The sequence below is a fragment of the Rhopalosiphum padi genome, chromosome 1, assembly GCF_020882245.1.
Source record: "Rhopalosiphum padi isolate XX-2018 chromosome 1, ASM2088224v1, whole genome shotgun sequence".
Taxonomy (NCBI): Eukaryota; Metazoa; Arthropoda; class Insecta; order Hemiptera; family Aphididae; genus Rhopalosiphum; species Rhopalosiphum padi.
Genome location: NC_083597.1, coordinates 89,238,309 through 89,310,397, shown reverse-complemented (window position 1 = coordinate 89,310,397; position 72,089 = coordinate 89,238,309). Strand labels below are relative to the sequence as shown.

The following is a 72,089-nucleotide window of genomic DNA, read 5'->3' as shown; positions in this document are numbered from 1 at the left end:
AAAGAACTAAGCTAAATATATAAAAACGAATATTAATTAGGTATATTAATTTATTATAAAATAAAAAAACAAAAGAAATAATACATTCACTAAATGATGCTAAATTGTATTTGTAATAACAAATAAATACCTAAATATTATATATTGATAATAGAACCATAGTATTTTGCGATAATCGTTTGTACAATTAAATTAATACAGAATATAGGTAATATGTAGCAATGTAATCATACTAGACCATTGTTTGTTAAACCTAAACTCGTTAAATTAATTCGTATTATAACTGTCACATCTGTTAAAATTACATAGTGTAATATTGAGTTGAATGATTAATATTATTTCAAAAATGTTGAATACGTCTTGTACAGATAATATGATAAATGATAATATTAAACTAATATACGTCTATGAACTATAAAGAAGGAATACTTATAATCATAAATAAAAACAATTATAAGATTTTAGATGATGGACAGTAAATTAGTAATTTGTACATACTATTAAGTTAAGTTAAGTTCAACTAAACCCTGATTTTTACTTGACATTTTTATCAACCATCAACAGATGATATAATTTTCCAAAAATATATTGGCTGTTGTGAAATTTATAGATAATTTCAATTGTCGATATTTTATTAATTTTTAGATATAGGATAATAACCTTTTTCTTTTCAAGTAACAAAACTTGAAAATTTTATATTGGGTACTTCGCGAATTGTTCTCTTGTCAATTATAATATAACGAAAATACATAATTAAAGCTTTTATTCATAATTAATTTAAACTCAGATTTTGATAAAATTCGTCAAAATCACAACAATTTGCAAATTATTTGTTATGCGATTTTCAATTTTAGTAGCAAAGGCTTGAATATGTAATACAATATATGTTCCTCATGAGTTTTTATGATAAAAATTTAACAACAGTTGTGGTATTTCAATAGTTGAAGGCTTATAAAAATTAAAAAAAATTGTATATTATTATATTTATATATACATCTTACTATGATAATATAAGTAAGGAAATTATATCGGTACTTATTTTTCTTTTACTTTAGATAAATAAAAAATGTATTTAATTTTAATAACTGTGGTTGAATAATAAACTGGATAACAATTTTACAAAATCATATTTCAAATTTATATACATTTACTTCTACCATTTTAATAATAATAAAAAAAAATCCAATGAAAAAAACAATCAAATTAAGCATATAGTTAGTTATGTATATAACGTAGTTAGTTATTTGAATATGAATAAAAACATAAAACGTAAATGTATTAAAATCAACTACCTCTAAAATATTATATTGTTATAACAATAATCAAATTAATTTAAATAATCTATAAAATATGTTTTTAATTCAAAAATAATAAATTAAATACAAATGAAAAACTCGAAACCCGACTGGCCAACTGTACGTGAACCATATGGTTTTCATGGATTAATTATTAAAACATTGTTACAATAACTTTTAAAAGTCTAATATTATAGTTGATACTAAATAGCTCAAATCTTAATAAATCAAAGTTATTGATAACTTCAAGTCATAGATTGTAAAACTTATTATATGGTTGGTTAATTCTATATAGTTTAATACGTTACAATGTACACTATTTGTTATAACCCTTCGTAGCTGTGGTAAAGCGATAAGTGATAATCCAAATATTATAATATATTATAGTATTGAACAAAGGGATAAAAATGTTTAAATTTACATTTATATGCAGTATCATAACTTCCCAAGTCCTAACAGTCTATAGTCTAATATATAATACTATAGATATTAGATACATAATATTATACTATACTATAATGTTAAAATAGCATTGTTTATTCTATACTGCTATAAATTTGTCAAATAATAGGAAAAAATATTGATAATGGTTAATCTAGGCTATATATGTGACAAAAAAATAAGTCAAGAGTTTTAAATAGCCGGTTTTTATAACAGAATTCTAAATTGTAGAATTAATAACTATTAATAAATATTATATCAGTTCGGATAGTTATTTTATGGTCACCTATATAACTATTTTTAGTATATAATAATAATATTTTTTTATTTTTAATAGATAATACTAATCTTATTGCAAAAATTAAATCGTGTTTCGTCTTCAAAAGTAATTATATTTATGTACCGTACCTATTAAGTATTTAACTTTTGTATATTATCTTTATTTAGTTTAATATTTGGTTTACAGATTATCAGTTATACACAATGCCAAAAAAAAATTTGTCAAAAAAATTAATCTGGATGCAATATAAACTATTCAATTAATTTTATGTGAATATGATATTATAACCTGTCCTATTATAAATCTGTCTTTTCCATTAGTCTACTGTTTTATTTAGAATATAATTGTTCTTTTGATGTTATCTATTTGTCTGTTTAATGACTGATTTTATATTTTCTGACATTTAATTTAGCTGGTCAAAATAAATTTTAGTTCTCTTGAAAATCAACACGGGCTATGGAAGTTTGATTTTATTTAGTTAAGTATAAGTATGTCAAGTTACCAAAATATTAAACTTTGTTGTTAATAACAAATATCTACAAATATACATATATTATACGTATATGATAAACGAAAATAATAATAACAAAATGTTTTAAAATTACTAATTATTATTATTCCAATAGTTTGAATGTTTGATAATAGTTAAATTATTTCTTCTAAATATATATTTCATTATACTTCAAATGTTACTTATAAAAATAAAACAATCAACAAATATTACAGAAAAGTATATACTTTTTAAAATCCGTTAAGCAATATATTAGGAGCAATTCTTATAACCTATAATATGATTGTTTTATAATTATAATAAATAGAGTTCAAGTCATGTTAAAAATAATCAAGTCTAAATATGAATCTATAATATCTTGCATATAGCGCATTATTTATATTTTTAATAAATAATATGGAACAACCTAAATTTTCAGCTTTACTATAATACTATGATATCGTTGTAAAATGTGCGTAATATTTTATATAACTTATACAAAAGTTACAGAATTAAAATAATTATCATCATTATTATCTGAATACTGTAGTTTGATAATTAAATTATGACGTTCATTTTTACTCGGAAACGATGTATTGGTTTTAAAACAATATTTTTATTTTTTCGTCAGTTATTCTTTAATTCTTTCTATTTAGCTCGTTTAAGAGCAGTAAAAATACTTCAATCTTCCACTTTGAGGGAGGTTTCTGATTTTTGTAGCAAATTGGGTCTTGCTGATACTTTGGAAACCAACATTTTCAATTCCAAGAACTTTTTTAATTGATCGGGAAAAAAAGGCATTTTTACATAAAAAATCAATCAAAATCAATATTGTTTTTTGTTGTAATTCAAAATTAAATAAATTTAGAGACTTAAATGTTACATAAAATAATTGGGTTAGAATTTTCTAGATATTATGATAACATTTTCAAAAATATTTTGGTTCATTTTATATTATATTTGGCCTATAGCTTATACATAATATAATATATATGTCAAATTCACTTTGTGAAATCGATCTTTTCGTGAGAAGTTGCGCATTTCATAAAGTGAAAACCGCTAATTCATACTTCGTGATACACAAAAATATTTCACGAAACGATCACTTTTTTATAAAATTGTTACTCCAATGTGGACTAACCTGGGTATATAATAAAATATAATCATAAATATCTACAGATAACTGTCTTCGATCTGAATAAATTTTCTTATGGAATGATTAGTCATTTAATTTAAGCTGAACACGCGTTTATTTCAGCATTAAAATTGATACTACCATATTCGATCGAATGGTAAGTTTGAAAACTATAGTATACAGCAAAAAAAGTCAAGAGTAAGTCACTCGACTTTGATTTTAACTTTGTGTCCTGGTAAAATTATTATAAGCAATTGATTTATGTTTTTGGTGTTATAAACAACATTATTATAAGTAATTGTGGTTTCCTAATGGTAGTCACTGGTAAGTATGACTGGTACTCTATCAATATAGCACATTAGTACTATATACCGTATAAACAATCAATGTTTAGTATTTAAAAATATAATTCAAACACAAAATGTGTTGTTGTTAATTTTGATAACTAACAAGTAAAGAATTAAGTATATTTTTAAAAAAGTTTGTTTATATGACATTGTCTAGTACAATTTCCTAAGAACTGATTTGGTTATTATTTTGTATTATTCATATATTTAATCATATGACAACAAACCTTCATTCTTCGAATTGTATGCGTTTAGTATTAAGTTTCTAAATGTGTCAAGCCGACAAGCTTATGTAAATTAAAGACCTGGATCAACGTAAAATGTTAGACTCTCATCTAGGTATGTGTACATATTATATTGTAAAAATATATTATGCAATTTTCATTCAGCAGTCTAGCTTTATATAACTAGATTTTTACAAACAACTAAGTCTAAATACGCTATTTTTTTATTAAAAAAAAAAAATACTAATAATTATATTATTACATATGCAACAAACTTAAAAATAATGTTTGAAGTTTTCCGGGTTAGATAACGAACTTTTAACGTAAATTAAACTAAATTTCAAGTATTTATCAAGGCATTCTAACATATTTTTTAGCCCTATAAAATTATACGTAGGTTTTTCAATCTGCATCAATATATAACGTTACCACCGCACAAAGACGCACTGAATAAATTTTAGCGAAAGCGCTCATTCGACGAATTTTCAAATAAGCTGGAATTCTATTTCCAATCAAAGAACTATTTTGAAAACATAATTTAATACATCATAACAGCAATATCTTGGAATAACTATTAGTCAATAAATACGTCGAAACTCGAAAGTCAATATCGGCTACATTACACAGTAATGGTACTTCACATTCGAGTGCTGAGAAAATCGGATCGATGAAAAACAAAAACGAATCTAAAATAAATGACGTTTGGAATAGGCAATAATGTTTATAAAGTTCGTGGAATGCTATCGTAGTCACTCGGCAAGTCACGTCATATCGTATTAAGACGAAAACACGCGGCTGCTCTACCCGCAGAGTTAAGAAAAATACACCGTCTTACGTCTCAACCGTGCAGTATCGATTTCCGAACTTCTGTCCCGATCCACTCGTTGTAAGTTTTCGTTTTCGTCCATCGACGCCGCCTCGCGTGGTTGTCGTGCGTACACCGCGTGTAATACACACGGGAGACGCGACGCGTGAACCCCTTCCCGTCTTAGAATTTTTCGTCACACCATTGTGATTGTAATATGTTTATATTGTATGTGTGTGTGTGTAGGTTTTTCTTTTCACTGTAATCTAAGCACATTTGTGTGTGTGTGTGTGTAATTTATATTGTGGATAAATAAATAATAACAATATCGGACCTTCGCCTTTTGTACGGAGTGTTTGTTTACGGCGCGGAGCGAACGGGCGGCGAGGAGGCTCGAGCGTGGACGGAAAAGCCGATTGGGCACGCACGTGCCGCCGGCGTGTAGGTTTTTCCCGACAGCCTCCGTCGCCGCCGGTCGGGTGTCATCTCCGTCACGTGGACGTGATCCCATCAACGATCACTATATCTCGTCCACAATAATAATAATAATAATATATAATATATAATATACGTATATTGTTGTCCGTATTATTGCCGGTCGTAGCTGTGTCAACGAAGAATACGGGAACGAGGGCGCGCACCACAATATAATATATATACGGCGTATAATGTAATCGTTGCGCGCAGGTATTATAATCGCCGACGACCGGTGTAACGGACAGCGTTACGACCAAGACGAAATCGGTGGAAATAATAAACCGTCAAAATAAAATAGATGAATAGTATAATAATATATAAATAATAATAATAATAATGAAAAAACACTACACAGACATTGTGTTCGGGGTGCCGCGATGCTCGGCGGCGGCGGCGGCGGCGGACGTGCTCGCGTTCCGGGCCACCGCGACGACGACGGCTGCTCCTCATTATAATAATATTATACAGTAGGTATATATATAACGATATTATATTACGATTTTCGTATCGATCGCCTCCGATCGGTGTTCACCGTGAAGACGACGTGTCCGACGACACAAGGTCGCGGCGTATCACGCGCGCGGGCCCAACGCTACAGGTGGCACAGATTCTTGACCGCCTGTATGTGATATTATGACGTTATTACATCGTATAGGTGTATAATAATAATGTGTGCCTAGCCGAATTACCGCCGTGTCTTACGCGTCTTACGCACGGGAATCTCGTGTATTGGCCAAAGCTCGAATGTTCTTACGGTTTGTTGTTCATCACGACCAAAATGCGTTATGTTCCGGTTGACTCGATAACCGAGCCGAATGGGCGACTCGACTTCGGGCAAGGTACCTACCCGTCTCGACACGCGAGTAAATATTAATCTACTACGCTGCAGAGTCAACATTTAAACGATTACAATATTATAATACGGCTAATGCCGTTATCGAAATCCGCAGCCACTGTACTGCAGTATTACAATGCGATTATATACAAATATTGAAGTAGTGAACTGGTTGTTCGTTGAAATCGTCGTTTATTTGATATGTAATTCAACCCCTCGACATTGCATACACACACACACACACATATATATATACGCACTACCGAACCCCTTATCGATGCACTTATGGTTTAATTTCGATTTTGTGCCGATGAGTGGGATATTAAGCGCTTGAAGACCCTTCATTAACGACGAATTTTGGTGAATGCATATTCCACCATGCCTGATGTTTACGTATTTACCTACCATGGGTTCGAAGAACCGAACAGTAAATATTTTAGTTAAAATCTAGGGGGTTTCGAGTAAACGTTAAACAATCGCAATAAGTACTGATTTCGAAATCGTACTCAAAGTTCTCGCAATAATAATTTTGTCTATATTTACAATCGATCAATAAACCTCTATTTAAATTTAATTAACATAATTTATAAGCACAAAGATTTAAATATGTAAACATTAAGTATGCAATCAGTGCAATTATTCAATTCGAGCATTTATAATATTATAATTGTAATTATAAGTGGCTATAACAATAATGAATTGTGTATATCAAAAGAATATATTATTTTAGAAAAATCATAAGAAATCAATTAATTACAATTTTTATTAAACTGAACAAATTAATATAGGATCAAATATTATTTTATTTCTATTGCCCGTGGTATGTAAACTGATATATAAAATAGTAATGATAATATATCGAAGTCATTTTATCTAAACTTTTGAGGAAATATTAATTATTTTTTGTTTAGTGGACTGCTCGTATTACGATATTTCAATACTTACTATATTGTGTTAATCAAAATGAAAAGGATCTACGTAAAACATTTAATACACTTTTTTGAAATAGTTATGAAAAACTAGAACACCGTTTTAAAAAAACCATTGCATTCTTTTCTCGGCTTAGAATCTACAATATTCACCATCACATCGTGATTTTTTTTTTTTACTGCCTGCATTATTTCTTTACTCTCTGTAATAGGTATACATAATATCAGCTGCATATCTCTGCTGTCAGCGAAATATACAATTTGTTATTTATCAGTCATCATCGATATAAATAATAGTTTATGAATCATACGATAAATGGTTTTAAAAAAGGTGTAAGTTACTCGATAGAATTAATCCACAGGCGTTTGTCCGCGTTCAGAAGAGTTATAGTAATTCGTTCAGTTGGAAACTGAATCGAATTTTCTAAATGTCTTTTGTTTATGTCTAGGTAGGTAATATATTATATATACATATATTATACATAGTCGCATAAGTTATACATAATACATAAATATATTCTGTACATACTCACGTAAATGGTAACGGTTGGTAATTTCGTATATAATAATAATAATAATAATAATAACCTCTTTGTGATCATTTCCACCTTAGAACCTTACTGAATACTGAGAGCACGTATGATACGTCATTTCCAAAGACCATATGGCGCGTGCTTCGTATTTCGAGTCCAATCATCGTCGGGCGCTGAGGCCACAGAATCCGACACGGTGCATCTGTTCACATTAATTATGATTTCAATTTTTATATAGCCTAAGCACGCGCACACATACGCGACCTAGTGATATATGATCCCAGTTGGTAGGTAAGTATAGACTGCATCCAGAATTTAATTTTTCATTATTTCTACTACTTTATGGTAGGTAGGCGGATACACCATATTTTTTCAATCGCCTATCTTGAACATTTGATCTTTTTTTTTTGATTATGCATCGTATTTTTTTATATATATTTATATGGTTTGGGACAAATCTGTTGCATGATCGTCGTCATATATATTTAGTATGCATATTTTTTGTTATGTACTTGTATATTTAGTTGTTTTTTCATAAACATTTTAATCACCGTTTATCATTACCTAGTATAATGTATTCTTTTGGAAAAATCAAACCATATTATATGATATTGTGATCGAGATTAAAAAAGTAAAATATATTTTACTATTATGTTTATTATTATGATTTTAACTAAATATTCTAATTAACCAAATATCGTATTGATAACTCTTAAGTTTTATTAACTAAATTTTCTTTCTTGTCCTTTAAAATTATTTAAATTTTATAACTTAAAAAACACATAATTTTAAATTTATTTTTATCCACCTTCAAATCTAAATTATCAAAACAACTAAACAATACTTTAAACTTACTAGGAGTTTATTTTGTTAAATAATATTATAACTAATTTATATTAAATGATTTTTTTAAATTATACAAAAATAAATTAGATATATTGAATTCAGATGGTTGAATTAATTAAATTATCAATACTTATGGTATTTGATAAGAATTTTTCTAAATTTAGAGCTAACTATACCTATTTTTATTTATAAAATTTAAAACATATACCTACTTAATAATGCCAGTCGAATGTACTTGACTATATATTTAATTTCAGGAAATAACTAAACTTTTTATTTAACAATAATTATACATAATAGTATATTTATTTAAAAAACAAAACATTTAAATAATATTAAATATAAATTATAAAAGTATAAATCAAAATAAAATATATGTCAATACGAGTATATGTACGCTAAATTCCAATCTTATATTATCTTAACCACACTTAAAATTGATATACGATAAAGAAAAAACATTAATAAGAATCTTTTAAGAAATCGAATGTCACTGGAATTGGTCATAACTCGTGATAATATAAAAAAAACTCTGTATACATGATAATCGATAATAATTAGTAATAAAATATATAAAAGGTAGTAAATATATTTATGCTTAATGGTATGGCTAGTAAAGTATAAGTATTCAGTATACCTGAATACAACTTGACCATTTTGTAAATCTAAATTAATTTTATCGATCAAATGAAATACAAGTATAAGTAAAAAATCATCGGACTGAACAATAAAAATACTGAAAGATAATATGATTATGAAATATAAAATTATTGAATAAATTCAACGATATGCAATATCAAATAATATTGTATAATCATTTTAATATTATTTACTAGTAACAATGGCAGTAATACAGTAATGGCACCAAACCATACACCATATGTCCATATATCATATATATATAAATATATCATTAATATATTGACATTATTTTTTTCATAGTAAGTTACTATTTATATAAATTATTATATACAATTTAAAAAATAAGGGTTAATTAAATCCAATTTCTGTATAAATATAGATTTTAATAAAATATATAATATTATATATAATTAATTTTTTATTATAGTTAAAATATAAACAATATTTTTTATGTTAATTATTGTCTCAATATTAGAGTAAAGATTGTACATTTGATGCTAATTCCATCCAAAATTGTGTACTGCTTAAATTATAAAAACCTTTTTTTTTTTTATTTAGGTGAAACTGACACAGCTTATAATATGTCTAACCTTGGATACGTAATTACATTGTTTTCAACCAGCGTTCAGAGTGTTTTTCCGCCACACAATTTCACTCCAGTATAAAAGGACAAGAAACATCTTGTAAAGGGAAAATATGTTTAAGTGTACCTGATAAGCCTACTTCAAAGCTCCATATTCTTTTGTATTTATTCTACTATTGTACCGTTACCCCTTGCTGGTTACACCCGAGTCCTTTTGTCAATATGACTTTTACACGGCTACATTTAATTATAATTATAGTAATGTATACATTTTTATACATACTAATATTACTGAAGTATGCAAGTTAAGTCCAGAGAGTAACATTTTTACTGTATCTGTACTTATTATAGACTCATAGAATCGTATATACTGTAATAATAACGAATAATTCTCTGGTTTTTGAAATATCTTTCGATTTATTTAACTTTATACGTTAGAAAAATAGTAATTTCATCGGAAAAACTATAACTATTCGAATATTTTCTCTTTCACAAAAACGTCTACTATTATAAGAAAAATAATATTTTTAAGCACACGAATTTATAAATTAGAAGGATATATTTTAAATTAGTTACACCCTTTTTTATTTCTATTCCTTTCTTTATCCAATATCTTATATGCCTACACTCAATACATACATACTTAATTTAACCACACTATCATGCACCGCATTTATTAATTGAATATCATAATAATATCATACGTAAGTACTTAACAGTTGTCAACGTTTCGCAAGCTATAATTATTATTAGGTGCACGTAAACGTAGATGTGTGTAGAGTATATAATCAGGTGCAGCATCTTATTAAACCGACTCGACATTTAATGAGATTATGAACTAGTTGAGTCGTAATTCAGTAAATAAAAATTAAATTAAAAATTGATTCTTCGAAAAGACTGAAAGTCAGTTTACTGGCTTACAACCCTACTTTGTGCACCATGTGAAAAATGTATACACGTACCTACAGCATAATATTATATATTTTTAAAATGGTAGGCAAGTATAAAATGGCTACCGATCTACTGTAGGTACATTATTTATTAAGTGGGTCACTTCTATTGGTGTGTAAATTTTGAATTTAATGATATATCGATTGTTAACGAAAAATGATTTTGAGACTGTTCATTAGCCTATATCACTAAGTATATTTAATGATATATTTGTTTGATATAACTATTTCTGTAATTTATTTTACTTTTAGTATTATATTTGTAGCAGATCGATATATTTTTTTCCGAAATTATAGAATTTATTAAATTATTTAATTGTTATAATTATATATAACAATAGCATATTGTATCAACTTATATAACTCTAAATGTAATAACATATTTCTGTAAATAACGTAAAAAAGTAAAAATAGATACATAGGTAGTATAAATAGATAATAATATACTAAAATAAATTATAAATGTTATTGCATATAGTAAAATTTATAATAATATAAAATACATAAACGTTTAAGTTTTCACGAATAATGTTTTTAAACTATAAAACAATCAATATCGTTATTTATCGTTTAAATAAGTAATTTCGTTCAAATTTGAAATTAAAAGTTAACATTTTTATACAAAATAATTATTTTTATATCTATTAGACTTAATAATTTCAGTATCAACTACTTAAAAACGTTTATTAAATTTTCAAGAATTTTGACCTGATGAATACATTTTTATCAACAATAATAGAAATAATTTTGCGATTTACTTTTAGGAATTTTTAACTTTTGATCCCGCAAAATACCAATAGATCTAATTTGGTTCTAGAAACTGCCTACATTTTAAAAAATCGAAGAATTTATAGTACCTCAAAAAGTGTTTATACACAAAAAAAACTTCTCATTATTGTAAAATCAATAAACTCGTCGCTCCGTTCAAAATCTAATAAAAAATAATAAATTGCCTGTAAGTCCTATCATCTCTTCGAACTTCATTAATTTTTTTTAGCAATTATTATTTAGATATTTTTTAGTTAGCTCGAACTAGTTATAAACAACAATATAAGGTAATACTAATTTATTATAATGTATAGTCCATATCATTTTCATAAAATTGTATGATACTGGTACACTGCAGATATTTTTAACCCTATAAAGATACTTCACTGTGAAATTGACATGCTAAAAATTCTACTGCATAGTGCATATAATTATAATTTATAATGATAATATAAATATTACATAGTTGTATGTGACCATAAATATTTTAAATTTAGACTAATATATAAATGTAACATATACAAGTATAAGTTTTATAATTCATTTGACGTACACATTCCAAGTTATCGAGTATGCAAACTATAAAATACACATTTTCAAAACAACTGAATAATTTAAATGATATAATGGCATACACTGTTATTATTGTAAACAGATCAGTTATTTAGTCCACAGAGACATCAAGTCAAGTACGCTATAAAATATTGATACTTTGAAATTTAAATTTATTTTCAATTACGAGATAATAGCTTAAGATAAATATGAAATTAGTTAATGTTAAATGATGTAAATAAATAAATGATAAATATTGATAAATTATTTTATTGATCAAAATCTAATATTGACAAAAAGCAATATTATTGATCATGTAATATATTTCTCTTATATATTTGATTAATAAAATTCTATTGACGAATCATCAATAATAATGTGTTATTAGTAAAATTTAATAATATTGATACAAGTTTCTGCATTATTCTTTGATTCTGTTGTACCTAAACCTATTTAAAATAAAAAATTATTGACTACACACAAAAAAAAGTAAAAAACTTTATTTTGAACTTTAATGATTGTATACATACATATAACATGGGTACTTATTCAAGTTGAATTAAATTTCCTGTGACAAATTCTGATTTTTGAGACAGCTCGATTAGCCATCATCGTTACCTGCAATTATTAATCAAAATATTCAATTCTAAAAAAAAATCAATTCATTTAATTTGAATATAGATTCTGGTTCAGTATTTTGTGTTTGAGATAAAATACTATAATATTATTTGTTTATATTAATTTCATTTTTTAGCTTAAAGTCATAAAATGTTGGTTTTAATTAAACTTTACTAAAAATATATCACCTAAATTAATATTAAACATCGACAGAATATCCACGGTAGTGTGCAGCGGGTACCTGATACATTAAATATCAAAGAATTCAGTTCATGGTACAGATGTCTATGGTTTAGTCACCGAACGTTCATTAGACAAATGCAATCGATAATGCAAACAAATATTGTTATATCTTAAGTACCATTAATTATTTGCATTTCGTCTGGATTCGTGTGGTGTATTGACTGACGAGAAATAATTAAACGGTTTGTAATAGTTATGCAGAGTCAATGTTCACCATGTTAATATTATAACGACGCGGTGTAAATGATCAATGGTAATGCACGTATACGCATAATATTGTAGGTGCCCACGAGCGCGTATCGAGATCAATACAGAGACGTCATGCATATTTAAATATTAATCTCCCGGGACCATTAAAAGCAGCTTTTACGCGGATGCGACGTATACGCGCGACGTGGCTTCTTAGAAATACTTTGCGTTTATATTACGTCTAACGCTTGTACGTACCTGTGTATAATATTAGCCGTGTTCGGTTGTACAGTCGAGACGCGCGCAATGATGACGTATACTTGCGTAGTCCAATTTCGTGGATTAATCGTCCTTACGAATTGTCTCATATTTTTAATTTTTTTTATAGTGGGAGGGGCGTTAGTTCATACTCGTATTTACGTGTAAATATTTTATTGTTTAATTTACTGAAAAATAAAACCTGTGCGCAGACAGATAAATTATCTGCATTCGCTGATCACTATATACTATATTCGAGTACGTTTATCATTTTATTATCATGTATATTGTTATTAATTTATAATTAAAAAACAAAACATCTAAATCTATCTAAAAAATATATTAAAAAATTTTGTTTCATTTATTTTTACTGGAAATTGTGTAAAAAAAATATTTTCAAAAGCATTAATAGATTTTGAAATAAAGTGTAATTCAAAAATTAAATTAACCTATTTCGGTAATAATGATAGCAAAATAAATTAATTTAGTAGAAATATCAAAATAACATTTCATGAAATATATTCATAACATAGACTGGCAGTCAGCATCTGTTCAGAATCATTTTTCATGTACAATGATATATCATTGAATTCAAATTCAAAACATCCATTATAGTGACACGTTCGAATCGTTTGATCACCAAAGAGATACCACTTATTCCTGCTTTTTACTCTTTGGAATAACAACATACATTTTTAATTTCATATTAAACCTAGTTAGTTGAACCGTTATTGAAAAATACTAAAATGCTCTTTTGAAATGTCTGTAGTTAACATTTTATTAATCGGAACAAAATTATACTATAATTTTAGCGGTAGGTAAATCGTATATGTATATATAGAATGTTTGTGACACACGAGAGTATTAACACAAGAGACGTTCAAGCGTATTTAACTCAATAACTTAAGACTTTCGTTTAGGACATTAAGTAACTTGTAAAACCTATAGGCACGTTATAAGGCTTTTTTCTATTTTCAAGTGATTCAATATCAAAATTGGTTATTTGTTCTTCGAGAAATGCGCCTATTATGTTTGTTGTATATTGTAAGTACTCGTAAACGCCGCTTCTGAATGTATTCGATTTCGATTATTATGCAAAAATAGCAATATTTTGATGAAGTTCAAAATAACTGAACTGTATTCCAAAATATAACTAGATACAACTAGATAAAAATATAAACATTTTGCATTTTTAAGCTCAGAACAATTACATGAAATCAAATACGCAGCGAGCTTTATCGCACCCATCGTATTTCGCAGGATATCGTAGTGTTTTTAATTTTTGTTCCTTTGTCGAAAAGTTTGAATATACAATACAAGGTTGTGAGTTTTTTTATACCAGTTGAAAAAATACCAAAAATATCTCTATAATATAGTCACAATTTTCATAAGCCGCGTAAACCAATTTTACAATTGCATTTTGACATTAATTAATAGTAAAAAGCTGGCATCATCAAAGCCGCGTTTACAATCGTAAACATACGTCGCATCACTGATCCTGTGTAGCTGGCCAACAGGGTAGGCGATGGACAATATTCGAGATCGCCAGCAGAGTTATTATTTTTATATTCGGCATTGGACCATAATATGGTTTAGTCACTAAACTTGAGGATTCCGAGTGTTCTGAAACTTTCGTAGATTGAGCGATCGACGATTTTTTCAAAATTGTCCCCATCGAGGTCGCAGTGATTTTTATATCGATCATTATATTCTACATGATTTATTTAAAAATATTTACGAAAGATATACGTTATGAGAACTGAATAAATTATTCGATGTGCTCTTTGAAAATATACTGAGTACAAACAGTTAGACAAATATTACACGAATATTTTATATTTTAACATTATATAGTTGACAATAGCAATAATATATGTTTAATTGTTTATATATTTAATTAATTAATGTTCGTTCTTGCAACAACAGTATATAAAATGGTACAAAATAAACAACATAAAAAACAGTTACTCTAGAATTGCTTTAATAATATTAATTATTATTACTTTTTTAGTATAATAAACTATGATTTTATAATTTATATTAGTTAATGTAATATTTAATATAATGACAGATTTACAGCATCCATTTTTGGGAAATGGTGTAATATATATGCGTGATAAAACGTTACTTGCTAAAACAGTGAATGATGTTTTATTTGGCTCATTTACTGGAAATTCCTAATAACTAAGTATAATATTATTCAAATATTGATTTAACCGTGTGAATTGTGCAATAGTTTATAAAAATATTATATTATAAAAATCAATGTGTACAACTACGTATTTTGGTTACTTTCATTGTTTTGGAAATTCGTATTATGGTCGATGACGGGCGGTAGCACAACAAAAGCTAAAACGGATTATACACACCAATGTTTATTACTGCTCACATATCAACACAGCCTAGATGTGCATGTCATATGAATCGCATAAATATTATTTCTTAGGACATGCTAAGCCTTCTCGCTATAGTTGATGTTTTTTAAACAACACATTCGATAATTCTATTACACTGCAGTTACCTTTAGGACTTCAATAAAAACAAGTAAAAATCATTGCCACCGACATCAAAGTCGAGACCTCTGATCTACACTAATTATCGGTGTATTAAAATATAATATTATTATATACCACAAGTAGTCTAACGGTTAGACTCTAACCACCGTTTTCCGGACGTGTTTTTTTAACGTAGGTATCGGATATGTTTTGATGTATTATTATATACAACAACATTCATATTATTCCATCGACAACCGTCAAAACGTCGACGGGCCGGCGTAGAAGTTGAGACGTCTTCCGGTTAGATAAATTGTATAATACTATAATATTAATATATTAATACTAGTACACTATATAATATAGTATAACAGCTCTCGTCTACCTATTCGTGTCGTTGTCGTATAGCTGTGGGAACCAAGCCATGACAAATCGACCAAAGTTTTATTGTTTTTCTCCCGCAACGACATCAGCAGCCGGCGAGGACCATTACCGTTCGCGTCGACGGCGATGCATTAATACGTACAGACAAACATATAATATACGAGGTATTTTATATATATATGTGTTTGTGTGTGTGTGTGTGTGTATTTTTCCACCCCAACAAAAGCGTAACCGGCCCCGCGGCAACAATGCAGAAACGCCGTCGTGGGGACTTTGCAAAGGCACAGGGTTATCCGAGACTTGCACTATATATAGATCACGTATAATATATATATATATATATTATATATACGACGCGTACACTTCACTTTGCACAACTTTTTCCCCCGAAAACGAAAATCCGCCGCAGATGTGTACTGTGTAGTATACACATAATATATACGTATAAATATATATAGATGTGTATATACGCACGCAAGACGTTGTATGTGCGTACACGAACACCGGAAACGCCAGATAATGGACAACGATTAATATCTTTGGGTCGCCCTTCGTTCGTACAAACGGAGCTGAAACGATAGTTTCTTCTATTTTTCTCTTTTTTTTTTTCTTTTTTTTTGATGGCGGTGGCATGGCAGTGTGCATGTCGGTCAGGCCGGATGTCCGGGGGGATCCGACACGTCCGAAAAATATTCGCGCTCCCCGGTGGCAACCACAACGCGAGCACAAATCTCCGCTGTCGCCAAGACACGATGCTGTTTTTGGGGTGAATAATAATAATAATAATATATAACTACGTGGCACATAAATGGTACCCGAAAAGGATGTATGCATGGAAAACGGGCCAAATTTTAGTCGGAGATATTAAAAATAATACTACCTCCGGGGTTACCGGAAGCGTTTCACTATTATACTGCACCGGTAGGTAGGTATATCAATGCACCTAATTTCCGTCGTTTATTAAACGTAACGTTCCAAAAAAACATTATATTGCTTTATGGTGAAACAAAAACATGAAAATATCTTGACTTCGAGAGTCATTATTAATAATATAATTTATCTATCCGTCTATCGTCTAATACTATTATTTATTTTTAAAGAGCATATAATAACGAATGCATATTTTATAAAAAAAATAAGTACAACTTATTTACCTAATAATATATTCTTACCGTGATAAATGATGGCCAATTGGCAACAAACAGACACGATAACTTAGTATAACAGACCTTATAATCACAGATCGATGTTGTTAATTCAAATCAAATCCGTGATCTAAGATACTAGTGACTGTCTAACTACAACTTACTGTATATTAAATAAAGTCAATTATATTATAAAATTACATACTGGAATCGGCCACTAAGTCACTCATAAAAGAGCCCTCTATTTCTTCTCACGACAATTTATGTTAGACAAATAAACAGAACTGATCTATATGAATTAAAAGCAATAAAACCCCATTAATATTGATGTTTTTGAATATATTTTTAATAAATTATTAATACAAGACTACACCAAAATAACCAGAATGTCGTAATGTTGACTATTTTCCTTTTCCTTATAATATTTTCTTGCAATAATAAATATTAATTGGCTTCTCGGCGAATAAGTGCTTGAATAACGCTGTATATGAAATAACCTTAACATTTTTGTAAATTTGTATATTTATTAAAAATTAAAATTAAAATAAAAAGAGGGAGAAGGCAACCGCTCTGCCATGCAGTAAATTTTAAGTGTACCACGACATTAAGGAGTCACTATCATTTTTAAAAAATTTCAAGTATCTACGGTTATTCGTTTTTGAATTGCAATAAAATAAAATAAAAAATCGTTTGATGATAAATCGTGTAAATATCCGATTTCATAAAAATTTTAACTCCAGGCTCTTGTAAAAAATATTTTTAGATTTACAATCAACTTATTTTTCATCTTAAGTATGAATATTAAAGAATGTATTATTATGTTTTTTAATTTTATAAATATTTCCCATCAAATCCATTTTTAAAATAGCTCGTTTAAACGTATATTAAGTTTCTACGTCTCAATTCTGTTTATTTAGGTATCTATTTTATTTTGATAATTAGTCATTACAATAATAAGTATTTTACAATCAATACTATTAAGACATAGAAGTTTGTGTAATACAACGGATAAAATATGCAAAAGAATAAATACAACACAAACAGGCTTTATTGACACAAATTAATTTTTTTGGACAGTGAAATAATACATTGAAGTATAATAATTCCTATAGATACCTAGATACCTAAAACTAAATTCTTAATTATAAATTATAATAATGACCATTTTGGCGTGCAAATATAATGTTTATTAATAGTCATAATTTATTCGTTCTTATAAATAATCTATATTATATTTAAATCAAATAATAATAGGTATTATGGAATAGCCCAATATTTGTTTTTAATTTTAATGATTAAATTCTTCAATTTTTATTTCAACACAGTGAATAATAACTAATAGCATTTGACCAACACCATATTATTGTTAATAAAAATATATATAAAATATATTGTATAGAATAATTTAAGCTCTTATAAAAATCGTAACTTAAATGTTAAAATCGTATTGTTGACTGTTGTATAGAAGCCAAAAGTCTAATAAAAATTGGCGTACTCTGCAATATGTTTTTGAAATTAGATTATGAAAAAAATCTTAGATTTTTGTTTTCGGTAAGAAGCTTTCATTGATTGACATTGTAAATGTGTGGTCAATTTACTATCTCGGGTCACTAAATCGATGAATCGGTTTATAAAATATATATATATATATACATACGCAAAAAAAACCATATTATTATTGTTTTATTTTATTTTTTCATTTCCAATAATCGTACGTGTGCGTTTTTACTGAAAGTCCGTAAACCCTTTGGGATCACTTGGAATTCCAGACACGACTGACGTCCATAAAAACTGGACGGTTTATCGGCCTCGGTTAAATGTTTTTTAGAAACGGCAAACGACATTCGGGCACGATCGCTAATTCGAAGATATATTTCCAAACATTCGCATTTCCCGAGCCCCGGCTACAGAACCCCGGTGGACCTTTACGCACACCCGCGCCGCACAACGGTTTGTTATTACTATTATTATATTATATATATTTCATATGGACGTCGAAATTGATCCATCATAAAAATACATAAAACTGCGTTCATCTCCGGTCGGGCTATCGGAGAAGGGTGGAAAGCCATTGTCATGCACTGCGACGCGTGTATATATGTATAATAATGTCCAACTGCCGTCGTGCTTTGGCGGTCGCGGGTGGGATGTGGTGGGGGGAGTGGGGGAGAGGAAGGGTGTGTAGAGTGCAATAACTGCTGCAGGACGACGCGTCGTAATACGGCCGTGGGTTCGAACGGCGATTTGCGGGGGGCGACAGAGAGGGCTGCAAATTAAGCCACGTTCGATTATTATTGCGCTTTTTTTCCCCCTCGCCGTCCCCTCGCGGCTAGAATATCGCATTTTACCACCGACAATAGTAATATATAATAATAACTGGACCGGGCCGGAGTTTTTAATAGACGTCCTATATATTATTTATCGCGGGGAAATGCATCAACGGCAATTTCGTTTACCCACATACGACACAAAATATTTTAATACGCTGAACAAAAACACCATGATGTATAGTTATTCAATATAGCATACGTTATAATTGCGAGCCTTTGAACATATCATACGGACCGTGTTTATTGCAGTACGCCGAGACTATTATATCTAAACAACTATAAAGTTACGTATATACAAATTATATTTGATACATTTTACAAATTAGGCTATTATGCCATTTTTAACGGACCTTTAGATTTTTCAATTTTAAATAATTTAAACTATTAACTCAACAGCGATCCAGGATTATGCGTTTATCTGTCAAAATCCTATTTCCTAATAGATATAAGTATCAATGTACTTTAGTAAAACAAAAAAAAACCGATTTAATAAGCATAATATAGTTTTTATTTAACTATTTATTCCCTAAGATTTAAACCAATACAAAAATAAATAATATAATATTTATTTTATATCAATAATTCCAATCATTGCACAATATATTATAGATTTGTTATTTATTTAAACTTATTTGTTTTAATTGAAAATTCAATATAAACCAACAAAATAATTATAATTATATTATATATGAATATATTATAATTATTATTATAATTTTAATATATGAAAATATCTACATAATATCAATTATCAATCATAATATAATATTCCGAAAATAATAAGTAGGTTTTTATTATTAATTATATACGAGTAAAGAATATTTATTTTTAATTTTTCAATTTATTTATTTATTAATAAATACTGATAACTTTACGGTAGAAAATTATTAATCTCTCGGTTTTGGTGATAATAAACCAAATAGGTAGTGTATAATAAATAATAGACTTACAACTAATTATCATATTGACTGTGAATAATCGATATTTCAAAATTGTACATTTATACTTGTATATGTAATTATGATTTTTTTTTTTTATTATTATTATTATTATACATACAAAAAATTAAAACGTATACATAACAAACTAAATGAGGGGAAAACATATTTTTGCATAATCAATATTTTTTTCAGGCTTGAAAGTTCATAGAAAAATATAATTCGTAATTTATTAATTTATTAATTTACAAGATAAATAAAATATAATGAATTATTTTGCGCTTTTGAAAAGCTTTGTTCAATTCCGAATAAATATATTTATTCTAAGAGTATTAAAAAATGATATCTCGCCGATAAAAGCTGAATTCGTTGATGCTATATTATTTTTGAATTTCAAACAATAACTTACTAACAGTAAGTAATGGGTATTAAAAGCTTACTGCAGAGTCTTATTTACGGGACGATTAATAGTATAAACAGTAATCACATATAACAAGAAATAAAAGCGAAATAATATAACAGCAAATATAAAATTAGCTGATACTGTACAGTAACGTAAACAGTTTAATTAATCATAACCGCTTGAAAAAATTTTACAATTTTGTTTGTCGTGAAAAAATAACATCTTTTGAAAACGAGTTTTCTTTTTGATGTCACGCTACAATATAAAACTTGAAAATGATAAAAACTAAATGTTTTAATGTCCTTTATACTAGCACTCCTTTTTTAATAGTAATATTTATTCAATATTAATTCCGTCACCAGCCTGCACTCTCTGACACCTCGTCATAATATATCAATAGCGAAATCATAAAACACTCATCACATTACGTGTTTTATAACTATATATTCTTTATTAATATAGTTTGTATCCCACGAAAAAAACTCTTAGTGAAAAAAGAAATAAGACGCAAAGGACATAAAATCACTTTTACAACAAAAAATTAATTTTCACGGCTGTGCTGAAATGTCGGTAGGTAGATCGTTCATTTTCCATAATCATTATGGTGAGTGTATTCCACACTTAGACGAATAGGATAACGAAAAAAAAAACAGCAGTGGCGACGACAACAAAAACGATCGTAATAAACATAATATACACTAGCCATTAAAATGTATTCGTCGCGCCGCCGCTATACCTATATAACAATACCTGTACGGTCGACAGTTACAACAAATCAAAGATAGAAGTGCCTACGTCTTCTGTGGCGTATACGCACTATGTATCATTATGATTATAACGTCGTTTCCCGGAACGTTTCGGCATAAAATCTCGATAAACTATCGTGACTTAGATCGCGGCACGTGTAAATAGGTAGCAGCTAAATCGTTTCCGGTTCAACATTAATGTACGCATACTACACACCGCCGCATAATAGTGTCTACTTACACGCACGCACTATATATATATCGCGTTTACTCGTATATATACCTGCACATATTATATTGTGTGCGTGTATATATATATATATATATATATATATATATATAGATTTAGTATGCGAAACCCCCTTGTGGTTTCCAAATTAAAATACTCCACTCCAGACAATGCGTATATTGTTTTCCCGGCTATTGATCTATGTACGTCGTGAGAGTGTGCGCGCGCGTGCTGCTCGGGCGAGTGGCTGGGTAAAGAACTGCATACGTTGCTCGTTAAATCGCCGATTTATGTAAACTTAGGTACCTATTACATACGCGGTAAGCGTACCTATATATACGCCGACAAACGAATTGAAACGATGAAAAATCGACTCGCGGTGACTTTATTTATATGCGCTCGCACAAATCGTTAATGTTCAAATTATTCGCGATACTGCGGTATAAAAAACGTATAAAACAGAAATCGATTATTGAAATCCCGTAAGTACGGCAACGGTCCGCCGAGGGCTCGGCGGCTGTTGGGCAGCTCTTATAATGTAAATTCGATTCAAAAACTCGCTCTATATAAGAGGAAATTGTTCTTAGTTATTTCTCAGTCTTTACCCAAATCGAACGTAATAATATACGAGGGTTTCAATTGTTCTCGAAAGACGCGCGCAAACGAAGTAAATAAAACTCAACGTCTCACACTTCCTGAGGTACCTTATTATTATTTAGGTACTCGGGTTTCCAAACTAAGTTAGTTACTATGAAAAATACGTTTAAAAGCCACCCACTCTCGCATGTGTCGCTGTGAATCCGAAATAATGTGTAAATAAATAAATTACAAGTTTAAACAGGCCTAACGACAATAATTGCAATTAAAGCTTATTTATATAAATATTAAACAGTTCGGTATAGATTTTCAAATAAATCTATCTGCTATCATCTCTATGTTGTATTATATATTATTAAATTGAAGATCCGTGTTGTTGGTCTATGTGCTCTAAATGGGGTAAAAAAAATGAAAATGAAATCGGTTAAGCCTTTTGGAAAATCGGCACCCCAAAGCGTTGAACAGTATTTTTTTTTCATATCTGTCGGCACGTCGTCGTCCGCCCACAACATGTTTCCGAGGGATCTTCGTCCTGTAGCACTGCAGTGTAGGGATTAGATGATTTTACAACGTTTTCCCTTCGAATAAATCCTTTGTTTATTTATGACCGGTTGTCGTGGGGTATGTAATATATATATATATACATAATATTATATATGTATGTCTACAGGGAGCCAAGCAGGGGTGGGTGGCCACAGCAGCAGCAGTCCAAGTTAATTGTGGCTGAGTCACCCTTGTCGCTGCGAAATGAAATATGGCGTTTTTCAAACGTTATAAAAAGTCCATATATTTGAACGACGAGAGATCCCACCTACTTTATATATCATCTTTTTTTAAGTACTTTCCCGATACAACCACAAGACTTTTGAGTTCCGATGGCAATAAAAACATCGTCAACCTTTTATTGCCCTGGGGACGTTACATTGAGAGAAGGTGGGTGAGTGTATCATGAAAACCCTCTCTATACACACACACACACACACATATTATTATATCCACGTTCTGTATATCGTCTGGGAGGGTTCATATTTATTTTAACATTGGAAATGGTAATGGAAGGATTTTCTCCGTCAACTGCAGAGTTATTGGGTATATGGATATTGGATACATAGTGTAGGTACCTATACAATGAAACTTTGTTTGACTTAGGAATGGTTACAGTGTTACTCGTATTATTATTATGTTCGAAATAAATGTTTTTCGTACATTCTGTAAATCTTCAACAGCCGTTTGATCTTTGAACAGTAATATATTTTGCTGTAATCCAAAGTTAATAATAATTAATTTTATTCAACAGTGTTAATCATAAATGTATACCAAATTGTTATTAAATTAGGAAATTATACCAAATCGTGTTTTCTTCCGTACGATAAACATAGGCCATACCAACATTGAGTTCATCAATATTTTTTATAAATTATTAGAAAGTGGCTTAAAAGCTAAACAAAAATGAACTATAAAAGTTAATGGATATTATATTTTAGAAGGCATCTCGTAGCTTTTTTTCTAAACTAGTGTTCTGTTGTAAAATCTAATTGAATTTAAATCTATTAGGCAATGAAAAAAAAATATTTCTAGAAATAATTTATACTGCGCAATAAAATATTTGATAAAACATTTGATTATTTGATAAAACTTAACGAGATTTCCTTTCAAAATATTACTGTAATTAATTTTTTTAATAGATGTTTGGCTTTTAAATAATTTACGAAGTCTTAGTTTTAAAAACATTTTTATTTTTATACTACTTATCTATAGTGCTTCAATGCTTTATATTCTATTGACTGTCAAATTAAAACACTTGAATAAATAATAATATAGGTACCTACTTCAAATAAATTAATCTTAAAACGCAAACTACCAGACCATATTTTTATCGTAAATCGTATTAAAATTCAATGATTATCAACGAAAAAAAATATATTTTCTGAACATGGTTTTTTTTTTTTAAGCTTTGTGATGAGACTTAGGAAAATGTTATAGAATTATAAAAGAACAATACACCTATACGGCTATGCATAATATCTTTTATGCTATTATATATGACTCATTATTTTGATCCGTTGGTCCGTTTTAAATAAGTTTCGTCTTACTTTCAAACTACCATGTACACAATCATACAATTGCACACCAGCTATATACGTAAAAAAGTAATGAAAAGCAACTGCACACAGATAAAAATCTTATTATCGGTGTACAACAATACAATATAATCAAAAAACAAAAATTAAAGATCTACAAAAAATAGTGAATTCACATCTGTATAACAATAATAAATTGAAAATTGAAATACTCATGACAGGCGACAGATTTGATCGTATCGTTCACTATACGTCACAATTGATGGCTTAATAATAATATACAAACATTAGGATCGTATTTTTTTTTTTTTTTTTTTTATGTTGGTTTACTATTTAAATCGTTTATGATGTTTAGTATACATAAAAGTAATAACCATTTAATATTATGATTTAACAAAAAAATACCACGATGAACTATTAATAAATCAGATTGTTTCATATAAATTATATAATACGTATAATGATTTTTTTTTTTTTTTATCTAAACACAAATTAAATTTAAGCAATGAATATATTTTTGAAATTCATTCTTAACACGTGGTATAAAATCGAAGTGAACAATAGTAGTTAACTTACCCTCTGGCCTCTATTAATAACCTCGTGTGCATGTGCATACATATTATGAGATAATATTATATCAGTATAATACGCAGTATAGGTGTATGCATTTTAAATGAATATTAATTAATCATTTATTTTAATTTTTTTATAAAGCAGGGTAACGGAAGGTTTCTTTTACGTTATTTAACTTATTTTATATTGGATACCTATAGTAATGGATAATAGTTAATATACCTATATCAAATAATACACGAGACGTCGTTAAAAGTTAATGTTATTCGGCGTGTTTCGTTATTGTTGTCCGATGCTACCGTCCGATCTGGGCGTTACTATATACATCAGTTCTCCGAAACTCATTTAAAGAAAAAAAAAAGTAATAATAATAACGTTGGTCGAGTATAATTATACAGTACGGGACCGGTGGTATAATGATAAAACATGCGTGAAGATCTACCGAACAAGGCCTATATAATAGACTGTTGTTGGAATTTAATGTAATGAACTCCGGCGCAGTGATTGCCCGTGTGTGTACAGGTGAATTATTTCGATGGATACGCGTAACCAGATACTACCACCGTCCACGACCACTGTCGACATTCGGTATAAAAATTTAATAACGATTCTTTTGATTCTCGGTAATATCACACGAAACACGCGCCGTCTCCGTTTGGAATTCGATTAAAAACTTTCTACTGATCAACGTGTCCGACAACTCGGAGAAGTCTCATACAAAAAAAAACATATTTGTGCGGTAAATTTTCGTGTGCGCTATCAGTAAATTATACATAATAAACTTCATTGTACCGAGTAAAATGGTAGGTGAAAAAAATGAAACGCCGTTTGCGTGCTAACTGTCAAAACTAAAATGCGTTGACACGAACGGCGTGTTTTTTTTTTAATTAAAAAAAAATTTTTAATAAAACGAACAAAAAATATAAAAGTAAATACACTAAACACACGTTAACGCATTTAATTGAATAGGTATAGCAACATACACGTTTTGAGAATTAATAACGTTACTTCTATGCAAAAATGAATTACTTCAAATCAATTATAGGTACCCCACTTGGAGTAATGTTTTTATAATATGGTATTATGATAAATTAATAAATTGCGTGTTCGTGTACCTACTTGAAATGTACGAAAATAGAGACGAAACAAACAACTAATTGTCAAACATCAAATAATGTAACGATAACGAGATTTATTCTTTCGGCAGATAACGCAGATTATGTCTAAATTACTTTTAAATAAAAAATATTATATTAGAATTGGATAGAGTTTTCCACAAAAATGTTATTAGTTTGACATTTGTACATCATTAAACTGTCACGATTCAAAAACTTCATTATTAAGAAAATATAATTTTTGAAAATCAAACGGAAATTGCATCAGATCTCTTTAGACATGTTGACTAATACTATATGGAAGTATAATATTATGGTATATTCCTACGCAGAAATTTACTGAAAGATATGTATTAGTACTTTTCATACCCTTTCCTATTTTTTTATCATTATTATTTTATTTTTTTTTTTTTTTGGTTTGCAAAAAGAGAAAATATCATGCCAGCTGTTGTTCACGGTTCGCAAATTTTTTGAGATGATAAAATGATAATATATATATAAGAGTCTTAGCTACCAGATTCAATTCCGTAAACACAAGGGGTAAACTGAAGTAAACTGCAAAAGAAACCATCTAGTTTGATATTTAATTTGAAAAAGACGATGTTTTTTCGCCAGGGGCAAATGAGAATTGGTAGAAAACATCACCCTCTTTTTTTCGCTTCAGCGAATTCGTCATTATTTATTTATTTTTGGACGAAATAGTATATCAAAAGTCACGTTAGCTTAATATTCTAGTTTTCCATATAACAGAGACGTTACTTCAAATTTCATTTGTTTTGACTAAACATAAATCACGCAAAGACTTTATTGTATGTCTCGACTAGCTCGATAACACATACAAAATCACTAACATTATAACTTATAAAGAAGGTCGGGTATTCTGTAGAACTCATTTTCCTTTTGACTAAAATAGTTGAATCAATACGTTTTAGGGTTTTACTGTTTCGGCAAAAACAACTTGCCTTTGTACTTTTTTTGTTATTATTATTATTATTTCCAAAGACAAAGTGGTATTCAAATTCAAAAATGCCAGAAGGTGAAAATCTGCATTCGGCACTTGTTACACATCTACAATACAGTCAACTACGGATATTAGAAAGGTTTCCAATTTTATTTTGTTTGCTGACTTTGATCAAGATTATAAACTTCTATCGACTCAGTACCCTAAACACTTTTGTTCCGCCGAATACATCATTCAGCACGACAATAGTATTTAAACGCAAATTAAATTAATAAATTATTCTCTAAGTTGTTACTGTTTACTTATAAATAAACTCCGGAATAATTAGTACAAAAATTAATAAAACAGATGACGCTATAACGACACGTAGTATTTACGTATGTACTAAAATTAACAAAATGTAATTTTCCTATAGTACAAAATACCTTAATTTAAATGAAAAGAAAAATGTTCAATAAGTTATAAATATATTAATATTACTTAATATCAATGATAAAATTGGCCATTTTATATTTCAAGTAAGTACTCAAAATACATGAAAATAAAAATAAAAATCTCATATAAATATATAATTATACATGACCATAGTTTACAAATGTGTATATAAATCAACTTCATTTGTAAGACAAGTACAATAATTTATTCGTCAATTAAAAAATTTTACATACAAATTATATTCCGACATTAAATACTTACTTAACATTAAATGCTTTCAAGCTGAAGCAGAATAACTGGACGCCCCCTTCATTCGAGCCGTCAAGCCCTTTAAATTCTATCATATATATATTACTTATTGTATTTACACAAATAGTGAATATTAATTTTAAAATAAAATAAAAAAAAAAAACATTTTAATATGTATAAGATAATAAGTAATATAATGTGAAATTGTTTAAATAAAGAATAAATAAGAATTAAAAATGTACATGAAAATAAATTACGGTTTATTTTTTTAATTAATGAAGTTAGTTAAATTTATATAATATAATATAATGATGACAACTGGAGATAAATCATAATTTTTCCACATAATAACTTTGTAAATTTCATTGTACTTAATAAATACATAAAATAAGTTATTTTATTATTTTAAATTTTTAAAGTACAAATGTCAAATAAAATTTCTCTAAAAATTACAACTGTTACAAGTGATAAAATTTGTATTGTAAATTATATTTATTTTTTATTTTATATTAATTTACAATTACAGCATAGTTTAATTCTGTAGGTACTTAAGATTTTTTTATTATTATTGTGACCCGAGTTACAGCGTCACATGCTGTTGAAATTTAATAAATTTTACATTTAGCTGTATAATAATAAATTAATTTCTAAAAGTGAATAGATGAATAAAAAAAAATAACTTGTTGATTGCTTTAATTTTAATAAAAGACCAATTGATAGAATAAAACCGTTCACAAAAGATAAATAAATTATGATTCATCATTCACGCGTGTCAATATCTCCAGACGGACACTTTTTTCAATAAAATTATAACAATTTCATAAGACGAGTACTAAGTCAATTAGCATATTATGTACAAATAAAACACAACATTTCAACAATAACCATAGTTAATTTGTTGTCAAATAACATAATTATTATGTAATTTTAATTGTTGTTTAAACTACGTCTGGTGTAGCGCAGGTGAACTTACGAGTTACAGTGTTTTAATATCAATCAAATAAAAATAAAATACGTACGCAAATATTTTCTACGCGCTAATTATAGTTATGCATTTAATTTTAAATAATTAAACGGATTATTGAGAATGAGTAGTAAAGCAGCGCATACCCCGTACTCCCGTCATTGCATAATATATATTATGTTTGTGTGTGTGTGTGCGCGCGAGTGTTTGTATCGCAGCGTGTTTGCCTGTGTGCGTATATCCATACATAAATAAATGCTAATGTATATTGCAGTACTCTTTGACTAGTCTCGAAAACAAACAAAAGCACCGTCCTCGCAGTAACTGGTAGCTCGAGTTGTTTGTGTTTTCGGGACGCCCCGGGGAAGCCCCCCCACGGTGATCTCCTTTTACTTGGGGGGGGGGGGGGGTAGAGGGAGAAGATTAAAAGTATCACCCGCAAATGTGAAACACATACACATTTTTGAGTCCCGATCCATTATCATAATTGCCACCACAAGCGCGTTGTGTTTAATTTGATTCAGAAAAATACCTAATTCGGTTTATTCAAAATGCACAATATAATAACACAGGGACACGCCCTACGTGTTTTCAGCAGTTGTTTATCCATAGAAATGAAAACAGTAAACACAAAAATTAAAGCGATTCCCGCTGGACCGACCGATAATCATAACTTTTCGATAACAATAATATAGCAATGACGGTTAGCGTGAAACTAAAACTGAAATCGCCTTTAATCGTCAATTTGTAACACGCCTTATTCTCACTCGTCGTCTGGCGTTAACGCGACGATGTTGATGATCTAATTATATCGCCATAACGTTATATAGGTGGCTATATTTATAAAAGGTATATAATATTTTTCCTGCATAACATGCGAGTGGATTGTGTATAGAAGTAATTCGTTGTAAGTGCACACGTAAAAAGAATTTAGTACTATTATATTTGCCAATACTCAATTACGCGTTATAAACTGGTATGTATACAATATAAATAATATATGACAATAAACTATTATAATATGTTTACGTGCCTATATTGCGTGGTATTGGCAATTTGTTATGTTAGAAGATATTCAGAAACTAATTTTAATATGACTTACAATACTATCATAATCAGTACATACATAATAGTATACTACATTGCAGTTTACATTTCACCGGAATAATAATTAAGTTTTGTACATTCGCCTCTAAGTGAATGTTAATTCGGTTAAGTTTTTGAATCAATTGATTGTTGTTCACCAAATCTTGTATTATAGTAATATAGTCTCAAATGTACATACCTGCTACAGATAATAATTTATTTACTAAGCTCATTTATTTTTTTTTTTTTTACTATTTTCAATAAATCAATATGAGCTACTATTATTAAGACCATGAAGACGTTGGGTTGGCGAAAGATACGAAAAACGGATACCGAAAATACGCGAACACGGAAACGCGAAAGAATGGATTACTTTTTCCTTTTCACTGTTATCCATCAAGCCCTATTATTGAACGGCTTTCCTCTTTTCTTCTCGTATATTTTCTCATGACTTTATCAATGAAGACAAATTACTTTTTCGTTGTGGCTAACAACCAGCAAAATGTTAAATCGTATCGTCGAGGAGAAATAATAATGATTAAGTTTCACAGAAGGCTACAATCACTGTCAATAAGATAATAATAATAATTGTATTACGCAGTTTACACCGAATAACTAACTCAAAACGTACAGAGTTTATGTAACTTACGTCTACTCACACCTTGTGTATAGTTTTAGTGTTAGAAGGAAAGATAAAAAAAACTTTTATTTGGTATATATTATATAGTACATACGACATACCTATATATATATATATATGTGTGTATACATGTATATATATGTATATATTAGCGTTACAAATATTTTTTCACGTAATATATATGTAAATTGAAAACTTATTTTTATAGGATTTTTCAATTTTTCTTTTTAATCCACTGTTCCTAAACACACAGGGATAAAATAAAATAATTTTTCTATTAACGTGAAAGTTATATGACTTTTAATTTTACTATTTTACACAGTGTTTAAACATCACTTTTTTATTGCTATGAACAAAAAACAAAACATGTCTATGTAGTCAAGTAAAAATATTGTAGCATTTGCAATAACTTATAAAAAATAACAATATCTATAAAAGTCTATGTGGTCAAATAAAAATATTACAATAATTTTAAATAAAAAAAAATTGCCATTCTTGTTTACAATATTATATTATGTTTAAAATATGATTAGGGAGAACTTTACATTTGGTAGTCAGTTTCAGTAATTTTCTCTATCAGATTAATCTTGCGCAAGCATTCTTTTATTTTCAATGTATGATAAAATTGATGATACACTGCATTTATAGGTAAATTATAAGGTCTTTCTTTTTTTCTGTATCAGTGGACTCTTCACTTAAATAGGTTTGAGGAATTATTAAATTTTGAACCTCAATAAAACTTTTATCTCTCTTTCTTAGAGGTCCTTTTCTTAAGTCAAGGAATTTGAATGGTTCATACTCTTCTAGAGAATACTTGAGCTTAATAATACCAAAATTATCATCATATCTCAACCAAACTATCTTTAGCCAATTTAATTTATCATTATACGTATATATCCAGTATGCGTTTGACTAAAGTACCATTTAATGAAGTTGAAAATTATTTAAAGTTTTCTTCCTGCATATCATCAATCATTTTTAGTGGAATTTTTCCTCTTACGTTCCGGACAAAACTGTACCAATCGTTTGGGATACCAATTTCTGAATCTGAATGCTTCTTGACACGCTCAATTCGACCATGGTCAGAGTCACACTCTAAATGTGTGTGACCCGGTACAATAAATTGTTGGTCAATGATGAATGAATTTTTACTGCGAGTATCAATGCTACATTTATATTCATATTCTGGCCAGAACAAGTATCTGAATATGTAATTAAATGTGCAATACTATTCGGCGCATTATCTGCAATATATTTGTAAAGAATCGATGTAACTTCATTTGACCCACAACCACCAGAAGCTTCACGCCACGTGCAGCAATATGTTGTCTTTTTTCCGATATCTCTTATTGTTTCATTATAGGTCCAAAGCTGTCTTTTGTAAAATACCACATTGGTTTTGAGATCCGGTGTTGGTAAGCATTGCCGCATATCAAAGACTATTATTTTTATTATTGGAGTAGAAGTTATTAAATCTATATCTCTAGTTTTTAAGGTGTAAGCCGTGTCATCCATATTAAAATACATAGTTACTATGTTATTCATAAAATGTTTGCAACTACCAGGGTAGAAGCCAGAGATTACTCATTTATAAGTTATAACCCATTTTATTACTATTTACGGAGGTTAAAATAATATATTCTTAAAGGGTTGTTCACAACTAATTGTTTCGTATAGTTTTGTATTACGTGAATTCACAAAATGTTGGCACCTACGACCTACCTTACATGTCTGATGTAAACAAATTAAACATAAGATATTTTACGACTACAGTGGTGAGTTTTGAATAATTTGTTTATTCATTTTATATGTGCATCTCAGTTATAAGATATAAGGATCAATATTCAATACCGTCATATTCTACTACAGATAATTCTTAAAATATTAAAACCATTAATTATTGAATTAAATAATCCTTTTGCGTAAATTTAATATTTATGAACTTCGCTAATAAACAATAACTAATAACAACTTTTGTTTCACATGGTTTTCCTAACATGTATTATTTAATTTTCCTCGATAAAATCTCATAGAATGATTTGTATAGTTTTATTTATAATTTTATCAAATTAATAATGATTGGTTTTTTTATAACTTGAGAAAAAAAAATAAACAAATAACAATATTATATTATTATTTCTGCCGAAATGTTACTTAGGTTGCAAAATTTGGCAAATTCGACAACAATAATTTTAAATTCACATCACACTTCACACTAGTTTATTGAATGTTATTTCAGTATTTGAGTTTACATAAATTAGGCACCTACCTATTTTTCTCGGTTTTGGTAGAATTTACATGTGCCTAAATATGATTTAGATACAATTTCAGGGAAATTACATTAAATATCTCCAACTATCAAATACTAAATCTCGATAGATTTATCTAAAATGCATAAACATTTTTAAAATTATGTGTACTTTCAAAAAGAATGCACGCGTTGTGTCAGCACACCCGCACACCCAAACAACTAACTGGATACGAAACGAAACGATAATATATTACTTTGAGGAGTGCATAACATAGTTTTGGGGTAACGGGGTGTTGCAGTAACTGGGAACTGAGCATTCTGAACAACACAGAATAAGGGATGTGCACAGCAGTAGGGTTTCATTAAACATTACATCGTCACATTCTAAACCTTTAATGAAAATTGTGATTAAGAACAACAAAATCACATGGGGTGTACAACCATAAGATTTTTAATTTTAACTACCTATATTAGAAAGTCCGGTGTATTTTTATTCCGACGAAGTGTTTGTAGTGCCATGAATTAAATTGTCCGCACAATTTTTGATTTTTATATAAAAACTGTAAAATATTGTTAATGATTCAGTGCAGTCGTAAATATTGATTACCATAAATAATATGTTATTAGGTCCTGTTTAATTTTCATTATAGAATTTGATAACACACAATTTAATATTTTTATTTGTTCAATAAAACATTTAAATACTTATTAAAAAGTGTTAATATGGCTTCAAAATATTTCTCTAATACTTAAAGTAATAAAGCTAAAAATATATGTTTGTTTATTTTTATTTGTATTAATTATAATACGCTTTTTAAATTTGTACGTACAGAATCTAAGATATTCGTGTAAATATGTGATAGATTATAATAACCAGATAAAATTATACATTCATGATAAATTTAATATTTTTATTATTAAAATATATGAATCCAAGAAAATATTTTTGAATACGTTAGTCAATTTGGTATACTAACCTACTTTGTTAATTGCATTTACGTCAATAATCTACTATTTATACATACAAATGTTAATAAAAAAATTACTGGGAAAATAAAATAAAATATAGAATTGCTTAAAAATTAAATACTATATTTAAATATTTTATATTTATCAGTTCAAATTAATTTTAAGAATTTGAAATATGACATATTAGGTTAACGTGGGTGGAAACAACACAATCATAGTGGGTTCATTGTTTATTTTTTGTCACTAAAAAAAAATGACCACTGAATCTATATAATATGTTGGAAAATAATTCACAGTTTAAGTTATGGATAAATACAAAAAAATATATTTTCTATATCATAACATTGAGATCAACACACAACTATAAAAATAAATTTAAATAAAAATCTGTTGAAAAAAATACTGCACACACCTATAATCCATTTTATTTATTTTTTTTAGATTATTTATGTTTGGATTATTCATCGAGATACTAATAGTGTATTGCACTATGCATTAAAATAAAGACCGATAATTATATAATATAATTTTTTACATAGTAACCAATTCTACTGCCATAATATTATACTATAATATTATGGTATTATATGACATGAATCCTATTTGTTGTTCTACAATACTAATGTTGTATATTAAAACTATAAAATTACTATAAGTTTATAACATGGTGTATGTGCCACAATCACTTATCAATAAGCAACGAAAGTAAACTTTTAATGCAATTGTTTCCAGAATTAATTACGAATTACACTTACCCATAAGTTATAAATTTATAATCTATATAAGTTTATAACATTAAATTTGCTTAGGAATTAGGAGGACACAATTTTAATAAACTCCAGTTTTCTTAAAGGAACGTTTTTTATGGTTTTTTTTTTTTTTTATATAATTTATAGCAGTACATTATTTGTTCATTGGACATATAATTTATGACAGATTTTAATTTTTAGATACAAGTTTTAAAACAATTGTTGTTGTATTGTGACCTTTTTCATTGTACATTAGTGTAAGTGTATTGTGTATATCATAATTTTACTGGTAAATTCGTTAAATCACGTAGGTCTGAAACTCCACGAAAAGTATATTATAAAAAAACGGCAATCGTGTAATAAATAATAATAACAATTGTTACATAAAAACAAAATGTGGGGATATATTTTGTCTGGTAGGCAGGTATAATATATAATAGTATATATATAACATAGTAAACACATACCTATACTATATTATAGTTCCAGTTTTTTTTTTTTTCATCTTCTTCGACCATACATAGGCATGTGTCCAGGTAATTTTCAGCCTGCAGCCGTGTTCTCGTCTCCTCCTCGCCACCCTCCTTCCACGCCTACACAACAACCAAACGCACTATCAGACTATCTATATACCTGTCTGCCTGCCTACTTGTTGATGCGCGCATGGGGGCTATAATTTATTTTTAGATTAAAAATAAGATAATTATAAAACCCGAGCCCAAATGAATCCAGCATCAGTCTACCCCGACGTTGGGGCGGCGACGGCTGCATTGTGTTTAGCACGTTCCAATTGCAGCACCCACCGAAAACGAACTATTAATTTACAGCGTAACCGACCGTGTTTCTGCCTCCAAAACACATATTATTAGGTGTATTATTCCGACCTGATACGTATATAGTGCGTTTAAAAATTACGACGAAGGCGTAGCTAAAAATGTCGAAAATTCCAAATGGAATTACCGACAATTTCGTCGAACACCCGCCATTACTGCTATTAATTAGACAAGTGTTGTACGCTTGCAGCTGGGTGCCTACTAGACACTAATACGACACCCTTCTTTATTTCTTTTTAACGGAATTCGCAATTTGACACAGAAGGGTCGGTGAAATATTTCTGAACTGCATCATCACGCAGTTAACAGCTATACACCGTATGCTCCATTAATTGTACTCCACTCAAATAATTGTCGTACGGACCGTATGGTTATACTATATTTAATACGCATATACTGATGGTAATATGATTTTAGATTTATTGATTTACAAAAAAATATATATAAATATAAGGAACCTATCAAAAATATACATAAAATATACAAATTCGATATATATTATATAAAATATATTACGTGGGTCGCGAAAAATGTAGGCTTAAAAAAATTGGTCGCGAGTCCAAAAAGGTTGAAGACCACTGCTCTAAAGTATTATATACGTATACATTTAATTACATATAAATAAATTATATATATTTTTAAATACTTTAAGTTTTAAGTTATATAATAAAAAATAATAATTCCAAAATAGACCGTTCTAGATTCTGACTAAACTCTATTATAACTCAATCGTCAAACTCATGTATATTATAGATAATTATGAAAATACAATTTAAATATTACAAAGATATCAGGTGTATCCCATAATATTTTATATAAATAAATAATTTCTATTTGCCAAAACCATACATTTACATGATATGAATTGTGCAGTACAACAGTTTAAAATTGACCTTAATAATTATGTATAATATTTGATATCGGTGAACAATTTCTAATGCAACAATATTGCATAATATTGTTGGTATTACATCAAAACAAGTCCTCGATCATTAAATGATTCTTACAAAACCAGAAATTCCATGTATATTTCTAAAATTTTGAATATTATTTAAACATTGTTTATTTATCTGAGTATAAACTTAAAATACCAATGTTTAAATTTTAATATAAAATTCATAATAAAAATGTACAATCGATAATCATTACGCATGCTATATTACATTTTTTAAATACCACTTAAAATGATTTTCTAGAAAACAGACATCACACTACCAATAGTTTTCTTGCGCTGTGTGCATGTAAAATTATTAAAATGTAGTCAACTGTATGTAAATGAATTCTATTCAATGTATATTTTTTTAATATCAATTTTTTTGTACCTACTTAAAGTTTTAAAACTTAACTATTCAATATTCATATTTTATACGTCGCATTTTCACATTTTCACAAGAACAATATGTATCATAAAATTTGAATTCAATATTCAACTTGGCAATACACTATAAGTCTATAACTATGGCGATTAATATAAATAAAAAAATAATAGATATTATTGTAGTTATATTTGTACACAATAATATAATAGTAAACAATGTATACTTTAATTATGTCTTCAATCCGCTCAGAAATATTGTTAAATTATTATGTATCAATCTATGAACTACTGACACAATAATTAATAATGTATAATTCCAAAAATTATATTATCTAACATATTAATATTTTATGTCTTCAGTCTAAGATTTATTTTCTTTTATACGAGGTTGGGTTAGGTTAGGTTTTTTTATTATCTATAATTAAGCCAAATTCTTAAAATTGTATGTGTTTATAAAAATAAATTTATATAATAGAATAGATACTATATATTTAAGGTATATTTTTATTAACATTCTATATATGAACTATTTTTGTGTACAATTTTACAAGTTATATGATATTTTAATGAAATAGGGACAAATAATTAACAAAAGATTTTATCGACTACTAAATTAATAGTCAATACATATAAACACGGCAGCAGGTCCTTCATTTTACCAACTTGTTTGTATGTCATAATATTAAATAAAAACTACTATTAAATGTATAATCAATAAATTTCTATTTTTATTCAATTTTTAATTTACAGCAATAAATATTCTTATTTTATTTTTAGTCCCGAAAAATATTATTGTAAAATGTAAAACTCCGTCAATTCTCAGAATCCAAAAATTAGATACCTACCAACTTACTTTACACTTACTGTAATAGTTGGTTAACTTATTAATTTTATTTTATAATGTAAAAACGTCGGTGATCTTTACGCCTTGAGAATAGGCAAACAAATATACATAATATATGATTTTAAAGCATAAATATTGTAATCTTCTCATTTAATGCAGGTACAAAATATAAAGATATAAAAAAAAAATATACATCAAAAATTTTTATAATGCAATTACTCTTATTAAAAAAAATTATAATAATAATAACTAGCTGGAATTTAGCTTAAGGAAAATTACTTTTTATTATATTTTTTTAAATATAAGTAATCGAATTCGACAGTCAAATTTAATTATTAAATTATTTTCTCAAATTTAATATTTCAGATTAATTTTTGATTTGTTTTAAATCTTAAATTGTTCACTGTGCTTATGTGAAATTTGTGATTTTTATGTAGTATGTCCCTCCATTAGTTATGATGTTATCTGTAAACATTGCGTATTATAATGATCATTTTGAGTCATAGGAATTTAATCTAAAAAGTGTATAATAACTATCTGTTATTAAAATAAAGTCTTTTAACGAAATATTGTACTTCCATGAATTGAATCAAAAGAACGTTTGAGCTTTTAAAATTAAAAGATATCTTAGAGATAAGAATTCTAAGATAAATCAATTTATGTTAAACAATATATTTCCGACATATTTTTTTTATAAAAAAATATTCTATGGTAAACAAACTAGTACAGCGTGATCATTTTTATTCATTAAACAAATAATTGTCTATTGGTAAATTTTTCAAAACATCATTTCAATTAAATTATTGAGATTACCGAGTATTATAAGTTTTTTTATTTCGTTTATTAACTGCGCCTTGTATGAAAGTTTAAAAAGAAAACTTACAAATTGATTGTGAGCTTTTATTATTAAATACAAATTACAATACATAAATCAGCTTTAATACAAATGCATTTTACTAATATCGAATTACCTATATCATATTAACTGTTAAGTATTTCATTCAGTTTAGATTTATAAATCATGTGATGGGTACAATATTTGCTGAGTATGCTACCGATACGAAAAATTGTCACGATGTGATCTTGTATACAAGTAATATTAACGATTTAAAATATTTGATGTGTTATAGAAAAAGAACTATTCAGCTGCATGACAACTGTGAGAATTGCCAAGTAAAATATATTAATCAAATTCAATAGTTCTTAAATATTACTAACGAGGCAATGGTAATAAAACGTTTGAATCCTTATCTCTTTTTATAGTAGATCATTTCCTATACTGATAAATGACAATATTTAAATTCAAAACAAGTATTTTTACTACAAAATAATATGTTAAATAAAATAATTATATTCAAAGAGACTTTAATCGGACCACGTCTCGTGGTAAATTTCTTTGTAAATTTAAAAATATATTTTATTGAGTAGTAAAACCTTAATGGTTATTAACAAAATGTTAAAAAATTAAACACGTTTTGATTAAATATATATAATATGTACTTACTTTGATTATTTTTCACAAAGGAACGTGGTGAAGTATATGAAAAAAATAAATGACTGTGAACTGGATTTATATAACTTAAATACATACCTTAATAAGTATTCCTAAAACAGTTGTAATACCAAAGGTAGTGGAGTAATTACAATATATATTTTTTACAAAAAAAATACAATTCAATGCGTATTGCGTAAATTACGTGTACTTACCTATTCATTGACATTGTCGAGCTGATTTTTGTATAAGTGGCAATAAATGCAAGTTGGTGACGAATTTGTTACAGCGACATATATATACCACCATCCTCTCCTATTAGTTGCCATCGACATTGAATTTATTGATTTGATATCAAACAATCGAATAATTGTTTTTATCATTTTTGGTTATACTGTTCGAATTATATTTTTAAGTGATTACAAAAGAATTTAAGGATGAGCTCTGTCTAAAAAACATTATGTGTCTCAATTATCAAGCCAATACTAGAGTATTGTTCAATACTAAAGAATCCGTCGCAAATAGATTTAATTGAATTACTTAAACGTGTTCAGAGAAAATCTTTACGGTATACGGCTACAAAACGACGGCGTAAAGACCTTTTCCCTTCTTTGTCAACACCTCTAAAAACAATTCAAGATAGTCTCCACTTGGAATATCTGGATATTAGACGCCGATTAAATTACATTTACTTTATGTTCAAACTTTTAAATGGAACAATATTTTGTCTAGAGCTGATAGAACTAGTATATTTTCATGTCCTTCAATACATATCTCATTCCCGTCCTATCTTCTCTAATAAAAACTCGCCAAGCACCATATGGATAATAATATATTAACCGAATGAATAGTATAGTGTAGCACGTCACACGCTCAATGTTCATAAAACAATAGCCATAAATAGGAGAATACTTTAATAAGGATTTTAAAAAAAATTATAAAAAACTGTAAGCCGCATTATTTGATCAATTACTGAAAAAATAAATTGAATACATACAAAATACAACATACAACGTAATGAGTAACTTAATATATCGATTACCAGCTGTTTATTTTAAGAACGCATTTGAACCAAAAATGTATACATGTGATAATTTGCTATAATATATTTTTTTAACTTATACTATAAGTTTAGTTTTTAATAACTTTGTTTGGACTTACAAAAAAAATCACTAAGTATATATAATATTCTATTTGAATTTTGCTTACTATATTTAAAAATATATAAAGGTTATTTCATTAGAAACTTAAAATAATTGTTTAAGTGTGTAAATATTTGTTATTGAGTTTTTTTATTTGAGAAGTTATATTTATATAAAAATATTTATCAAGAGTTAAATAAAATATTAAGATTAAACTCATATCATATAGTTATCAGTTGTCGCATAAACCTTTTATTGAAATTAAATTAAAAAGCAACCGGTCAATTCTCTATAAACATAAAACAAATACCGTTTGGTATATTGTATTGTTATATTAATTTATAATTATATTTTGGTATTAAAAATACAAATACCTAATAAATCATTTTTTAAAGTGGACTGTTTGTCACTTTTAAAATGTCTCCATTGTTTACAAAGTGAATAACGAATAGATGATATGTACCTATTATACCAAGCAGTGGCGGATCCAAGGGAGGGGTAAAAGGGTAAATACCCCCTTCCTTGAGCTTATTATATTTAAATTTTATAAATTTATAAAAGTATAAAAATGTTGTCATTGATACCAGTTTGTAAGAATAAATTCTAAATGGTGAATATTAATAAGTAAATAATAATTAATTAATGTTTATATTAATAAGTATGTTATGACGTAGGTATGAATAATATCTGATGGATATTATATTTTAATTACCCCCCCCCCTTGATTTAATATTCGTTGATAATAATGGATAGGCATAACAAATTTCAGTCTGTGCACGATTATCTTTGGGACTTAAAACACAGGCAATTTATAATTGTACCATTTAGTTAACTATTTATGCCTTATACGAATTATGATGAAAAAATATTATATGAGCACGAAATATAATATTAGTGATCTCATACATTTGAAAGTTTATGCATAGGTTTATGCACTCCCGCACCTAACATTAATTTATTTCAATTAAATTTACGATTAATCATCAAATTACTACAACCTATAAGAATATTATTCTTTCTTTTTTTTCTTTGTCAATGTGTATTAGCTTTAGTCTAACAATTTAAAGTTTGTCTAATGTAATTTAATACATACTCTGTAGTTAAAAATATAACACTATTATACGAGCTCAAAACCACTTAATTTAGTTATTACTTATAATTAATGTAAAATATCTGATTGAAAAACAAGTCCACCGCCGCCTCGTTTTTGAGCACTTTTGTTGTGTTTTAGTCATTTCCAGCGACTTCCGACGCAGACCACCTACTGCATACAACATACAATTCTAAGTCTGATTATACACCATTATATAGTTTAGATTATTTTAATTTGATGCATCATACATTTATGAATGGGCTGTATTAAATTATATATTATTATAGAACCACATACACAGGAAATAATATACCAAAATTATTTTGCTATTGAGGCAAACAGATATAATGGCTACAGAAAAAAAAAGAAAAACCTGTTGACTTTGTAATCTTTTTGTAATTTAGCCGACGGGTCCCCGCAGTCTCTAATCACTGGACACGAATAAACTTCAAACTAACGCATATACAAAATACATAGGTATGTATGACATTGTAATATGATCGACAGAGTTCACAAATGTATGTGCATATTATTGTGATTTGAGAACAGCGTATTTTACTCGCTATACATTAATCGTATGCATACCTAAGTCTTATAATTAAACGAATACGACGTGAAAACACGAACACTATTTCAAATGACTCGAATAATACCGATAAACCGTCTCGAGAGAAAATGAAAAAAAATGTATTTGTGCGCATTAATTTACACGATACACGCGAGTTTTCATTTTATCTTTATTAGTCTAAACTATAAATGTCTCGTAAATTGAATCGCAAGAAAAAAAAATCAAAAATTCAATATAATCAAAAAGTTCTTATAACACGTAAGTACATATTTTCGCCCTATACTCTCGAATACTTCAAAGAAACTATTTCCAAAACTTTTACCATCAGTTGTTTACTTCCCCAAAGCTATTATTTCGGCTACTCGGTAAGTGTAGAGATATTTTCTTACCGAAACAAAAAACGAATATATTTCATATTAGATGACATGTTTACTTAAAAAATAATATAATAACTGATATAAATAAATGATTATGATATTAATACCAAGAAATACGCTAACTATAACATTATTATATTTCAGCATAAAAAAAATTATAAACATTAAATATTGTAAATAAAAAAATGGTTTTTTATTCTCGTGGTATCAATTAGATAACAGATTCATATTGATGTACGAGTAGTTGTTAGTACGATTCGTAAAAATATATTTTATTAAAATAAAAAGTTAATAATATTGATAATATACTAATATAGGTAGGTATTACCCCATATTTTTTTTAAAAACTAATGAATTAATGAATCATTTTTTTTTCAGTTTATTTTACAGAATATTAAATTATTATACATATATAATGATTTCCCCAATAAGTAAATAGAATTACTGAACAGTGGACGTATTATTCACTGGACGCTAAAAGATAATATTCACATTCAGATATTCTAAAAACACAAAGAATGTAAATAAAAATTATTTTTTCGTTTATAAATTATAAGTTATGAGTATTATGACAAACAACAATAGATTTAAATTACCAAACAATATTTGGAATAAATATTTTAAAATACCTTACAGTGCAGTTATGGCCGTATGAAACATAAACATAAGATATTACCAATTCAAGGGGTTCCCAGAAAGAATACAATTAAATTCGTCATTGAACAAATCAATGTGGACTTCTATTGTCTTGGGTTTTATTACTAAAGTTTTAAGCTCGCCCTGCCGTGCATTGTATATTATTACTATTATTCCATCAGCCAATATAGTATTAATAAACAGTTGTGTATCAGCGAGGAAATGAAAAATAAACTCGCCAAAGATTTTCTTTTCTGAATAAATACCAGTTAAGTTGCAGAGTATACGCCTATGAGAAAAAAAGTTTATATACCTACTATATTATATGTTTACTCGGGACCTACAAACGATTAAACAATAGGTACCAAACGCATTACCCATATCTGTGCGCAATGAGTTAACGGCGGAAATCATTTTTATTATAAGACTTTTAATATAAAAAAAAGTAAACATCGACTACGATAGGAAAATACAGAGACGCAAAGAAAATCAATTAAATAAGTCACATAATAATATATAGGAATCCAAGTCCTCGACCCGGTAACTTTATTTTATATTTTGTTTGTATTTATTTTTTTTTTTTTGTCCCTCACTTTTAATTTGCATTTGGAGACTCTTAGTTATAACACTGGCATCTTTTAGAAGGGGTAAAGTTTCAAGAGTTTTCAAGGGCTCGTTAACCTTTTCCGCTTGGCCATTCTCAAACAATAGTCGTTCAAAGTTTATAATGTTTATAATAGGGTCGGCGACCATAACCCGGGCCAACGAAATAAGGTGAACAACCCATTAAATTATAAGAAATAATCACAGCAAAAAAAAAAAAAAAGCCTAAAAATTGAAACAGAGAAACATATTCAAAGATCAAAACATAATGAAGTAACAATGTAATGGGTTTTATTAAGCATTTCCGACGTTTATTCTCAAGAAATAGAGATGCTTTCGTTGTTTCTTATATCAGTGGCTATTCGCCAAATTCAATTATCCTTACACAAACGAAGGCTTTATGTATATAAAATGTAATGTAAACTCTTGCTGCAGATCAAAACATATAGTCGTTGATAACAAAATGGGCATTAAAACAAATGTTGTAAGTCGTAGGGAAAATCTTAAAATACTAGAATTGAAACAATTATTTGCTACATAAATTACTGTAAGTTTTATTTTAACACTATTCATTAATTTTATATTTATTTATGGTATTGACAATAATAAAGAAATTTAATATGATACTTATAAATAATTGAATTTATTTCTATTTTCTTTAACATATTTCAAAATACTCGAATAATATTATTTGAAAATTTTAAGACAAACCATCTTGATGAAAAAAACATGGGTAACATATTTTAAACTTTCAAAGTTTCAACAAATTTGTATTCACTCGAGTATACTACTACAACTGTGAACGAAAAATAAGATAAAGTAAAACCCGTAAAAATTGATCGAGTGTATTCAAAAGTAGCGCATACATGATACAATATTGTAAGTTGTGAGTTAAAAGAAAATATACATTAGATACATCGTGAAGTTTACCAGGTATCGAATATCATATTTGTATTTATCTTAGATGTATGTAAGCATTTTTCTTTCGATTACGAAAACATTCAAGATGTATACATTTCATAAGTGAGTTTTCATTTCCATACTAAAAGTGTAAAACATGGGGGGGGGCAAGCAACTTTACTGTACTCGTATAAAAATATTTCGTTTTGAGCCCAAATCAAAGAACCTACCTATAACATGATTTTATCCAATATAGTGGGAAATCTGTTAACGGATACTTTTGATCTAAAAAAATACTTTCAAAACGGAAGGAAATACTAAGATCATACTTTGTTGCACTTGATCAGAAAAATGATAACACTGTAACACAACAATAAAACGATGAACCATATTGTACCCATAGATACTTTTACTAGATTTATATGAAAAATCAAAACATCTTTTTTTTAATTTTATAACTTTCTTTAACAAATAACGTAGATATGTAAATATTAAAATGCGTTACAATGACATAATAATATTTAAACAATAATTTGTAAGTTACCAAAACATTTCTAAAAGGTATGCCCTATAGATAAAAATTCCAACAAATATTTGAAAAGTTCATAATTTTGTATAAACCATATGATGATTAAATGAGGTGCATACATTATATTATATATTATGGGCTCTTATAGTTATTTACTAATAGATTAATGATTGATTTACGGTTTTATATATATTTTATAATATCACAACTATGTTTTGGAATGAAATTTTTGTTTATTTAATGTTTGTAGTATTTTTTATATTGCTAATATATTTTTATCACTTTCAAAACAATATAGTACGAATCTGTCTAAATAAAAGTACTTTAGAACGATCGACCAGACATATAACTATTTAGATTTGCGTGTTATCAATTAGTTCACTTTACAAAAAAATTGTAATTATGTTTGTTTTTAAACGTTTAATAAAAAAAACAAGTAGTCCTGTTAATGAAAACTAAAGAGGAAATAAAGTCTATTTTACTGTTATTAAATATGCAAAAAAATCTTTTGGTCAGTCATTTATTGACTATTTAGGGTCTAATTATTTTAATTTAATACCTTATGAGTATAAAAAAATTAATTTACACCTAATGTTAAAAAAAATTGTTTATAATTGGTTTAAATTTGAATTGTTAATAATATTACCTACTTCCTATTGTTTGTTAATCATTTATTTAAAATATTATGCAAAGATGATAACTTGTATTGTTTTTTGTTTTTAATTTACTCATCTATTTGTTTAAATTGTATTTAATGTAATTAAAATAATTTTAAATATATGCTCTCAATCTCTAACACAAGTTACTCTTAAAAGGGATTGATAATCATAACATGTTATTGTTTGTTCCTATATATTGTTAATATTATGATGAGTATAAATAAATAATTAAAAAATGCATTGAGGTAGTAATCAATATTGAAGAGTGATATTTGATTTTAAATTATATTAAAATAATTCTCATATTGCAATTAAAACTTACTCTAATTTATTATATTGTTTTTAAGTTTTATGTTATCCGAGATGTGTACCCTAGTTATTTTAATGTTTTTTTTTTTATATTTTAAAGAGGTTCTGGGATAATTAAGCTTGGCTTCGTTTAATTTAAATACAAATAACAATATTAAAAATATAATATAAAATATTAAGGGTTAATAATAATATTTATTCATAATACGTTGGCAGTACTATTTTTTTTATCAACAGTGAAAGTAAATCGACATTCTAGATTATAGTAATAGGTAACATTATAGCATTTCTCCATATCTGAGATTGAATAGACAAAAATGTATTTAATCAAAAAGTAACGTAGAAATTATTAATAGATTCAGTAGATTCAATGGTTCAAACTTATAATAATTTTTTATGCCACAATTGTTTTCATAACAACCAAAAAAAATCTTATACAAATTTTGTTTAAATTAATTATTTTATTTTTGTATTTAGTTTTTAGATTCTACAAAGAAAACAAGTTCTATTCAACAGATTACTGAAGAAAATAATTTACAAAAAAAGTAATCGTATCAGTAATATATTAAAAATACCTAGAATGTTGGAACCCCGATTTATTAGTGTACCTACCTAATAAAGTAATGATTATTTAAAATGCTAAATTTTGGCAATTTTTAGTATTTTTTTGTTAAGTAAATAATTGTTGGTAAATACAAAATAACCATACTCAATATTATTTCCCTAAGTAATAACTATGTTGTCTAGTTCAATTTTGAAATTAAATTAGAGAAAATGTTACTATATTTTATTGCTGATACATTGTCAAGTACTCAAATGTTCGTATAGATAGTGTCTTTATATGTTCTGAATTTTGAACTGGAATTTATGATATTTGATAACACTACCCCATCTCATATGGTCATCGAGTTAAGCATACAAATTTAAATATTTCGGTATTTTGTTGTTACATAGGGGTGTGATATGCTTACAAAATTTTAATAATTATTATTCTATTGTACATCATGTAGCAATATTAATGGGGCATGCATGTTGTAAAACCTAAAGAATCGTGGGATTTTTGGTGGTGTAATACACCCATGGACATTAAAAAAGCAAAATATTTTTAAAAAAAATACCAAGTAAGCCATAAAAATATTTATAATTTAATTATAATACATAGGAAGTAAAAATAATTTTGAGATTCTGACTGTAGTCATGAATGTATTAATTTTACAATTATGTGTTTTTTTTGTCATCTTCTTTTGGAGTAACCAAAACTTCAACTTCGATATCTTTTTTAGTAAGAAATTGAATCAAAAGGATCAAAAGTAAAAAGTTTCTAATATTTGTCTTAATACTAAGAGAATAACAAAACATTTTTATGTAAACCCGGTTTTTGACAAAAACAATTTTGTTATAATTACTTTAAATATTTTAACCAATACATTTGTCATTAGAAAATATATCTGAATTGATTTCCTAGGCTTAACCTAACATTCCATATTGGAAATTTAAAGTCTGTCAAAAAATTAGAAAAATTAATTTAAGGTTCCTCATAAGTTGTTTATACTACAATTAAAAGGTGAAGTGTAGATCCACTATCATTTTTTTGTGAATTTAAAATGTTGAAGGTCTAAGATTAAAATTTTGTCTAAAACTAAAATGATTTTCCTGTGCAATTACACAATGCACACATAATATTTTTGAGATTATCGGTGGTTTAGATAAATATAGAAAAACTCAGAATAAACAATTATTTAATTTATATCTGCCACCTCTGAAACCACCACCTCTATCGATATTATGGTAAAAAAATAAACTTTACTATTCTTGTCGTTCTCGGTATCCTAAATTCGATAAACTATTTTATAGAACATTCCGGCAGTAATCCAACTACCAGTTAGTATTTTATACATTAACATAGACAAAACGTATCGATACATGCATGCATATTAATCTGATTTGAACGGAAAACTTTTGGTGTAGTGGGCGGAAAAAAAGACTAAAAGACTTTAACTGTCCAATGGACGGAAAAGGGTCATTTTCAACGTTTCAACTCGCATCTTACATTAAACTATCGGTGCAGGAAAAACAAAAAAAATATTGAATAATTCTGAACAACCATGATTTTAAGCTGTTGACTATTTTCCTTAATAATTTTTGAAATATGAAAAGCTAAAAATTCTAAAATTCTCCCTATTCAATATGATTAAAACATTTAAAACTAACCGAAATTTTAGCACTATGTCTATGTATTGAAATAGGTACACTGTTCAATCGATTAGTTTAATTATTTTTTTATTTAATTGTATTTTATAATATAAGTATTAGTTAGAAAAAAGATAATTTTAGATAGAATGGATTTATCCGTATTCATACGTCTTCTGCTGTAACATGTTTTATTTATTTTAATTTTAATTTAATCTTCAAAAAGACTAAACATGTTTGTATTTAACGAGTTCATATTTTAAAATATAAATTTAATAAATAGATAGTACAATTTAAAAAAAATAATTACAAAAAATGTTTCTTATATAACTAAAACAATCAAATACTATTATATTAAATATTATTCATGTATTATGATGTAATATTATATTTAAAAACGTACAGTAAAATAACACAATACAAAGAAATACAACTATAAATAATTACTAAAATTATACATTTTTTATAGTAATAAATAATTAAATTTATTAAAATAATAAAATATACATTTTTTCGCATAACTATGTTTGGATATTTCTCAAGTCGGTATGTAAAGACCTCATCCCAAGTCTGTCCTTCAACAAAAAGTACTGTATCATCTGCATAGCAAACTAGTTTACCATATGTATTCAAATCATTTATTTGGTTGCGATAGAGTAGTTCCTCGAGGCACATCACATATTTTTAAAGTTTTTCCACATAGTTCATTGTTTATTCGAACGTGTTATATTCTATTTTTTAAACATGAACTAAAAAATTGTAAGCCGTTCCTTTAATATCAAATGTATTGATATTTTTAGCAATTTAGGAATATTTTATAATTTAAGTATACTAATCTAATGTATGAAATGCTGTTACTATAGATCTAATTAAACAGTAGTCCATTTTTTTTCAAATGAATAATAAATATAGTTTGATACTGTAGCAATTGCTTGTTCAGTACATCTATACTCGATCTGAAAACAAATCGAAAACATGTTAGAAAATTATTATTTTCAAAGTAATTATTGACTACCTAATTGTTTTTTAACGATTTTTACAAAAGCTTTAGCAATATTCTATGGATGTGAAATTAAGTAATAATTTTCAATATTAGACTTTTCACCTTTTTTGAGTACTTGTATTATTACTGAAATTTTAAAACATTATGTAATAGTAGACGTAGTGATATTTAAATTCAAAATGTGTGATAATGGTTTAATTAATGAATGTATATTTAATTTGAGTATTTTTACAGAAATTCTATCTAACCCAGGAGAAAAGTCATCTTTTAGGGCTTTTATTGCTTTTATTATTCCTTTGTCATTAATTAAACTAAATTTATTAAATGAATGTTTGTTGTTTAGTATATATTGTATTCTGTATTTTCTAAGTTATGTATTGATTGTTTCGTACCTATGTTTTATTTGGTTATACATGTTTAGTGCTACGTTTGTGAAGTACTCATTAAAATAATTTTATATTTTTTTTTTATTTACCTATTGTATGTAGCTTTTCACCAAATGTATTGTTATTAGTTTGAATATGGGAAATAGTTCTTATAATTTTCAAATTTTGTTTAAAATTATTTCTGGCTCTTTCTAGTTCAGATTTATAGTATTTAATTTTAGTTTCTTTTATCGTGTTAGTTAAGGTATTCTTACATTTTAAATAGTATTATTTAAGTTTTCAATTTAATGGATGTTTATTTACTGTTGAGTGTAATTTATCTTTTCGACGAATCGATAAAATAATTATACCTAATTATACCTAAGGTTTAATTTTTTTGAGTTTTGATGATTTTTTTTAAGAAGAGTTATTTTTTCTTCTTTTTAAATGTTTATGAATTTATTTATAGCAGATTATTTTTATATTTGTTAATATATAAGGTTTTAAAAGTTCATGATCTAAATATCCTATTTATTTTGATATAGTTATACAGTTAATGAGATTAATGAATCTATATTCGTTAATTTAGTTGAGATTGTTATTACAGTCTAAATTTGTGTTTGTTGTCTATATTTAAGTCACCTTTTATTATAGTGCAGTTATTTATTTTTTGTTTTAGATCTTCGTAGGATAGTTTGTTCAAATTCATCTAAAAATTAATTAATATCAACTTGTGGGGATCTATAAATTACATAAACTGTTCGAATCTCATTTTTAAAATTAATTTCTAAACTAGACATTATTTAAGTCAGTTACTTGTGTATTTGGGTTATTAATAAAACCAATCATTCCATCTTTTTGATTTATTTATTTTGAAGTCTCAACTTAATATTATTTGTATATAAATCTCATTTTAATTGGTTAATGTGTAGATTTAGTAGTAATATATTAATAGATAACTTTTCTTGCTAGTCGCTTGACACTGAGTACCGAGTACTAAACCCTGTAAAATATTAAAACGAAATAATAAATTAAACCGATTTGATTTTCAGAAGACGAATCATTTTCTTGGTATGTTAGAAAATTGTCATGAGGATTCATTAGCATTTAGCTCGCAACCTCGACACAATGGTTACTAGTTTTCGAGATGATTATAACTTTTATCCTATGACATGGTATTTACCACCAGAGTAAGTTTTTTTCTAATAAATAATCAACATACAATAAATAGAACTTATTTATTTTTAGTTATATGAAATTTCAAACTTAAATGAGTCAACATAAAAGTTCAACATGTATTTTAAAACCAACAACAGGAAATCGAAGAACCGGGATTTATATACAACAAAATCTCCCAAAAAGATTAATCGATATAAAAATATGATTTGTCAGCTTTATATTTCTAAAGTAATCAAAAACAAATTGTTAAATTATAAGTAATATAATATTATTATATAAAAATTAATTACTTAACTATATAATATTTTATTTTTTTAACCATTGTTATTAGATGGCTATAAATTTGACACGGGTGTGTATACTTTAATAGCATAAATGTGATCCACTTAAGATTTACGCTTATAATAATGATCTTATCAGGTAAAATAATATTTTAATATTTAATACTTCGTATACAATATTTTATATAAGAAACTATAACGTAACAGTCTATTAAAAAAAATCTTTTTCGACTTATTAAAGTTATGGTAGCTACGTTAACTAAGATTTGGATACAAGGGCGAAGGGGGTAATCTATAGGAATTAGGAATATAATTTAATGTGCGTTAAGTCTAAAAACTTTCATATATATTATAGGTATGGTACTTACTCATCTCAATGGAAAATTATGTTTATGTAGAAATTTTAAATTTTAAATTCACGATAAATGATTAATTTTTACCAAATTCAATTTCAAATAGAGTTGAATAATTTTCATTTAAATTGATTCTGGTAGCCTACATATTTATTCAAGCAGATTGAATTTTTCCATAATTATTAATGTGGGTAGTATTTAAATACACTAGTTTTATTAAATTTAATAATTTCATAACTGTTATTTTAAAACCTTGCTGTAAAAAATTAGATACACTCAGAGTTATCAAGGTTTTGTAGTTTATAAACGTATAAAATATTACCCTATATTTATTAACTTATTTGTTATATGCGTGATAATATTATGTAGTAAATAATTGATTTTTTTTCTTGTATTTCGTTAGCGATGCGCCAATGCCATAATATACTAGTTTAATTGATAAATGATAATGCAATTCAATTTTCACTTATACCATATACAATGATTTCACAAATTAGCAACGGAATCCTATGAAACATCTACGCACAATAATGTAAACGATCGGTAGGTATATGCACCTAACCAATTACTCAGTGAACAAATGCAATAAAATGTACATCGATAACGAACTTTTGGAAGTAAACGGTGAGATTATAAAAAAGTAAACAAGAATCCGTCTTTATTTTAGAATATGATACGTTAAGTTTAGCCGAATTACAACGCTCTAAAATTGGCTACACGCAGAAGGCTACGATGAGAAAAAAATATGGAACGAAATTGATGATGTCATCATTAAAACCATAATCCTGGCCTATCCGTTTGTCAACCGCAGCTATCAGATGTGTTTCTAAGTCATAAATACAGGCCGGCATGTTTTGAAATTCTGGGATTCGACATACTTTTAGATGAAAACTGTAAATCATATCTCTTGGAAGTCAGATATTGTTACATCATTGATCGATGCTATGGATTGCTGTTTCACTTTTTTAACACCCTAACGTATTGTGCTTAGGTCAATCGATCACCAGATTTCCACACGGAAACTTCGATTGACAAAATAGTGAAACGAGAACTATTGATTGATACGTTTAAACTGTTGCAATTGAATAAAACTTAAAAAAATTTCGTTTTTGGAGAGGAGAAATGGAAAATTCAACATACACACAAGCCATCAATGCTAATAAAAACGTTTAGTATGTTTGATAACCATTTTCCATTGGGTTACATTTATTTATTTATTCAATATGTTGGTCATATTAAAATACCATACTAATAACTAATTTTAATGCATCGGTAATTTATTGAACTGTATATAAAAATTTAATGTTGCTAGTAACCTTATTCCTATATAGACAATTATACAATTTTCAATATAACTTAAATTGTAACTTTGATATTTTTAAATAATTGTACCATGCATAAACAAATTGTTAAATCAATTGTATTTTGAACATTTTGTCGGTTAACTAATCTGACTATAATCTTAGTCTAAAAATTAATTAATAATTGTGTATCTACTGCTATTTTACTATACTTGTACCAGCTATAACGATTTTTAAACTCTGACATCTTTTATGTAATACTGAATATTATTTTTGAAAAAATAAAGACAAATATATTTACCTATTTAAATATGTACTTGATTTTCAATTATGTGCTTGATTTTAATTATGTAAGACCTTAATATAACCTTATTAATTTAATAGTAGTGTTATTTTCTACGAAACTTAAAGAATAATTAAAAATTGAGTATTTTTAGATAAAATCGTTTGTTAAGTATCGTTTATTAACCTATAATAGTACCAATATGTTTAACATAAAATATTGTATTGTTTTTTTTTTAAGTTATATAATATTATGTAAATAATTTTTAGCAAACAAAGGACGTTAGGGTGCAAAGAAAATTTTGAGTAACAAAATAATTTATAGGAACGCAAAAATATGGGTAACTAAAGAATGGTATTCTCAGAGAAAAATGCGCATTTGTATGAACGTTATTTTTACTGCAATGAAAGTTCAATACCCAAACCACTCCTCCCCCAATCTCAAACCAATCCCATCTATCCTAAAGATAAATCTTGAGTGCACTCCTGTCTTCAGAACAATAAGTAAATCATCGATTTATGAAAAATAACGAGAATTATTATATTTAATAACAACCAATAAGTACATTCTAATTTTAACCATTGCAATAAAAAAAAGTACTTCTGAATTTATTCTTCAGCATTCTTCAAATAAACTGAAATCTACAAGCAACCAGGTCTAACAAAATACAATTAAGAGTTTTTTTAAAAAAAAACTAAACCTAAATTGAAAAAACCATGAAAAAGTTCAAGTGGATATCATAAGCTGATAAACTGAAACGGATTAGATGAACCTAATTATAAAAAAAAAAACACCGAATAAAATAAAAAAACGTTAAAATTAAGTCTGCAGCTAATCTACAACAATTTATTCATTCTCCCAACATAACCTAAGTAAAAATTAATAATATAAACAAGTAAGTTAAAAAATATATAATAATTTTATTTCTGCAGGGTGTGTATTTATGTCCTATTTTACGAATCCTATGTAATAACAGTTTTTATTTTTCTATTGACTTAATAATAATACACGGATTTAAAATAAATCAATTATATAAATGCTATTTAATATGTATAAATTATTTGAATTAAGAATAGTAAAATTATTTTATCATATTGAAAATACTCGTTTAAAATTTTATGAACAAAATATTGACAGAAAGTATATTTATTTCCTAAAGTTGTGTAAATATTATTATGCGTTTTTTATTAGCTTAGTCATCGTACTAAACCATTAAACTCAAGTTCCATTCCCAATCGATATAAGGAAACTATGAAACATTGATATACTATATAAAGTCAATAGTCGTAACTACGAAAAAATACAAAGTATATATTATATAAAAAAATATTGTATTATATTATACATATTTGAATATTATATACTGTACCTATAAACTGTGCACCCTTGTTTTAACTCTCTAATGTTCGTGTAATAAGTATAACTTCAAAATTTTGTACAGGTAACATTTATGTTGCTAAATAGTAATTTCATTTTTATCTAAATATTGATTATTTCATTTTATAAATTAAATACTTATAATCATGGCTTTATTCATAATTATGTAGTAACATATAGCTTACACATTTTACTAAAATTAATTCGTTACTTAGACGCAATTTTTATTTTTAATTTTAACAAGTTGCAAGTACTCTTGGAAAATAATATGATGATATGTATTTTTTTAATGTATCTATTGCTTAAAAATGTGTCAAAAAGATTGGACAAAAGGTTTCAAAAAATCAAATTCTTTTGTGAACCGATGTTTACGTATTACCACTCCGGTTTAAGCAGTAAATCAGTATGAAGTTTAACAATAGTTATACCTATGCTGTTATACAACCTCAAACTTGAAAAGGTATCAAAATTTATTGGATAAGCGGATAACTAATAAATGTTGATACGTGAGTGTCTGGTACAATTAAACATACATTTTAGTGAATAAAAGGAGTGGAATGATCGCGTATACATACATTTGTAAAATTAATTATCCATGGAAATAAATTATACACCATCATCCCCTCGATCCCTTTACAACACCAGCCCAGCTATAGTTTACATATTGATGAAATAAAACCACAATAAGTCATCCACGGATTAATATTTTATATTTCGAAATAACTGTTCTAATTGAGTAACTCGATAAGTCAAAAGATAAGTCTTGAAATTGAAATAACAATAGAAATTATACTGCAAAATAAAAATAAATAGTATTATATTCTTATTAACATAATATGTACGGCCGTTTTACAGCCACGCACACACGTATTATATATTAATATGTGAGTTTTTCGATTTATATTGTAGAAGTTCGTAAATTTGTATACTAAGGTATAATAAAAAAGATAGTTAAGTCATAACTTGGCACAAATCATTAGTTTTTGAATTATAATATTTTGAAATTTGAGTAATTTTGCAGTTTATTTAAGCTAGTTTAATGTTTCGCTGTAAGTAATGAAGTGAGGTGCAAAAGTCTCAACGTTCAAAAAAAGGGACAGCTGCTCATTCTGACTCCCCTGTGCGCATGCCTAAGTATAAATCAAAATTAAATATTTAAATAAAACCTTTATCATTAGAAATTATTACTTGGATGTACTTAATAATAAATAATTTGAATTAAAATATATTTATGTTTTAGAAATGTAATTATTATTAATTTAATTACATAATTAAGAAAATAAAAAATAAAAATTGATAATTGTGGAAAAAATTGTCAATTATTTTTGTATGGTAAATTAGTAAAGACAATGCAATCTATTATGAACAGCTGGAGAAATAATAAAATGTATTTAATATTTCTATAAAATAAGGATTAGAACATTAAATGAAAGTTTAAATTAAATGCATAGTTACAAAATATTTAAGGATTTTTTCTGTATATATTTAAAAATGTAAGAAGATCAAACATCAAGTTTAAGTTAAAAACAGGTTAATATCTTTTAACTAACCAAAAACTGTTAGCTATAAATATAAGTATTACATATTTTCAAATTTAGGGGTGAAACTAAACAAATTCTGAAATTTAAATAAAAGTATGCCCTTTTTGTGGGAGGAGGAGGGAGGAAGTTACATTTGTGGCGCATGGGCCGGTTTGATCCATAATTCCCGGGCCGAAAAAATTCCCCAATCCGCCCCTGAGTACGAACCACAATAATTAAAATATGTAGATACATAATAATATAATATATATATATAATTCAAAATAATAAATTTATATTTTATAATAAATTGAACGGACGTTTTACCAAGCCGATTCGTTCACAAATTAGTTGTATGATATTTCTCTTCCGTTTACGTCTCGAGACGTAAATAATTAGGTAATGTATTCAAAACCCCATTGTTCCAATATAAGTGTAAGACAAGTGGTCTATAACAAATTAGTATTCCCAGACAGTTCCATTTCAGACGTCCGGTGTGAATCCCATATAAAATATCCCTAGTATATTATATAAAGTACAAACACTGAAACATGACGGACGTTTTTTTCCTGCAATTGTATACAAAAACGAATAGAGAACAATTATATTATTTCAATAACAATAACATAAACAATGTGTTTTACTTGGTATAATGAATGAAGATAGTATACCTACCTCCTACCTATATATCACTTGAAGTTCGAAAGTTGAAAAAAAAAACTCTTAGTATACAAATATAATATGTTTATTATAATATCAGTTACCTATTGAATGGATATAATATAATGTATTATACATTATACATACATAATGTATTTTATATTGATCACAGACACGGCATTGAAATACTCAAAAACTCTCAATTTTACGTCACGCAAACCACTTTTATAAATTACATTCATCATTTATTGACAACATAAATATTATGTACCTGTGTTGAAAATAATGACTGTATAGGTCGTTGTATTATTGGTTCACAATTTAATATGAATTAAATAGTTCGTCAAATTACCGTTTAATTAGGATGGCTTCCTAATTCCGTGTATGACTCTGTATTTGACATATTATACATTTTTAATTAAAAAAACAATATGTACAACAGTCGACAACACAACAAATTTTTTAGATAGACCATTTATTCTCAACCGTCTTAAATTGATGAGCTATACATAATTAAATTGTATGAGAATTTTAACTAGAAAATCTAGTGGCTAGTGGCTACTGGCTAGGGCACAAAGATACAACAGGCTGAAATGTTTACTGACATTATTTTTATAAATGTTAACCACCGCTACTTTTAATAAACGTTTTATTTCTCTTTTATCTGGTCAACAGATTCAGAAAAAAAACGAAAATTTTAAATTTAATATTTATCCTACTATAAAAATAAACGGATTAGAGAGTGTCTTAAATAAACTGTTTAACATATTTTATACATAAGCCTATAAACAATTTATTTGGGTTTAAAAAAAAAAAAAAAATTTAGTTATCATAATTTCTGTGATTTAGTATTAATGTCGTGTGTAAATATAATATTATTATAGTAATTACATTATTAAACAAATAATATTATAGGATCAAAACAATTCTTTACATAATCAAATGTCTATAAAAATGTTGTACGTTTGAATCACAATTCACATTGTGTGTACTAGTTAGTAAATAGAATTTAAATTTAATTAGTTTTGATAGTGCTAAACAAAATATATTATCATTTTTTTATTTTTAAGAAATTAAATTTTTACTTTAATAATGATTAAAACCAAAAAAACATCGTTTTTAACGAATAAAGCATTTATTTCTTTACAACCTTGACAATAAGTGCAGCTGTCGTAAATATAACGACTAACTATAATAAATAATTAATTAGGCATAGATCACCAGGATTGATAAAACTGTTTGGTTTCATAACGATAAAGTTTGATGCGTCAACGCACTTAATGCAATTCTTTTTTAATTGGTTAGGTACTAAGGAGCTCAAATATAGGTATTAAGAAAAATAAAGAACTATTAGTGAGCGACGTTTCATGATCAGATGTTACCGTGAAAGTCTCATAATAGTTATAAAAAATATATGTCTATAGTTTATTATTTAAATATATTGCGGATATAATTTACACTATTATCAATATATTTATAGGTACATTATTAATGTTTTCAATTTCATATTACCATTAAAATACAAAAAAATTTAAAACCTATTAATGCATATAAGTGAACAGTATCTATCATCTCTTGTAGTTGGTGGCAAAACAATAACCATATACCTCTGTCCTCTATACTCAATTGACATTAATTATATTTAGACAGGTATTATTTTATTCAATATAAAACATTGCAATAAATAAGTAGTATTGCATATAGGTTAGGTACAGTTCGGCTTCTTTAATCAGTTGTATATATTATGAATATGAGTTTAATACTATGGTATAAGTTTATTTGTTGTCGACCTGTAGAGTACACTATGCACACATGCCCACGCACAATATTGTAATTAATTTTAATATTTGTGAATTTTCCGTCTGTGAGTTACTAACATAACGTCGATATTAATTATTCCCACCGTTCCATTGTGAATGTGACTCTAATTGTCTAATGTCGGTAGTCCCTTTATAATTTAGATATGCAATAAATAAATAACCACATTAATTAATATTTGTGAATAGTGTAGTAGCTTACGGCCAATAATACCTGTTACTTATTTGTGTGTATTTTTAATAGTAAGTTGAATAGCACTTTAACTATACAGGGTAATTTTTTATCATGAACCAGTCAATATATTAAATTTTAAAATAATTTTTTTTTAACTTTCTAGGTTTTATTGCTATACACTGTGTTATAATTTGATCATTTTACCTGCCCCTTTATTAGAAAAAACACTTTCAACTTTTGATTTTCAAATTGTAATACTTATTTTCGATAACGAAAATCTATAAATATATTGAAAAAAAATAATTTTAACGTTTACAGTAGTTAATTTGAGTAATCCATTTGCGACTTATGAACGTTTAAATATTCGTTCAATTTACTGCTACTGCAGGGCTATTTTATTTATCAGGTCCGATTAGTATGACCCACAGATATATATAGAATAATATTATTTATTCTATAGGTATATCTGTGGACCTGTGGTATGGCCATTATGTTTATTAGTAGTTATTATCAATTATGGCCGTTATGGGTATATTTAAGTCGACATAAAATTTTGTTTTTACTTTTGGGTTTGATAAATTTCTCAGTAGCAGTAAATTGGAAGAATATTTAAACGTTCATAAACGTTTTTTAACGGATTACCTACTCAAATTAAGTGCTGTACGTAATACACTAATAGACTAATACCTAACTATAGTTATCAGTGGCGTATCAAAAATGCAATATAAGAGGAGGGGAGAGGCTAAGACCAACTAAAAAAAATGTCTCATTAAACATTCCATTGACTTGCACTTTTTGTAAACTTGGCAAAAAGAAGGCTCATATATAACCGAAGTATCATACCATTGTTCTATTCTACAGGGCGTGTACACAAATGAGGGCCTTATAGGATTTTAACCCCGTTCCCATCACTCCCGAAATGTTAGAAAAAAATATTAAGTCAATTTTTTATAGAATAAAAGTGGTTTCCATTAATAAAAATGCACATATTTATTTCTAAGCTTTCAATTTAAACATTTTCTAAACATTTTTCTAGGGGAAGGGGGGCAAAATGAATTTAAAAAATAAATGAAGATTTTTTTTATACATTTTATACTTTCATTTTATTTTTAGTACTTTATTATTTTTCGTCATTATTACATTAAATTATTACAATATTAGGTACTGATAATGCTTTGGAAAACAAATTTAAAATTATATAGGGGGGAAGTGTCCAGTCATCCCCCCTTGGAGACGCCCATGTATATTTTAAAGACTTAATAGTTAACTCACCAAATAATACAATAATACAAATTAATTAACATTACGACCATTACGTTTTATATTATGTAGAAAATGATCGTTATACTTAACATATTTTATGTATTTATTATTAACTGGTAATCAACATTTATTATATTATTTTATCAACGCAGTCAAACAAGGTGAACTATAAATCCTAACATAGTTCTTCTGCATTCCACCATAATATGAGCGATTCAATCGGGAAAAATATTATAGGTAATACCAGCGCTATCTAACGTTGTTACTATTAAGCTTTTAATGTGAAAAACGACACACAATTATCTTCCGTTGTTTTCGACGAAAGATAGCAGTGTTGAATATAACTTATTTTTAAATTTAATTCTTGTTCCTAATATTATAATATTATAATGTAATTATAATTATAATGTATACAAGGTGATTGTTGTGGAACATTCAAAATACTACTATAGTGGAACAAGAAAATTCTCAGTATTTACCTATATTTTTCCGAATAACTAGGAAAATCAAAATTAATTTAACCAAAAGTTAAATCAACCTATCGTAATATTATTAAAAAAATTAATTAATTTAATAGCAATATCAATAAACAAAACATAAAACCGACATACCTAATATGTTTTTAATAATATAAACTGATAGTAGAAAGTCCATATCCGCTCAGAATCGTTTATAATGATAATATGTAGTCGGTAGATAAATCATTGTATTCAAATTTAACATAATATTATATATCCATTACGGTGATCCACTCCTGCCAACACAGAACTATAACAGTAATAACTAGGGATGAGAAATTATAGAAATTGTATATTTTTTTCTATGTCTTCTATATTTATAGTTAGGTGAGTTAAAAATGTATTCTATTATCTAGTGAGACGTGAGTTCGTGTTTGTAGTTTTGTTTTTTATATTTTTGCATATTTTCGTATTTTTAGTAGATTTATTTTAATTTTAATACAATTTACCCATAAAACGAATAATTTAACACAAAATGTCTGTAGTTTCATATGTGGACGATTAAATGAAACAATGGTTTACATATTTGCATATAATTTGAAAGTATGAAAAAAATAAATAATAGTTAAATGTGAGTGTCACGATATTTACAAAAATAAATATATATTTTTATAGAAGTTTTTTCCGTTGTAAAAATATTTATTTGAACAATCGTCGTCGTTTTGTTAATCGAAGATAGTGTTAAGTTTAAAATGTTAAACATTTTTATTTTATTATTTTTACTCAAAAATATGTTTTACAGTTATAACTAAAGACAGGATTTCGCATATAATTCATATTCAAACTTTTTTTAATGCAGTAAATAGATTTTCATCAAACATACTTAAATGATATTACAAACTTTAATTTTTCATTTTTTTGCATATTTTAGATACAATAAATGTATATTTTCCATAAAAACGTAAGTTTTTGCATACTGCGTAGTGCACAGATTTGGGCAAAATATTATCTAGATAATTATTCAAATAAAAAATTATTTGAATAAAAATTTTTTTGAATAATTTTCTAACATAATATTCATATAAAATACAAATTTATTATAGGATGATTTTTATTTATTTTTATACTATACTAAATCAAATGATTATTCTATTACAAATTACTCGTTATTTCAAAAAGTATTGATGTTTTTGAAAATATCTTTTTAAATGGTATATATCTAGTTGTTAACCGTTCTAACTTCACATATTCTAAAGCAGAATATTATGTTATTATTTTTATTTTATTTTTCATTAAATAAGTAAAATCCATATTATCAATGGCCATTGCAGATCAAACAGTATATTAGAAGATTAGCATTACTGTTATAAACACTATATGTCTTATACATTTTAAGATTTTCAGTAATTTTATCTTAGTGACTTAATAGGTAGGTATTTTAGTAATTAAACCATGTACGTATTAAAAAACAATAGTTGGCATTGTATTTTAAGTTCAAAATTGTAAATCTTCTTTTATTTGGAATACGTGCGTATACATTTAAATGTTTTAATTTTATTTTATTAATTTATATAGGTACAATTATTACATATAAATTTATTCCACAACACAAAAATTGAAAATATTTTTAAAGTTAGGCCCTGTAACTTGTAAGGCCTTAGCAAGCGTTGATGTGGAACGAAGTTAACTAAGAGCAATATAATGGAGCATATTATTATTGTTACTTGTTGCTTTTCTAATAACGAAAAAATTGTATATATTTTCATTACTATCATAATATATATTTAAATATCTTATATAATATTGCAGTTTATTTTTTTTCGTAATAACTTTACAATAAATAAATAGTTGTAATAATCAAAAAATTATTTTACATATTTTGAAAAAAGCTTTATAAATGCATATTTTAAAATTTTAAATACATATAAATTCGGTCTTTAGTCATAATAATACATTTTTATGAATTTAGTTTCACATTTTTTATTTAGCAATTTCGTTTTTTTTTAACTTTGAGGATCGGGAAAAGGTCTAATTGACTTTCAATATTTTTTAAAAACACTCATAGTGGCCAACTTATTTATATAAAACAATAACGATAAAATTAGAATTTTACATTATTAAAATATGGAAATAGATAGGGATGAGGTCAGTTTGGCCCCCAAAATAAGAGTTCTTGGTAATAAATGATAGCTGATAACCGAAAATAAGAGTTCGAACTCTAGCCTTAAATCAAAAAAATTCCAATTAATACCACCAAGGTAATCAGTATGTGTATTGGCCAAATCGGGTGACTCTGGCCTTGAACACGGTCTCTGTTGCAGGGGAGGGAGTGTATCATACGAGCCGTTCGCGCTAAGGTTCATAGATTTGTATAATTTGTATAACCTGTATGGTTGCCTCATACCGAAATTCCGATAAAAGTGGAAGTGGTGAAATTGTGCCATGACCGTCACCCGTCGTACAAAATTACTTGTATCATAAAGTTCTGACACGTGTAGTATAAAAATTTTTATTTTTTGTACAAAAAATAAATAATTCAAAACTGCCAATGTATAAACATATTGAAAGAATTGTTATAACTTTTACAGTATTTAGGTAATTTGAGTAATCGGTTTGTGACATATGAACATTTAAATATTCATTCAACTTTCCGCTTCTGTGCAATTTATTATTTTATTAAAACCAAAAGTAAAAACCAGTAGTCAAAACGAAATTCTTATTTAGAGTTAAGAGGATTCAGCACTCGCATGTGTTGTTCCGTCTTACAAGTGCGTAACAGCAAATTTACGCACAGCAGATCACGTTTAGCCCCGTCAGTTTAAAAATTAGAGTGAATCGACCTATTATAATACTTGATGGTGAGAACATTATCTGTATTCATAGGTACCGCGAAAAAATAACCTTATATGAGATTTTGTAAGATTCTAAATGATAATAATTGTATAATATTCAAAACTAAAATATATATTCTAATTAATATTATGTACGTTTTTTAATTATTTATATATTATTGACTGTATAATTGAAAAAATTAACTATTTGTTTAAAATTATTGTATTATTGAAATTGTATTACACATTTATTGTGAATTTTTTTTATTTATATGTATATATTATTATTGAACGTAATTGAAAATATTGACTATTTGTTTATAATTATTATTATTAATTATTATATTAATAATTTATTTATATATTATTGATATTTCAAACTAATTTACTAAGTAACATGAGAAGATTAGGAAGTCCATATTTTAACAATATAAATATAAATATAGAACTTATAGATTTAAGATATACCATATCTTAAGAGGACGTCGCACCCGCAATATAGTGCTTTTAGTTTTTACGTTAGAGTGAATTGACCTATATTATCGAACTTTTAGGTAAGAACATTATCTGTGTTTTCTCGTTGGATTTTTATGATATTTTAATTTTTAGGCGAGTTATAACTTATAAGTATGAAAAATATTTGAAAAAGCTCATTATTCACTTCAAAATTAAAATACATATTTTATAAAATATTCTCATACACGTATTAATTAGAATATACATTTTAGTTTTGAATATTATACAATTATTATTATTTAAAATCTTACAAAATTTCATATGGGGTTATTTTTTCCGTGATTATATTTTCGCGGGGTTATTATTTAGGGGTTTTTATCGGGGACTAAATTTCAGGGATTATTTTTCTGGGGTTTTTTTTTAAGCGTAAATTAAAAATACTCATAACTCACTTATTAAAAACTAATTTTCAACAAATTACTCAGAAAAAGAAGAGCGAAATCCCAACTTCACAAGCTTCAAAAATTTAAAAAACTGATGACTTAATTTTAGTCATTTATCATTATTTATTTTTTATTTTTGTACAATAATATAATATTATAGCCTCAACTATATTTGTACACTTCATTTTTTTTCTGTACAATCAAAAAAAAAAAAAAAAATATAGTACTATATTTTGATACAATCTACGTATAAACCTGGAATTTATAAATCTGGACCGTATAAACCCGGACTGAATATATCAGGAATGCACATATCTGGACCGTATAAATGTGGATCATACATTTCTGGACCACAGAATTGTATGGTCCAGGTTTGTGTGCTCCAGATATGTATGTCCAGAACCCTACAGTCCAGATTTGTATTGTCCACATTTATACGGTCCAGATATGTACGTTTCCAGTGCTCGAATTGGAAAAAAAATTGAGGACGGACGCTGGTTTTAGTTCAGAAAACACCGTTACATAGCAGATAAATTGTAAAGTAACCCGTTGTGGACTTCATCCCCCACACCCCCTGCACATATAGTAAGGTACTAAAAAGCTAGTATTTTTCTTCGCTTAATTAAATGAAGGGGGACGCTGAAATTTATGAAAAAATGAAAGCGGACTCCGTCTGCCTGCGTCTTCCCCTCCGGGCTCCGGCCACCCCAATTCGAGCACTGTACGTTCCTGATATGTACAGACCGGGTTTACACGGTCCAGATTTATAAAATCCCGGTTTAAACGCACCTCCGTTGATTTCAGTATTTCACCTCACAGAAAATATACAGATCTTTCATTCATGATAAATAAATAATATTACGATTAGTTTTGTACAAAAATGGTGCAGTTGGATTTCAGGGCTGATTATAAATTATAATATACTGTATAATAAATTGACGAAGACTTCGGGGTTATAACAATATATTGTTGCATAACTTTAATTCATTCAAATAAGTGTTCAACCTTCGCCATACAAGTATACAACGCAGCCGTAGGCATAGTAACATACATATCGTTATAATATTCTATTAGGTAGTGTAAAAATTACTAAAAAACGAAATATAATACAGACCACCTTGGATAACGATAATGCACAGTCCCAAAAATGTACGACGTTCACTGTCACGATAGGTGCTGTGGGGATTTTTAATATTTTGTTACATGACCACGAGGTTTATACCACTGTATAAACCTTGGGTAGGTTGGGAGTCTTGGGACCTACGGGTTACAAACATTACTCAGCGTCTTTTTGTCGTGTTATCATGTTATCAGTAAATCAATATATGATATTTATTGACTAAAATTTTAACGATTTTTTTTCAATTTAAAATAAAATTGTAGTCAATATATGTGTGTAAAATATCAAATATTCATTTACTGATAAAATTATGATAACACGGTAAAAAGATGCTGACGTGAACCACGGACTAGGATGGAGAGGACTGGAAACGATATTAACGATATGGTGGGCGGGTGACGGGGAGCCGGACCACAACCGCCTCGGTAGCTGGTAGGTACCGGCCGTAACAGTGCAACACGTTTGGGTACACGGTAGACCCTAAATGTCCTAAAATGCAACACGTTTGGCCGTTTGGGTACATACGAATACACCGTTTGGGTAGACCGTAGATCACATCATCAGCTCTAGAAAAATAACACGTTTAGGTACACGGTGTACATAATATTACATAGTAGTATGGTACACTATTTTCTGAATCCATGAAACAAAATAATTTTTTATTATTTTGAAAAATCATAGTTTTTGCATTGAATAAAGATTTTGGTATTTTAAGAAATATTTTTCGTCTAGCTTTATACATACTTTTCCCGAATAATTTAACGTCGAATAACTTAGATCCACAAACTAGACAGTTATGTAGTTTATTTGGCTTCACATTAAGATCAGTACTTATTTTTTTACGCTTTGCGCTTTAAAAGCGACGTCGCTGTTTGCTCAGTGCTCACGTCCATAATAATTACAACGAATACAATAATCTCATAAAGATAATACCGATTAGAATTTCAAATCGAAATTGAACGTTTAAAATATATGAAACACTTAGTTTCACAAACCATATCTTATAAAGACAGATAATCATTTATTCTGTTATTCATTTTTGTTTTTTTGCGATCGGCAATAGATACCGTATATACCCAAACGTGTTTTGTGTTTATGTACCTAAATGTGTTCTACATTTACACTTTTACAGGTAAACATTTTGCTATGTACAATGTACCCAAACGTGCCGCGCCCCCTCTATCCTTACCTGCCCTTATTGGTATATAGGATATAGCCAACATACACGCTATCTATATTGTCATTGAATTGTCCACCTAGTCACTAGGTAGCGTTTAGACCAGCTGTGCACCACGGAAATCAGCAGAGGCACTTCGGGCCGGTTAAATTTTTGCTCGTTTCCAGTACTCTATCTTTTATTCCGAAATTTCAAATTAATAAATACTAAATAGTACATAATCACTGTTTTAACAACTTTAACGTCTTTAACGATCATTTTACGTTTGCCGCTCCTGGTCCCTGGCTGGATGGTTGGTGCTTGGACGCTTGGTTCAGCATGTTAACGTAAATATAACTTGTATTTTTTAATTTGTACCTTAATAATAAGTTCTTGGATGAATTTCTATTTGTTTGTAATGTATCTGAATGTTTATTAGATACTAAATATTTATTTATAGCAGGTGCACTCCTAATTAATAATTTTTTCGACTAGCAAATATTACATTACAGTTTTTACCCATTGATGTAACTATAAACCGAAATAACACATTTTTATAAGACAATTTAAACATTATTACCTATTTATTTGTATTTTGTACTCATAAAGTAAATAATTGCGTTATTATTACAATATAAATAATGTAATAATTTACATGTTACAAATAAGTAATAACATATCTAAATTTTATATTGATTAAGATCATAATGTGATACCTAATTTAATACTATTTTTGTTTTTCTTTTGTGCTGTACTGATGCTATTCTTATGTCAATTGCTATATACTTCTAAACTTCTTAATCTTAAATGAATAATTCACTAAACTGTTGCTGTGATATACTTGTCTTCAACCTTTCTTTTTGTGTTGCAAAACTTATTTAAACTATTTCTAACAATTTGAAATAACTTGTTAAAAGTATAAGTCTTTTTTTTAAAATGATTAATTTTATTCTAAAAAAAAAATTGATTATATAACAGTTATTTGATGGAAAACGTTTTGTTTTAAATTAGTAATTTGGAAAATGCTTTGTTATTCAAAATAAATTTAACGAATAAATGTTGTTGACAATGTAACAAACCTAGATATATAAAATTAAAAAACTAAATTGTAAACACTTTGTTCTTAATTATTGCAGTTTTGTTATTATAATAGTAGATCAAATAATAATTAATAATCACAAACTTATGCTAACATTGCTAACAACATATAACCAGTTATTTTCAGATTTTAAATATTTTTAAACATACCATGGTACAAATATTATGAAAATCAAAACAAATATACCTAAGTATGTGTAGACATTTTTTCTTAGAAACATAACTATATTAATAATGTTTAAGTATTTAATATTTAAATTTAATTTATATTTAATATTCTGTGAACGAGTGAGTTATATGATATTATATCTCATTGACTTAAGTTTATTAAAAATTAATTACTTAGTTATTCCAAATTTTTATTTAAATGCTAGAATTTATAGTTACAATAAATATTAATTAATATTATATTGTACAATAATTTATGTATATTATAAAATTTTAAATTGTTATAACATTTATTATTTTTTATTTGTGCACCATAGACATTTGTGTCTCATGAACATACAAGAATCAACCAACTACAAAACTCAATCTTATTTTAGTTTTCTAATTATACTGAAAGTAAATAGATACTAAGTTTTCTATTACTGTAGTCAGAATGATACTCACCAGTAAGTGTTTTGCTTTGTGATTTGGTTATTAATTACCAATGGCGTATTTGTACTTTTTCTTTGAGGGGTTGTTGTTGTAAATACACCACTGATAATAACAAAGCATTAATTATTAATATAATTCTTAATTAAGTATTATGTGTACAATGAATAATAATGTTAGTGTATTATATGAAGTGAAATTGACATTAAGTTTTCTACTATCATTGTCTAAATTAATTACCAGTATTTTGGGCATCATACCTTCAACAGAATTATCCAAATTTATTGTAACCGAGGTTTGAAATATTGTAATTTTCTATAATTACAGATTTGAAAATACTGAATGCGGCTCTCAATAATCTTCCGAATGTATTCCATGCAGTAAAATCAGACATTTTTGTGATTACCTGATGGTGGCTGATTAGATTATACATCCTGCAATACTTAACTTAACCATTACTTTTGTAATAAATGGTTACACATGTTTTGATAGATATCAAAGATATGTCGTTCAAGCCTACTGATTTTGAGAAAAATGGGATTATTATCAAACAACTAGTGTGAAACTTAATTCACTATTTTGAGATAATGGATTTTTTTAAGCCCTTATTTTAAATTTTAAATGTTGATATGTTCTCAGTTATGAATAGTAAACAATTTATCAATTCTTACAAATGTCTTACTAATTTATTAAAATAATTTTCAAAGCCAATGATATATTATATCTTAAATTTAATATTCAAGCATCAATAAGCAATTTAATTTTCTATTTTGTGTTATAAATGTCTCACTTGTCTGTAAATAGTTATTTTATCATTGATAATATCATAAGTATAATAATATGAAAATAATAACCCCGCTAATTTAATTTTAAAAAAGTCTACATCCCTAATAATACCAGCATTAAAAACAGATAGACTTGAGCCACTTTTTATTCTGTTTAAATAATATTTTTTCTTATCATACTGTATAATATCATCTTTATTATTGATTTAGTGTAACTAAATGTTTAAGAATTTGGAATAGACCTTCATTACTATAATATTGTACAAACAAATTAAAATAACACTGTGTTTGTGTATTAACAACTCTGCAGTCCTGTTTGGAAAAGTTGAGATTTTGTACACTGATTTTAATTTTACTATGTGTGAGTCCTGCAATTCAATATATTTTAAAATAAATATTTAATTCTGACTGAAAATGTCATGACAGTGATGATTGGAATGTAATTTTTGGCCACTTAGAAAGAATCTACAATATTGCCTACCTTTTTATGTATCAAATAACTTTAAGCTTATGCTAAATTAATTATTAATTGTGAAAAACATCAAAAATAATATTAGTAATTAATCTATATTTTGATTACCTAAATTATATATGTTTTTTAACTGAAATAACTTCAAAATAAGTAAAGTGAATTATGTTAATAATTCTTAATATTATGAATAATATGTAAAAGTAACCAAAAAATATAATTTTATTAATTAGATATTTTATGATATTTGTGATACTAATATAAATTTTAATTTTTTATACAGATCACTTTCTGTAATTGACCTACAACTTATCTGTGATTTATATGCAAGTACTAAAATGATTTTTTTTTAGACCCACCAGCTATATTTATAATTTGTATTTATTTTGTTTGTTTAATTTTTTTCAGGATAGGTAAATTTTTAAGATTGTGCTGATGAATCAAATTTATGCCAACTCAGCCAATCATGGAGAAGGTGGTGTTCTAAACATCTACCTGCAAGATCACTTTTTGTTCAACAATTGCCTGCAGTTCAGAATCTGCCACAGCAGGAAGAAAATAGAGAAGCCTTAGAAAATGGACCAACATCTGATGAAGAAGAAGAAGCACCAAGAACATATAGGGCAATTCCCGTTATTCAACTGGACTCAAGATTGTATGTGAATAATTTGTACTTTAAATATTATTATAAGAAGTTACTTGTCAATAGAATACGTTTAGTTTGTGAGAGAATAAAAAATCCGTTCGTCCTATGTGTCATGGTTCAGCATTAATCAGTAAAAATGAGATGGGCAACCAAATTTTGATTGTAACTCCATATAATCAAGAGCCGAAAGAATTGACTTGAATGTACCATTCCTGAGGAACACTCTTGGTGAAAGAGCTGTTGATCAGATAATCACACCTCCATCAATTTGTGGTCTCTATAATAGCGAAATAATTAGGTAAGTTAGTTAACTGTTAATTATTGGAGTGAGATATAAATATATAAATTATGCTAATTATATAATAATTTATACTTTTGGTAGGCATCCCCAAGCTGCCATTAGCTATACATTCCTCCAGATACAATTGAGATCTAAAAAGATAAGACAATCAAGGTGCCCACAGCTACCTCAGGACATCCACAATTTTTCAGTAATGGTAAGAGACCCTGGAATGCAAATTATGCTTCAACATTTCAAATTTTTTCTTATACTCAAGAATTTATTGTAAATGGAGTAAGTGTAAAAGTTTTTTTGTGAACATTTCTGCAATTGAAATATATTGTGAACGGTTGACTACAGTAGAGATGGTTGGAATAGAGGGTACATACAAGCCGCTTCCTTAAGTGCCAGGGGACTTGCGATATTTCCTAACATTTCAAATACTCTACAAAAGCATAGTAAACAATTTCTTCTGGTGATATTTGTTATTACTGTTGTCACTAATATAATGTTCTAAATATTTTTTTTTTTTACAATTTAGGCATTTCCAATGGTTCCTATGTCTTTTTGAGGAATGAAACAGAAGAAATATACTGTGCAATATTCACTGTGATACACAATATTTTACCATTAAATTATAATAGATACTGATTATGAGCGTGCTCTTATGAATACTGTCCAACAAATCTTTCCAAACAGTCATTTGCTATAATGTTGGTTCCATTATACTCAGGTAATATAAAAACATTTTGTTATGATTAAACCTGTCAGATAAACTAGATGATATTTATTTTAAATTTACATGAATGTTATAATCAGTTGTTAGATATTGCTACTGAAAGGTGAATGGTGTCTTGAGCTTAGTGAAGAGACATGATGTGGCAGTTCATATTTTCAGAATGGTAAATTTGAGTTTCTGTTACAAGTAAATAGTGTTGTATTTAAATTATATTTTATGTTTCGAGTAATAGCATTGCTCATCTACCAGCTGAATGGGGTAATCTGGGGTGTCCTAATTTTTGTATGGTAGATGGTTTTCATACAATTATCAATTACACCTTAAAATTTCCTGAAATTAATGAGGTTATAAGTTGTTTCCTGATAGACTACATTTAAAATTATTGATTTTTGCAAATTGGTCCACATCACTTGTTAGGTACATGTTTAACATAATCGACAATGTAACAACAATTCTTAAGAACAAAATTAATAAATTTGATCAATATTCATGGGTGCAACTAGGCGGAGGGGGGGGCTTTTTCTGTACTGGTATTTTACAATTTTTGGAAAATTCCTGATTTAATAATTTATGAGTATTGGCCAATAAAATTGATAATTTATCAAAATATTATGTATAAATGGAAACTTCAAATGCGTTTATTGTAGGCTATAAGGCGTACAGTATACACTATACACAATATGTAGAATCAGTAGGTTTTATTTTTAAAAGAACGTAGTACCCGCATATGTTGTCTCCATCTTACATACGTACAATATGGAAAATTTTCGTTCACCCGTTTCAATATTGTTCTATTAGTTTTGATAGTAGAGTGAATTGACCTATTATGAAATTTAAGGTAAAATTATTATCCAGGGCCCCGTGTAGCATTTTATTGATATTATTATTTTTAAGTAAGTTATGATCTTTTTGAAATTATACATTTTAAAATGATCATAGTAATTGTTTAATTAATTTTAATTTTTTGAATAAGCACAATTGTTTTTTGATTGTGGTTGATGGCACTTCCAAATCTGAAAGAGAAAACATAACCAGGATTATCAGAGAATCTGTACAACAACTGAACAGAGACGGTAATTGATTTTGAAGACGACTGATCACCAAAATTATGACAATGTTCGACAACAAATTGGACCTTATCCTTGAGTATGTTGTAAATAC

The 72,089-nt window shown here is 27.2% G+C and overlaps 1 long non-coding RNA gene and 1 pseudogene across 5 annotated transcripts in view; both read left to right on the top strand.

The window, feature by feature from the left end:
* Positions 1-32,538: 32,538 nt before the first annotated feature.
* LOC132927348 (tubulin polyglutamylase TTLL6-like) lies at positions 32,539-52,721 on the top strand (annotated as a pseudogene).
* A 16,949-nt stretch (positions 52,722-69,670) lies between these two features.
* LOC132918424 (uncharacterized) overlaps positions 69,671-72,089 on the top strand; it is a 6,966-nt gene continuing 4,547 nt past the window's right edge. For all 5 annotated transcript variants that reach the window (XR_009660495.1, XR_009660496.1, XR_009660494.1 and 2 more), the window contains exons 1-6: positions 69,671-69,918; positions 69,973-70,207; positions 70,292-70,406; positions 70,731-70,922; positions 71,009-71,091; positions 71,902-72,089. The exon at positions 71,902-72,089 is cut by the window's right edge and continues 1 nt beyond it. This is a non-coding gene — a long non-coding RNA (uncharacterized LOC132918424). The remainder of the gene's footprint in view (positions 69,919-69,972; positions 70,208-70,291; positions 70,407-70,730; positions 70,923-71,008; positions 71,092-71,901) is intronic.